This window comes from Nicotiana attenuata, unplaced genomic scaffold (assembly GCF_001879085.1).
Source record: "Nicotiana attenuata strain UT unplaced genomic scaffold, NIATTr2, whole genome shotgun sequence".
NCBI lineage: Eukaryota > Viridiplantae > Streptophyta > Magnoliopsida > Solanales > Solanaceae > Nicotiana > Nicotiana attenuata.
The window spans coordinates 151,668-208,108 of NW_017671388.1; the positions used below are offsets into that span (position 1 = coordinate 151,668).

General features: G+C 40.6%; 2 protein-coding genes across 2 annotated transcripts in view; both read right to left on the reverse strand.

The window, feature by feature from the left end:
- Positions 1 to 39,120: 39,120 nt before the first annotated feature.
- On the reverse strand, positions 39,121 to 44,309 carry LOC109207983 (reticulon-like protein B8). Its single transcript, XM_019370983.1, has 6 exons — positions 44,176 to 44,309; positions 42,024 to 42,212; positions 41,762 to 41,942; positions 41,505 to 41,646; positions 40,266 to 40,335; positions 39,121 to 39,529 (listed from the first exon to the last, which is right to left on the reverse strand). The coding sequence occupies exons 2-6, from the start codon at positions 42,205 to 42,207 to the stop codon at positions 39,360 to 39,362; spliced, it is 747 nt and encodes a 248-aa protein (XP_019226528.1). The 5' UTR covers positions 42,208 to 42,212; positions 44,176 to 44,309; the 3' UTR covers positions 39,121 to 39,359.
- Positions 44,310 to 55,535: 11,226 nt separating this feature from the next.
- The window catches only part of LOC109207984 (polygalacturonase-like), a 3,731-nt gene continuing 2,825 nt past the window's right edge, over positions 55,536 to 56,441 (reverse strand). Inside the window, exon 4 of the mRNA XM_019370984.1 lies at positions 55,536 to 56,301. Coding sequence (XP_019226529.1) covers positions 56,056 to 56,301 — 246 coding nt within the window. The 3' untranslated portion in view covers positions 55,536 to 56,055. The remainder of the gene's footprint in view (positions 56,302 to 56,441) is intronic.

The following is a 56,441-nucleotide window of genomic DNA, read 5'->3' on the forward strand; positions in this document are numbered from 1 at the left end:
CTTCCATTTACATGGGACTAAGCCCTGTCCCGAATCTTGCATGAGACTAAGCTCTGTCTCCATCTGCATGAGGCTATGCCATGCCTCCACATCTGCATGAGGCTAAGCCCGGCCTCCATATCTACACAAGGTTAAGCTCTGCCTTCCATTTGCATGAGACTAAGCCCAGTCCCGAATCCTGCATGAGGCTAAGGCCTGCCTCCATATCTGCATAAGGCTAAGTTCTACCTTCCATTTACATGGGACTAAGCCCTGTCCCGAATCTTGCATGAGACTAAGCTCTGTCTCCATCTGCATGAGGCTAAACCCTGCCTCCATATCTGCTTAAGGCTAAGACCTGCCTCCATTGTGCATACCGCTAAGCATTGCCTTCCATTTGTATGGGACTAAGCCCAATCCCGAATCTTGCATAAGACTGAGCTCCGTCTCCATCTGCATGAGGCTAAGCCCTGCCTCCATATCTGCATGATGCTAAGCCCTGCCTCCATTTTGCATAAGGCTAAGCACTGCCTTCCATTTGCATGGGACTAAGCCCTGTCCTGAATCTTGCATGAGACTAAGCTCTTTCTCAATCTGCATGAGGCTAGGCCCTACCTCCATATCTGCATAAGGCTAAGCTCTGCCTTCCATTTGCATGGGACTAAGCCCTGCCCCGAATCCTACATGAGGCTAAGCCCTGCCTCCATATCTGCATAAGGCTAAGCTCTGCCTTCCATTTGCATGGGACTAAGCCCTATCCTAAATCTTGCATGAGACTAAGCTCTGTCTCCATCGGCATGAGGCTAAGCCCTACCTCCATATCTGCATGAGGCTAAGCCCTGCCTCCATTTCGCATAAGGCTCAGCATTGCCTTCCATTTGTATGGGACTAAGCCATATCCCGAATCTTGTATGAGACTAAGCTCTGTCTCCATCTGCATAAGGGACCTGCCTCCATATCTGCATAAGGCTAAGCTCTGCCTTCCATTTGGATGGGACTAAGCCTTGTCCCGAATCCTGCATGAGGCTAAGCCCTCGCTCCATGTCTGCATAAGGCTAAGCTCTGCCTTCCATTTGCATAGGATTAAACCCTGTCCCGAATCTTGCATGAGGCTAAGCTCTGCCTCCTATTTGCATAAGGTCAATCATCACCTTTATTTGCCGAGACTAAGCGTTGTCTCTCCGGCACTATCTATTTTCTCCTCTTTCGGGGTAAGCTCTGCCCTCAACCTCACAAGACTAAGCCTTGTCTTGTTGTTTTTAGCATCATATTATCGCATCTCATCGGCTGAAATATCGCCAACTTCTCCAAAGGCGTCATTGTCTAAAGGCATCATCCTCATAGCCGGAAAACACCATGCCATGGCCTGAGGATCTCTCAAATTTGCATATCATTATTCAAAGGCGTCATGGTTCGGAGGCACCATTTTCATGGCCCGAGAACATCATTTCATGGCCTACGAATCTCCTATCTCACAATTCATGGCCCAGGATATCATGGTCTAAGGACGTCATCCTCAACCATCCAAAGACAATCTTTCATGGTCTAAAGGGAATTTGCATCATCTATATACTCGCATGCATTGTGTTTTAAGTTCTGAAGGTAATCTAGGAGGTAACCGTTCTTCGAACAGGAGTAGCCCTTCACTCCGGTTTCCGCTCATACCATTTTTACTTAGCCAATATAACTGATTCCCATCAATTACCCACCTTACTCTTTGATAACTAGCTATCTGCCCCTATAATACGTCCGTTACATTCCAGATTCGCAGCAATAACCCCATTCAACATTACCCTTCACAAAAGAACTGTCACGACCCCAGTTCGCCCTCCAAGAACATGTCGTGATGGCACCTAGTTCCTACAACTAGGTAAGCCTAACAGTGCAGAAATTCATATAACTTGCGGAAACATTTAATTAAATTAAGCAAAACTAGAAGAAAACGGTATATAAGTGCCACCTGGCATATACAACTCAAAAATAAATCGCGGAAGTCTAAAATCTCAACCCAAAGCCCGGAAACTCACGGGAACCACAGGCTAACAGAAATATAGTACGCTGCTCTAACTCCAGAATATCTAAACAACTAAGAGAAAAGGAATAAACTAAGTACTAGAGCTGGAACAGAATAGAGACTCCTGGTCTGGGGACGCGGCAGATATACCTCGAAGTCTCCGTGTATCTCCTCGCCTCAAGGATAGTGCGCCTGAGTGGAGGTACCTGGATCTGCACATGAAAAACATGCGCAGGAAGGGCATGAGTACACCACAGCGGTACTCAGTAAGTGCCAAGCCTAACCTCGGTTGGGTAGTGACGAGGAAAGGTCAGGGCCCTACTGAGGTAAAACACAATATATAATAGGTTAAGGTAAATAGTATAGATAAAGTCTACAGCAAGAATCTAAACAGGATAAATAAGGGAAACAGTAATAGGAAGCAGAAACAAAATAATATAAGAAATACTGCTCACAACAGGAACTAATAGCCGGGGATCTCTTTGTATCCCGAGGATCTCTTGGTATCCTCATCATATACACTAGGGATCTCTTGGAATCCCGAGGATCTCTTGGTATCCTCATCATTCACACGAGCGATGTCTTAGTATCCCGAGGATCTCTTGGTATCCTCATTATTCACACGAGGGATCTCTTAGTATCCCGAGGATCTCTTGGTATCCTCAAATCTTACATTTACATGTGACGGGGATCTCTTGGTATCCCGCACCTCAATCCAGAACATAATAAGTACAGGGGGATCTCCCGGGATGCCGTCCCGTAGTCCCAATTTAAAACACACAATAACAGCCCAAAACATTAGGATAAATGCAAAACTCAGAACAAGTAATAGAAATCCTAGCCTAACATGCTCCACGGAATACAACAAGACAGTTTAAGTACTTAAGCAAGTAAGTCAACTAAACATGCTTCTCTAAACTAGCATAGGACAAACTTACAATTCAAAATAAACAGGTAAGCAAGAAAAACTCAATTTAAATACTTCAAGTAAAAACGGATTTCCAACAATTAGCTCAAGTACGCGCTCGTCACCTCACGTACGAGGCTTTCAAATATCAAATATCAAATATCATGTCCTAAGGGGAAGAGGTCCCCCATACAAGGTTAGACAAGCCACTTACCTCGAACCGGCTCAAAATCAACTAGAAATCACGCCCTTGCCACGAGTATCCGACTCCAAATAGCCCAAATCTATTCAATTCAATTACATATTGTGAATAACATCGCAACCAACTGGTTTTGCTATTAAATTCAAAGCTACAGCGTGAAATTAGGTAAAATGACCAAAATGCCCTTCAGGCCAACGCCTCACAATTGAATAATTTTCACATTTTCAGAACCCCCGTACTCTCACGAGTCTAACCATATAAAAATCTCCCAAATCGGAGGTCAAACACTTACTCAAAAACCCAATAGTTTAGCCTATGAAGTTTCACCCAATTTTTAAATTTTTGATCCCAATTTCGAATTTTAATGATGGATTTAACTACAAAAAGATGAAATATAACTAGAAGGGATTAAAGAAACGTTATCCAATAGTCTTCTCTTCAAAACCCTCTAAAAATCGCCCTTCCCCGAGCTCAATTTGATTTTTCTAACTTATGAAAACTAACCCTCGAAATTTCTATATCTGCTCAGGGATTTCCGCTTCTGCGGACAAGGGACCACTTCTGCGGTCTCGCTTATGCGAAAAATGAGTCGCTTCTGCGACTTTCACTAAAGATCCAATATCCGCTTCTGCGGACCAATAACCGCTTATGCGGTTCCGCTTCTGCGGAATTTAAGCCGCTTCTGCGGTTCTGATGAAAATTCAAGATTCCGCTTCTTCGGTTCCTTTCTCGCAGATGCGAGTCCGCTTGTGCGGGATTTCCTCTGCATCTGCGGAGCCTGAAAACTATGCCCAAACCCGCTTCTTCGATGCTAAGGCCGCTTCTACGGCTCCGCTTCTGCGGTTCTCAAGCCGCAGAAGCGAAAATACCAGAAGGGAAAAACTTCAGCTGCTGCAACACTTCTCAAATTTTGCCGTTAACCACCCGAAGTCATCCCGAGGCCCCCGGGGCCTCAACCAAAAGCACTAATAACACCTAATACCTCATTCAAACTTGTACCAATCCTTAAACCACCTAAAACAACGCCGGAAACTCGAATTAAACAAGGATTTGAGCCTAAGAACTTCCCATTTTATCAAAATACACTTTCGATCAAAAACCTAACCAAAACACGTCCGAATGACCTGAAATTTTGCACACACATCCCAAATGACATGACGGAGCTACTGCAACTTTCGGAATTCCATTCCGGCCCTCGGATCAAAAGCTCACTATCGGACCGGAAACTTCAAAAATTCAACCTTCGGCATTTCAAGCCTAAATGAGCTACGGACTTCCAAAATACATTGCGAACACGCTCCCAACCCCGAAATCACCTAACGGAGCTAACGAAACCGTCGGATTTCCATTCCGAGGCCGTCTTCACACTATTCCGACTACGGACCACTTTTCCACACTTAAGCTCTCATTTAGGGACTAAGTGTCCCAAAACTCTCCGAAACTCAACGCCGAACGTCCCGGCAAACCAAAATAGTAGAAATGAACTTAGGGGAAGTAGTTAATAGGGGATCGGGGCGTTAATTCTTAAGACGACCGGCCGGGTCGTCACATCCTCCTACACTTAAACATTCGTTCGTCCTCGAACGAGCATAGAGAATATACCTGAAGTAGTGAAAAGATGAGGGTACTGGCTGCGCATATCCCGCTCGGTCTCCCAAGTCACCTCCTCGGCCGGCTGACCCCGCCACTGAACCTTCACTGAAGCAATGTTCTTTGACCTCAACTTTCTGATCTGTCTGTCCAATATAGCCACTGGCTCCTCAACATAGGATAGATCCTTGTCCAACTGGACTGAACTGAAATCCAACACGTGAGACGGATCACCGTGATACCTCCGGAGCATCGAAACATGAAATACCGGATGAACCTCGGCCAAACTGGGAGGTAAGGCAAGCTCATAGGCAACCTCCCCAACTCGCCTCAAGATCTCAAAAGGGCCAATAAACCTCGGACTCAACTTTCCTTTCTTCCCAAACCTCATGACGCCTTTCATAGGCAAAACCCGAAGCAAAACCCGCTCACCAACCATATATGAAACATCACGAACCTTCCTGTCCGCGTAACTCTTCTGTCTGGACTGGGCTGTACGGAGTCTATCCCCAATCATCTTAACCTTCTCCAACGCATCGTGAACCAACTCTGTGCCCAATAGCCTGGCCTCACCCGACTCAAACCAACCCACCGGAGATCTACACCTCCTACCATATAAAGCCTCATACAGCGCCATCTGAATGCTAGAGTGATAGCTGTTGTTGTAAGCAAACTCCGCCAATGGCAAGAAATGATCCCAAGACCCTCCAAACTCAATCACACACGCACGGAGCATATCCTCAAGAATCTGAATAGTGCGCTCGGACTGTCCGTCCGTCTGGGGGTGAAATGTTGTGCTCAACTCCACCCGAGTGCCTAACTCCTGCTGCACGGCTCTCCAGAACCGCGATGTAAACTGAGTACCTCTGTCTGAAATGATAGAAACTGGAATACCATGCAGACGGACGATCTCCCGGATATAAATCTCCGCCAACCGCTCCGATGAATAAGTGGTACACACTGGAATAAAATGAGCGGACTTGGTCAGCCGATCCACAATGACCCAAATGGCATCAAACTTCTTCAAGGTCCGTGGGAGTCCCGATACAAAGTCCATGGTGATGCGCTCCCATTTCCACTCTGGAATCTCTATCTGCTGAAGTAACCCACCCGGGCGCTGGTGCTCATACTTCACCTGCTGGCAGTTGAGGCATCTAGACACATAACCAACCTATATCTTTCTTCATCCGCCTCCACCAGTAGTGGTGCCTCAAATCCTGATACATCTTCGCGGCACCCGGATGGATGGAATACCGCAAACTATGGGCCTCTGCTAGAATCAGCTCCCGAAGCCCATCAACCTTGGGCACACAAATCCGGCCCTGCATCCTCAATACCCCGTCATCTCCGATGGTCACATCTCTGGCATCTCCACGCTGAACCTTGTCCTTAAGGACAAGCAAATGAGGGTCTTCATACTGCTGCTCCCTGATACGATCAAATAAGGAAGACCGGGAAACCACACAAGCTAGAACCCGACTGGGCTCTGAAAGATCCAATCTCACAAACTGGCTGGCTAAGGCCTGAACATCCATCGCCATAGGCCTCTCTGAAGCTGGTAGATATGCCAAACTCCCCAAACTCTCCGCCCGGCGACTCAAGGCATCCGCCACCACATTGGCCTTGCCTGGGTGATACAGGATAGTGATATCATAATCCTTCAGCAACTCTAACCACCTCCTCTGACGCATATTTAGATCCTTTTGCTTGAGTAAGTGCTGCAAGCTCCGATGGTCAGTATAGATCTCACAAGCACACCGTACAAATAATGACGCCAGATCTTCAAGGCATGAACAATGGCAGCTAACTCAAGGTCGTGGACATGGTAATTCTTTTCATGTATCTTCAACTGTCTGGACGCGTAGGCAATCACCCTACCGTCCTGCATCAACACCGCTCCAAGCCAACTCTCGAGGCGTCATAATAGACAGTATAAGACCCCGAACCGGTAGGCAACATCAAAATTGGGGCTGTAGTCAAAGCTGTCTTGAGCTTCTGAAAGCTCGCCTCACACTCCTCTGTCCACTGAAATGGGGCACCCTTCTGAGTCAATCTAGTCATAGGGGCCGCAATCGATGAAAATCCCTCCACGAAGCGACGGTAGTAGCCCGCCAAACCAAGGAAACTGCGAATCTCTNCTCATAGCGACTTTTTACCCATTCCGCATCTTCAAGTTCTGCTTCCTGTATAATCCTCAGGGAGGGAATCTCTACTTCGGCTGGGATGACTGCCTCGGTACCGTAAACCAGCATATAAGGAGTTGCCCCAGTTGATGTGTGGACTGTGGTACGGTATCCCAACAGTGCCACTGCTTGTGTTTTTCTATCATCTTCCTTCTCTGATGGTGACAAATGAACGCTGATTCGCGTTTCCTTGACATTCTCTGTATTCCCCAGGTTGACAACCTCCGTTTCGTCCAGGTTAGACTTAGGTCTATTCTCAAAGTCCTCGACCTCTTTAACGATCTCTTCTGGTATCTCATCCTCTTCTGAGTCTATATCCGTTTGTTGCGTTAGCTCGTCGCATGTCACACTCGTCGGTTCACAAACTTCTTCAAGGTCCGTGGGAGTCCAGATACAAAGTCCATGGTGATGCGCTCCCATTTCCACTCCGGAATCTCTATCTGCTGAAGCAACCCACCCGGGCGCTGGTGCTCATACTTCACCTGCTGGCAGTTGAGGCATCTAGACACATAACCAACTATATCTTTCTTCATCCGCCTCCACCACGTAGTGGTGCCTCAAATCCTGATACATCTTCGCGGCACCCGGATGGATGGAATACCGCAAACTATGGGCCTCTGCTAGAATCAGCTCCCGAAGCCCATCAACCTTGGGCACACAAATCCGGCCCTGCATCCTCAATACCCCGTCATCTCCCATGGTCACATCTCTGGCATCTCCACGCTGAACCTTGTCCTTAAGGACAAGCAAATGAGGGTCCTCATACTGCTGCTCCCTGATACGATCGAACAAGGAAGACCGGGAAACCACACAAGCTAGAACCCGACTGCGCTCTGAAAGATCCAATCTCACAAACTGGTTGGCTAAGGCCTGAACATCCATCGCCATAGGCCTCTCGGAAGCTGGTAAATATGCCAAACTCCCCAAACTCTCCGCCCGGTGACTCAAGGCATTCGCCACCACATTGGCCTTGCCCGGGTGATACAGGATAGTGATGTCATAATCCTTCAGCAACTCTAACCACCTCCTCTGACGCATATTAAGATCCTTTTGCTTGAGTAAGTGCTGCAAACTTCGATGGTCAGTATAGATCTCACAAGGCACACCGTACAAATAATGACGTCAGATCTTTAAGGCATAAACAATGGAGCCTAACTCAAGGTCGTGGACAGGGTAATTCTTCTCATGTATCTTCAATTGTCTAGACGCGTAGGCAACCACCCTACCGTCCTGCATCAACACCGCTCCAAGGCCAACTCTCGAGGCATCACAATAGACAGTATAAGACCCCGAACCGGTAGGCAACATCAAGATTGGGGCTGTAGTCAAAGCTGTCTTGAGCTTTTGAAAGCTCGCCTCACACTCCTCTGTCCACTGAAATGGGGCACCCTTCTGAGTCAATCTAGTCATAGGGGCCGCAATCGATAAAAATCCCTCCACGAAGNTGTGGCTGAGAAGTCTGTGGGGCGCACTCCTCCCAAGTCTAGGGCAATCCCTCACCACGTGGCGGGTATCCCCACACTCAAAACAAGCTCTGGGAGGGCGCGGTGGCTGTGACTGGCTCAGGCCAGACCTGCTGGACTGTGTATGTCATAAGTGCGCCACCAATCATAGGCGGCTCCCCGAAGCTGAAAAGCAGTGAAAGAAACCCCGCTGGACTCCACTATGCCCATAGTGCGAAGAATACGGTGACAATCCTCTAGAAATCCCAAGGCATCATCTGATGCTAGTCCACTGAACATTGGAGGATCATACTTCTTGAACCTCTCAAGTCTCCATTGCTCGTCCTCCGAAGCAGCTGACCCATCCTCGGGCTAAACTGGCGCTGCAGGCGGTGCGGGAATAATCTCGGGAGCCTGCTCAACCTGCACTCGTTGCTCAGGAGTGCGGACGACGGGAGTCTGTGCTCCTCCCCCGGCCTGGGATGTGGCTACAGCAAGGGGAAGCAACCTTGCCTGTGCCAAGGTGGTGTACATGCTCATGAACTGAGCCAAAGTCTCCTAGAGCGCTGGAGTACTAGTGGCAGTAGTAGGTGTGCCAGGTGCCTGGGCTCCGGCTGGATCTGCTGGTGGTATCTCGGCGGCAGCTCGCGCAGGTGCTCTGTCGGCACCACGTGCGCGTCCTCGACCTCTCCCCCGGCCCCGGCCCCGGCCCCGGCCTCTGACGGCTGCAGTAGGGGGCGCGGGTGCCTGATCATCTCGAGTAGCACATGTCCTCACCATCTGTGAGAGAATAGAAGTCAGAAGTTTAGAATTGATGTCCAAAAATATCGCACGACAAGGAATTCCATGAAATGAAGATTTTTCCTAAACAGTTACATAGCCTCCCGTAGATAAGTACAGACGTCTCCGTACCGATCAACGAGACTCTAATAAACCGGCCTGTGTTCCGTGACTCCTATGAACCTAGCGCTCTGATACCAACTTGTCACGATCCCAGTTCACCCTCCATGAACATGTTGTGATGGCACCTAGTTCCTACAACTAGGTAAGCCTAACAGTGCGGAAATTCATATAACTTGCGGAAACATTTAATTAAATTAAGCAAAACTAGAAGAAAACGGTATATAAGTGCCACCTAGCATATACAACTCAAAAATAAATCGCGGAAGTCTAAAATCTCAACCCAAAACCCGAAAACTCACGGGAACCACAGGCTAACAGAAACATAGTACGCTGCTCTAACTCCAGAATATCTAAACAACTGAGAGAAAAGGAATAAACTAAGTACTAGAGCTGGAACAGAATAGAGACTCCTGGTCTGCAGACGCGGCAGATATACGTCGAAGTCTCCGTGTATCTCCTCGCCTCAAGGATAGTGCGCCTGAGTGGAGGTACCTGGATCTGCACACGAAAAACATGCGCAGGAAGGGCATGAGTTCACCACAGCGGTACTCAGTAAGTGCCAAGCCTAACCTCGGTTGGGTAGTGACGAGGAAAGGTCAGGGCCCTACTGAGGTAAAACACAATATATAATAGGTTAAGGGAAACAATATAGATAAAGTCTACAGCAAGAATCTAAACAGGATAAATAAGGGAAACAGTAATAGGAAGTAGAAACAAAACAATATAAGGAATACTGCTCACAACAGGAAGTAGTAGCCGGGGATCTCTTGGTATCCCGAGGATCTCTTGGTATCCTCATCATATACACTAGGGATCTCTTGGTATCCCGAGGATCTCTTAGTATCCTCATCATTCACACGAGAGATCTCTTAGTATCCCGAGGTTCCCTTGGTATCCTCATTATTCACACGAGGGATCTCTTAGTATCCCGAGGATCTCTTGGTATCCTCAAATATTACATTTACATGTGCCGGGGATCTCTTGGTATCCCGCACCTCAAACCAGAACATAACAAGTACAGGGGAATCTCCCGGGATGCCGTCCCGTAGTCCCAATTTAAAACACACAATAACAGCCCAACACATTAGGATAAATGCTAAACTCAGAACAGGTAATAGAAATCCTAGCCTAACATGCTCCACGGAATACAACAAGACAGATTAAGCACTTAAGCAAGTAAGTCAACTAAACATGCTTCTCTAAACTAGCATAGGACAAACATACAATTCAAAATAAACAGGTAAGCAAGAAAAACTCAATTTAAATACTTCAAGTAAAAACGGATTTCCAACAATTAGCTCAAGTACGTGCTTGTCACCTCACGTACGAGGCTTTCAAATATCAAATACCATGTCCTAAGGGGAAGAGGTCCCCCACACAAGGTTAGACAAGCCACTTACCTCGAACCGGCTCAAAATCAACTAGAAATCACGCCCTTGCCACGAGTATCCGACTCCAAATGGCCCAAATCTATTCAATTCAATTACATATTGTGAATAACATCGCAACCAACTGGTTTTGCTATTAAATTCAAAGCTACGGCGTGAAATTAGGTAAAAGGACCAAAATGCCCTTTAGGCCAACGCCTCGAAATCGAATAATTTTCACATTTTTAGAACCGCCGTACTCTCACGAGTCTAACCATATAAAAATCTCCCAAATCGGAGGTGAAACACCCACTCAAAAACCCAATAGTTTAGCCTATGAAGTTTCACCCAATTTTCAAATTTTTGATCCCAATTTCGAATTTTAATGATGGATTTAACTACAAAAAGATGAAATATAACTAGAAGGGATTAAAGAAACGTTACCCAATAGTCTTCTCTTCAAAACCCTCTAAAAATCGCCCTTCACCGAGCTCAATTTGATTTTTCTAACTTATGAAAACTAGCCCTCGAAATTTCTATATCTACTCAGGGATTTCCGCTTCTGCGGACAAGGGACCGCTTCTGCTGTCCCGCTTATGCGGAAAATGAGTCGTTTTTGCGACTTTCACTAAAGATCCGATATCCGCTTCTGCGGACCAATAACCGAATGCGGTTCCGCTTCTGCGGAATTTAAGCCGCTTCTGCGGTTCTGATGAAAATCCAAGATTCCGCTTCTGCGGTTCCTTTCTCGCAGATGCGAGTCCGCTTCTGCGGGATTTCCTCCGCATCTGCGGAGCCTGAAAACTATGCCCAAACCCGCTTCTGCGATGCTAAGGCCGCTTCTGCGGTTCCCAAGCCGCAGAAGCGAAAATACCAGAAGGGAAAAACTTCAGCTGCTGCAACACTTCTCAAATTTTGCCGTTAACCACCCGAAATCATCCCGAGGCCCCCGGGGCCTCAACCAAAAGCGCCAATAACACCTAATGCCTCATTCAAACTTGTACCAATCCTTAAACCACCTAAAACAACGCCGGAAACTCGAATTAAACAAGGATTTGAGCCTAAGAACTTCCAATTTAATCAAAATACACTTTCGATCAAAAACCTAACCAAAACACGTCCGAATGACCTGAAATTTTTCTCACACATCCCAAATGACATGACGGAGCTACTGCAACTTCCGAAATTCCATTCCGGCCCTCGGATCAAAAACTCACTATCGGACCGAAAACTTCAAAAATTCAACCTTCGGCATTTCAAGCCTAAATGAGCTACGAACTTCCAAAATACATTCCGAACACGCTCCCAACCCCGAAATCACCTAACGGAGCTAACGGAACCATCGGATTTCCATTCCGAGGTCGTCTTCACACTGTTCCGACTACGGACCACTTTTCCACACTTAAGCTCTCATTTAGGGACTAAGTGTCCCAAAACTCTCCGAAACTCAACGCCGAACGTCCCGCCAAACCAGAATAGCAGAAATGAACTTAGGGGAAGCAGTTAATAGGGTATCGGGGCGTTAATTCTTAAGACGACCGGCCGGGTCGTCACAAGAACCTTTGTTGAAACTGGCTACCATTCTTATAACAACTCCAATGGCTTCATTCACCGGTGGGTCTAGAACTACACATGGCCTGATTCCTATAAAACCAGGGATATATAGGCAGCTCAAAGACCAGGTTTCGGCCTCTATTTTTTCAAAATACCCCATTCGTTCAAAATTGGTCATCATTTCTTTACCCGAAAACTCTTTTATCCTTCCCGGGTAAAGAGGGGCAGCTGTTCATACCCAATTTTTCCCTATAATATTTTTCAAAATGCATATGTATCTCCAAAACTATGCATTAGCATCAATTAATATTTTTTCATAATTTCTGCATTTTTACGGGTTTTAATTAATTTATCCCAGTATTTTTATTTATACAAACAATTACTAATTGCATCACAAATAGTTTTATAATAATCTTGTGGCTTAATTTTATCACTTACCTTTGCACTAAGTTTTAATCATTGCACAAATAGCCACATTTGTATTTTTGGGTTACAATTGCAATTACTTTGCAATTATAGCCCATGCATGCATTATTGCATTATTTTACTAGAAATAGCTTTTTATATTTTTTAAATATTAAGTAATTATTTTAGAATATTTCTAGGCGTGAAAATCATTTTTTATAATATGCTAATTATTTTTTAAATTTTTTTTATCAATTAAATGGGTATTTAAAATGGCCCCTTTTATTTTTCGGACCTAGCCTAATTAAACAGCCCAAATTCGGTCCCAATTCAATTAAAACCGGCCCAAACCAATCAGACCTAGCCCAATTAAATCCTACCCGGCCCCCAAACCTTTTAATCCTTGCCGTTGATCATAGAGATCAATGGCCACCATCACCCCTTACCATTTTTAACCCAAACGACCCCCCTAACCTAATTCATTTGATACACTCAGCCGCCCTAAAACTCCTCGCCTCTCTGTCTCTCTGAGACCCCGATCCTAACCCTAGCCGCCGCCACCCAAAACAGCCCTAATCCCTTCGATTCCTTCTTGATCCATGGATTTCCATGGCCGTTTGAGACTTCTACTAGTCTTCTACTTCTTGTGATTTCATGGAAGATCTCGAAGAGATCTAGCCCGGATCTTGTTCAAGACTCTCTGAGAGTCCGTCTATGGTCTGTGAGTGCTTTTCTATCGATGTTTTACGGTTCAAATCTCTGGTTCAGGACTAGATTCTCTTTTCCCTTTCCTTTTTATTCAAAACCCTAATGTTTAGACTTGAATCTGTCCAGACCTTTGTATATTTGGAGCGATTCTGAGTTCATCACTGATTTTTCTCTAAGGTTCTCTTATTTCTCTACTGTTAACCAATTTTTTTAGCACTGTGTTACGTAGGTTTTTGGTTTCTTTGTTATTTGTTGTCCGAATCTCTGCATATTTGAAGTGTTTCAAGTTTCCATGGCTGTTTTCTTTAAAGGTTATCTGATTTTACTACTGTTAATCAACTTTAGGTATTTTTCAAATTAGGGTTTCTGCTTTGCAAAAAGATTTTCTGAAATTCTTATGTTTTGTTTAAACTTTCTCATGGCTATGATCCTGGCTCAATTGCTTGATTGTTCATTGTTTGACTTCAACATTTTTGTCCGTTATTGTTTGAATAATTGACTGATTAGCTAAATTATCTAGGGTTTCATTGTTTGTTGAAATAATTTACTGACTTCTGATCACTTTCCTTAATCCAGAGGTTCCTAATTAGCATCTCTTGCCTATTTATGGGTTTATTGACCCTTATTTGGTCTCTAATTACCTATGATTGCCTTATTTGTGTGAGTGATTACTTGATTTACGGGTTCTAACCCTAATTGACTGATAAACCTACTTCTTGCCTTATTTAAAATTCAATCAAAGTTATTTATGGGTCTAATCCCCTAATTTTCTGTCCCTATCAAGTTTGATTGATCATTTGATTGCTTCCCTTACCTTATTTACATTATTTACCTGCCTTGCCTTATTTACTTACACTATTCAACTCCTATATATACACTCTCATTCTACCTCTCAGACACGGACAACAGTTTACAAAAAAAACACACTCGCACACAAACTTTGCTCTCATCTCTCTGCTACTTGTGCTTATTCTTTGTCTAGTCGGCTGAAAGCCAAGACTAGACTATTGAATCCTGCCTACTTTATCTTCTGCTTTTGCTTCTTTAACTGGTATGCTCTCACTTTACTATCATGCAAACCTCTATATGAATTGATCTGTGTAATTCCTATTCCCAGCATGTCCATTTTATGTTACCAAATCAGTAGGATCTTTTACATCAACTTGTTTATCTTTAACTAAAACTATGTGCTTCATGCTTCTTATTCTTAATCAGCATGTGTATTGCCATTCAATTAGACTATTTGCTTTCTGCTATCCAATGTGCTTCCTTATAACAACATGCCTACTTCTATCATCGAACCTATATGCAATAACATGTTTACTTCTATGTTGACTGTAATAACATGTCTACTTTTGTCTGATTGAACCCATGTGTGTCCTGCTCTCAATCTGTTTAGCATTATGTGTTTCCATATGAACCAGACTCATGCTTATTTCTTCTTCACTAGCATCTTAAGTTCACCTCTGAATAATATGACTCCCCAGCCCTACTATCCCTCTATATGTGACTGAGTGCTCACCTAGTGGCAGTTAATTAACTAAGTTGAAACTCTAAGTTACCCTGTTTCTGTATACCTTTGTTTGAGTTACAGTGATTGATGACCTTGTTAGCTCCTTACTTCCTGAGAATCAAAAACTACTTTCTTAAAAAATATCTCCTGTTTTAAAACCCCTATTCTTAGAACACCTGAGGTCTTGCCCCTCTAGTGTAAGCATTGCTTAGGAGTCCATGAGGCTCCTCCGAACTTTGATACACTGGAGTTGGCTTTCCAAACTTGCTCAAAAAGGTTGCTTTGAAAGTTTTCTGGTATGAGCATTGCCCGGGGTCCCCTGAGGCCCTTGGGAACATTGACACGCCAGGATACTATTGGGTGCACTATGAGGTTACGGCATTTTTGGATTGATTGAAGGCCTGGTCTGCCAGGTTTATCCTTTGGGCCTATATTCAGGCTCCCTATAGTTGTAGTAATTTCACTTCTTTAATTCATTATTAATGTTGGTCTGTAATAATAATTTCTTGTAAACAGATATTGGGGAAACTAGTAAAAGGGAGAGATTCTTATACATATCCTGTTGGGAAAGCGTAGATACCATGCCTATAGCTTGTTATAATATTTGTTTATTTAGATATCATGACTATAGGGTTCAAATCTACTTCTGCAATCAGAAATCATGTCATTGTGCTGTTTGCCTGTTTGCATGCATTCTAGATACCATGCCTATAGGTTTAAAAATCAATCTTGCACTTTTAGATATCTTGCCTGTTAAATAGTCCAGCATATTCAACGTTTAGAAACCATGCTTATATGATTAAATCAATCTTGCGTTTTGGCCATTTTGCTTGTAAGTCTAAAATCGGTCTTTAATGCCAATGAGGTTTTAAGATTAACCACTACGTTCGGCTACCCTTGTCTAAAATCAGTTATTATACCTAGCCAGCATGCCTATAGGACTTAATAAATTCAATCCGCTTTAAACCGATTCCCAGAATTCTGATTGCATTTAGACAACAGGTTTATAAGGTATTATAGATCTACGCCTAGGCAAGCCTATAGGTAATCAAGGTCTAATAAAAAATTGTGGAACTATGCTTTGCTTATTTGTGACTGCTCAGATTTAACAGGTTCTAAAATCAGTAGGCAAACTGATTAGGTCTTTAACGCTTTGCCTTAACTCGATGCTGCATATTCTCTGCTTGTCATGCTCACCTAGATATCCTGTTCTAGGACCTCTCTGAAATATCTGAAATTTGCTGTTTGAGACGTGCACTTGCTTGCTCTATTTGTGGAGGTAAAATGTGAGCCTTTTAACTGTTCTATCCTTGGTCCAGTCCTACGTGTTTTGTTTGTCGCCTAGAGTTTTCTCCTTTTAATTATTGTAGGAGAGTCTAGATCTACCTTAACTAGAAGTCCTAAATACCTCCGGGACTATATAAGTAAAGGGACGGGTAGAGCACGCATAGGAGACATCATAAGGTTGCTAGAACGCATTAGGCTATGACCAAGGGGAGAATAATTGGGTAGTAAAGGATACGATGACCTGTGCGCTAATGCCACGTGTAACCCCTCTATTTGAGAAAGGCTTACCGGGTATTGTACAGATGTGATCTTATAGGCTAACAAACCTACGACTTCCCTCATCTTAATTACATATGTGTGCTTAGACTGCTTATCTGTCTAATTTCCTTTATCTTATATGTGTGCTTAGACTGCCTATCTGTTAAATGGCTAATTCACATAATTTGAGTTCGGCAGGGACCCACCGTTGTGGACCGCGAGGGGTACCTAACACCTTCCCCTCAAGGTTATTTCGAGCCCTTGCCCAAGTTTCTGGTAATGCAAACCCGTTTTATAAGTTACTTGCTTTAGGTGCCCTAACGCACCTTAAATCCGTTATGTGGATACTCTTCAAATTCTAATACCCAATTCCCAAAAGGAAAAGGAGTTGTCCCAATGAATGTCGAAACCCGGACTCCGCGAGGAAAAAGGGGGCGCGACACCTTCAACCAAGTATGAACATGCCAATGCTCTCATAATGCACCCAATAGTATATTTGTATGTCAAAGTTCCCAAGGGCCTCAGGGGACCCCGGGCAATGCTCACACCAGAAAACTTTCAAAGCAACCTTTTTGTGAGCAAGTGTGGAAAGCCAGCCCCAATGTGTCAAAGTTCAGAGGAGCCTCATGGACTCCTAGGCAATGCTCACACTGGAGGGGCAAGACCCTAGGTGTTCTAAGAGTAGGAGTTGAAATCATAAGATAGTTTTAAGAAAATAATTTTGAATTCTCAAGAAGTAAGGAGCAAACAGGGTCATTCAGTTCTAGTGACTCAAACAAAGGTCCCAGCAATCAAACAATATATAGAAACAGGATCACTTAAAGTTTCAACTTAGTTTATTAGCCGTTACTAAGTGAGAAGACACTAAACGAAGGCATGGCATGCTGGGATCAATCAGACAGTCACATTCAAAGGGGGAGCAGGGATTGGGAGCCATATTGGTCAGGAGTTTGTGAGAGGGGAACATGATAGAAAGAACATGCTAAAACAGACATAGGTCTAATTTAGATATGAGCGGGCATGCAGACTTGCTGAAAGCAGAAGCACATAGATCTAGCAGAAACAGAAGTAAATAGGTTGAAAGCTGAAAACTCATAGGTTTAACCAAACAGAAGTAGACATGCTATTGCAGTAAACACATAGGTTAAACAGAAGTAGACATGCTATTACAGTAAACACATCGGCTAAACAGAAGTAGACATACTATTACAGTAAACACATAGATTAAACAGGAGTAGACATGCTATTGCAGTAAACACATAGGTCAAATTGAATAGCAGGAAACATATAGTCTAATTGAATAGCAGTAAACATGCTGGGTAGGAAAAAAACATATAGGTTCAGAAGAAAGACATGTTGATTATAAGGAAACACACATTGGTTTAATTGAATGGCAGTAGTGAAAGCATACCAATTAAGAGATAGCAATAGGAGAGTAAAGCAAACAGGGAATGAAGGTCTAGCCTTGGCTCCCAGCCGGCTAGACAATGTAACAGCAGAGAGTAGAAGATTGTAATAGAGGAAGAGAGCAAGAACTTCGTATATTTTCTATGTCTGTGTGTGTGTGTGTTGAAATATGTTCGTGTGTGTTAAAGATAACAATGAAACTTATATATCATTGAGCAGAGTAAACGAATAAGGCAAGGAAAATGAACAGCATATAAATAAAGTATGCGAATCAATTAACCAGTCAATTAGGGCTAAAACTAATCAGTTAATATCACTTAAATTAGGGAGAATCTCATGTGAATCAGTCAGCAGTCATGATTGAAGTTAAATAAGGTAAGCAATAAGTCTAGAGACCATAGATTAGACTAATTCATCTAAAGAAGGCAAGTAGTACCAATTAAAAATTATTAAATGAGAAAAATAGGTAAAATCACGGGGAAGTACTAATTTTAACAGGAAAATATGATTTCGAACCCTAAGTAAATCAGTCAATCCATTTTTATTGACAGAGATAAACAATAACGAAAAAATTGAAGCGGACAGTGAGACAAATGAACAAACAAGGACTAAAACATAAGAGTAAAGATAACCAGCTTCAAATACTTAGAAACTCTTAGAAAAATTTTTGCAGAAACAAGAAGAAGTGGAGCCCTAGTTTTAGAGAAACATTTAGGATCGATTAACGGTAGGAAAAGAAGAAAACCTTTAAAGAAAAATGCTATAGAAACTCGAAACCACTTCAAATCTACAGCGAATAATAAAGAATCCAAAACCCTAATTTGGAGGAACATTAAAATCAGTCGATGATAAAGAGAACAGAAAAATTTTAAGGAAAGATAGTGTATATACTCGAAAACTTTTTAGATCTTCAAGGATCTGAACAGATTCAAAGTATAAGAGGTGAGGGTTTTAATAAAGTGACAGAGATAAAAGAAAATCTGATATGGAACCAGAGATTCGAGCCATAAACACGAGATAATAGTACTCAGAAACGGAGATGGTTATAAGATAGGCCTGTGAGTCAGATTTCGATGAAACTTGGTTGAATCTCTTTGAGATTCTCTCATAAATCAACGAAGTCAAACAACCAGAAGATGTAACAGGCCGGTAGGGGCCTCAAATCACCGGGGAACCTCATGGAAAAGTAGGGATCGAAGGGATTTGGGGTAGATTTAGGTGACGGCGCTAGGGTTAGGGTTAGTCGTAGAGAGAAGAGAGGAGATGAGGGATTCAAGGGTGGTGGGGTGTAATAAATGGCTAGGGTTAGGGGGTCATTTGGATTAAAAATGGTAAGGGGGAATGAGACCGTTGATCTCAGAGATCAACGGCCAGGATTAGAAGGGGTCTGGGTCGGGTTGGATTTAATTGGGTTACGTTTGATTTGAATTGGGCTTGGGTTTGATTAAATTGGATTGGGGGAGATCCGATTTTGGGTAAAAATTAGGGCTATTTGTTAAATACCCATTTTTACTAAATAAATAATTTAAAAATAGCTAATTAAATGATAAAAAATAATTTTCATGCATAAAGGTGATTTAAAATAATTGCTTAATATAATAAAAATATAAAAGCCATTTTTATGTAGATAACGTAGTTATACATATGTAGCGGCTATTTTGGCAAAATATGCAATTATAGTCTTAAAAATGAAATGTAATTATAAAAAATGCTATTAAAATGTTTGAACACTCGTATGAACATAAATGATGAATTTAGATGATTAAATCATCATAAAATATATGAGGGATAGTTTTGAACATTTATGTGATTAAAAAATGCAGAAATATATGGATTTAGGGCCTTTAAAAATTGTAGAAAAAAATTGTAAAAACACTTGTGCATGTTTGTAAATGCATGTACAATATTTTGAATGTGTGCATGCATATTTTAAAACTTATGAGGGAAAAATTGGGTATTAACAGCTGCCCCTCTTTACCCGGGAAGGATGAAGAGTTTTCGGGTAAAGGAATGATGATTGATTTTGACCGAATGGGTTTTTTGAAAAAAAAAATAGAGGTCGAACCCTGATCTCTGAATTGCCTATATATCCCTGGTTTTACATGAATCAGGCCACGTGTAGTTCTGGACCAAACGGTGAATGAAGCCGATGGAAAAGGTTCTTTTATGAAGTGTAATGTCGGATGGAGTTATGATTGTGGGTTTGGAGTGTAGCAGATGTATTATAGGGCAGATATCTGAATGGTCACAGAGTAAGGTGGGTAATTGATGGGAATCGGTTATAATGGCGAAGTAAAAATGGTATGAAGGGAAATCGGAGCGAAAGTTGCTCTTGCTTGAAGAACGATTACCTCCTGGATTACCTGCAAAACTCAAAACACGACGCATGCAAATATATAGAGTATTGCGAGAATTTAAACATGATGCAAATTCCCCTTGGACCATGTAGACTGTCTTTGGACGGTGAGGATGACGTCTTTAGACTATGATGTCCTGGGCCATGAATTATGAGATAGGAGATTCGCAGGCCATGGAATGATGTTCTCGGGCTATGAGGATGGTGCCTCTGAACCATGACGCCTTTGAATAATGATGTGCGAGTTTGAGGGATCCTCAGGCCATGGCATGGTGTCTTCAGGCTATGAGGATGATGCCTTCGGACTATGACGCCTTTGGACAGGTTGGCTATATGTGAGCCCATGAAGTGCAGAGATATGATACCAAAAATGATAGCAAGACAAAGCTTAGTCTTGTGCGGAGTTTGGGGCAGAGCTTAGCCCGAGGGAAGAAGATAGTGCCCAGTTTAGAATAGAGCAACATTTATGCAGGGAGGGACAACGCTTAGTCGCATGAGAAGGCAATGCTTAGCCTTATGCGAAAAATGGAGGCAGGCTTAGCCTCATGCAAGATTTGAGATAGAGCTTAGTCTCATGCAAAGAGAAGGCAATGCTTAGCCTTATGCAAATATGGAGGCAGGGCTTAGCCTCATGCAAGATTTGAGACAGAGCCTAGTCTCAAGCAAAGAGAAGGCAGTGCTTAGCCTTATGCAAATATGGAGGCAGGGCTTAGCCTCATGCAAGATTTGAGACAAAGCCTTATGCAAATATGGAGGCAGGGCTTAGCCACATGCAAGATTTGAGACAAAGCTTAGTCTCATGCAAAGAGAAGGCAATGCTTAGCCTTATGCAAATATGGAGGCAGGCTTAGCCTCATGCAAGATTTGAGACAGAGCTTAGTCTCATGCAAGAGAAGCGATGATTAGCCTCATGCAGTGACAGTAGCAAATGGAGTAGAATNCATTCGGCCGTTTTGCGGGTGACAAAACTTGCTGAAACTTCTCCGAAATTTTGAGAATCCTTCTCAAAATTCTGCCTCAGTTACTTAACCAATTTCCGACTGTCTGGTATATGATGGCGTTGGCTGGACTTACTCCGGCATTTTGAGGGTCCTCCTCAAAATTCTGCCCCAGTTTCTGGTGCTAGGGGACATGAAAATTTTATTAAGATATGACCGAAGCCACAGGGCTGCCTACGTATCCCCTCTTAAACGTGAATCAGGTCAAGCGCAGTTCAATTACATCATATGAAGGAATGTAAACAGTCTAAACATAGTATCTCTTGACTGCGTCTGAATTGATAGGTTTTGGCCAGACTTCTCCGTCCACTTCTGCAAGTATGAGTGCTCCTCCTGTTAGTACCCGGTGAACCATGTAAGGACCTTGCCAGTTGGGAGAGAATTTCCCTTTGGCTTCATCTTGATGTGGGAAGATCTTTTTCAGCACCAACTGTCCTGGTGCGAATTGATTTGGTTTGACCCTTTTGTTGAAAGCTCTGGACATTCTGTTCTGATAAAGCTGACCGTGACATACTACGTTCATTCTCTTTCCGTCTGTAAGGGCCAGTTGCTCATAGCGGCTCCTTATCCATTCTGCATCGCTAAGTTCGGCTTCCTATATGATTCTTAAAGAAGGAATCTCTACCTCGGCTGGAATGACAGCTTCGGTACCATAAACCCGTAAATAGGGAGTTGCCCCAGTTGATGTGCGGACTGTAGTACGGTACCCCAACAGGGCAAAGGTTAACTTCTCGTGCCACTGTTTGTGGTTTTCTACCATCTTCCTTAGTATCTTCTTGATGTTCTTGTTTGCAACTTCCACGGCTCCATTCATTTGAGGTCTGTATGCTGTAGAGTTTTTGTGCTTGATTTTGAAGGTTTCGCATATGGCTTTCATCAGATCACTGTTGAGATTGGCGGCATTATCAGTGATAATAGACTCGGGAACCCCGAATCGGCAAACAATACGATCTTTGACAAAATCTGCGATGACTTTCTTAGTTACAGCCTTGTAAGATGCGGCCTCTACCCATTTTGTGAGATAGTCGATGGCCACCAAAATGAACTGGTGCCCGTTTGAAGCAGTGGGCTCGATCGGACCGATGACATCCATTCCCCAGGCAACAAAAGGCCAAGGTGCACTTGTTGCATTGAGTTCATTAGGTGGTACCCTTATCATGTCTGCATGTACCTGGCACTGGTGGCATTTCTGTACGTACCGGATGCAATCCATTTCCATGGTCATCCATAAGTATCCAGCCCTGAGTATTTTCTTGGCTAGAACAAAACCATTCATATGTGGGCCGCAAGTTCCGGCATGTATCTCCTCAAGCAATCTGGAAGCCTCCTTTGCGTCAACACACCTTAACAACCCCAGATCAGGAGTTCTGCTATACAGGGTCCCTCCGCTTTAGAAGAAGTGACTGGACAACCTCCGTAGTGTGCATTTCTGAGTATGGTTTGCCTGTTCTGGATATTCTCCTTCCGCCAAATATTCTTTGATGTCGTGGAACCAAGGTTTTCCATCCGTTTCTTCTTCAACATGAGCATAGTAAGCTGGTTGGTCATGGATCTTTACCGTGATGGGATCGATGAAATTCTTGTCTGGATGCTGTAACATTGATGATAAGGTGGTCAGCGCGTCTGCGAACTCATTTTGAACTCCGGGCACATGTTTGAATTCTATATTTGTGAATCTCTTTATTAACTCCTGCACATGATATAAATATGGCAGTATCTTGGTATTCTTCGTAGCCCATTCTTCTTGAACCTGATGTACCAGAAGATCCGAATCACCGATTACCAGTAGTTCTTATATGTTCATATTGATGGCCAGATTGAGCACCATGATGCAAGCCTCATATTCTGCCATGTTTTTGGTGCGTGGAAACCTAAGCTTCACGGATACAGGGTAGTGTTGACCTGTTTCTGATACCAAAACCGCTCCAATGCCCACTCCTTTGAAGTTTGCAGCTCCATCGAAGAACATCCTCCAACCATCGTAACCTTCAGCAATATCCTCTCCTACGAATGATACTTCTTCATCAGGAAAATACATTTTCAAGGGTTCGTATTCTCCTCCCACAGGATTTTCAGCAAGATGGTCTGCCAATGCTTATCCTTTGACCACCTTCTGAGTTACATAGACAATATCGAACTCACTTAACAGTATTTGCCACTTGGCTAACTTCCCGGTTGGCATGGGCTTCTGAAAGATGTACTTCATAGGGTCCATCCTGGATATGAGGTACGTGGTATAGGCACAGAAGTAATGCCTCAATTTTTGAGTCGTCCAGGTCAAAGCACAGCAAGTGCGTTCCAGCAGAGAGTATCGTGCTTCGTAAGGTGTGAACTTCTTACTCAAGTAGTATATGGCTTGCTCCTTTCTCCCTGTCTCATCATGTTGTCCCAAAACACATCCGAAAGCTCCATCTAATATAGATAGATAGAGTAGCAAAGGTCTCCCAGGTTCTGGCGGGACTAGGACTGGTGGTGTGGACAGGTATTCCTTAATTTTGTTAAAAGCCTTCTGACAATCTTCGGTCCAACTCGTTTCAGCATCTTTCCTCAACATTTTGAAGATAGGTTCACATATAACTGTGGATTGTGCTATGAAGCGACTGATATAGTTGAGACGTCCTAGGAAGCTCATCATGTTCTTCTTGCTCTTTGGTGGCGGTAACTCTTGAATAGCCTTAACTTTGGACGGGTCCAACTCGATTCCCCGGCAGCTGACAATGAATCCCAACAACTTTCCTGCAGGAACCCGAATGCACATTTTGCGGGGTTCAATTTGGGATTGTACCTCCTTAGCCTGTCAAAGAACTTTCTCAAATCCGTTATGTGATTTGCGGCCCTCTTGGATTTGATGATGACATCATCAACATACACCTCTATTTCCTTATGTATCATGTCATGGAAGATGGTTGTCATGGCTCTCATGTAAGTAGCCCCACCATTCTTTAGACCAAATGGCATCATCTTGTAGCAGTATACCCCCCATGGCGTGATGAAAGCTGTTTTCTCTGCGTCTTCTTCATCCATCCAGATCTGGTGATAACCCGCGAAGCAATCTACAAAGGATTGGAGTTCATGCTTGGCTCAATTGTCGATCAGGATATGTATGTTTGGTAGTGGAAAGTCGTCCTTGGGACTTGCTCTGTTTAAATCTCGATAGTCAACACATACTCTAACTTTCCCATCTTTCTTAGGAACTGGTACAATGTTGGCTAACCAGGTTGGGCACATAACTACCCTAAGGACTTTAGCTTTGATCTGCTTAGTGACTTCCTCCTTGATTTTCAAGCTCATATCTGGTTTGAACTTCTGAGTTTCTGCTTTATTGGCGGACACATTGGGTTGGTAGGCAACTTGTGAGCCACTATGGATATGCTTAAACCGGTCATGTCATCATATGGCCATGCAAAGATATCCTCATATTCCTTCAAGAAACGAATGTACTCCACCTTCTCTGTCGGTGATAAGTGAACGCTTACACGAGTTTCCTTGATGGTCTTAGCATCTCCCAAATTTACTGCTTCGGTTTTGTCCAGGTTGGACTTAGGCTTATTCTCAAAGTTCTCAACCTCTTTGACGATTTCCTCAGGTATTTCATCTTCTTCCTCCGAGTCACTATCCTTATATTGCGTTGTCTCATTACATGTCAAAGTCATCGGTTCATCAGGAAAAGTAATAATAACAATGTAGAAAGAAAAATGTGAAAGATAATAATGAATAATAAATAGTAATGCATTGATTAAAAATTAAAGATATCCAAAACAAGTACGACTCGATGAATCGAGCAATTATTTTGAAACAAAACGCGTCTTTAAAATTAAATTACTGAAAACATCTGAAATGCCTAGAATGGCTATAGAAATAAATTTAGGCTAAATGCCAAGCTACCCAGGGACTCGGCGGGCCCGGGATGGTGTGGCAGTCCAATTCCTGAGGACAGCTCCCTTCTCCACAGCCTAGATGGTGAGGCCTTCTTCCTCTTCCTCCTCCTCAATTATCGCACTGCAATCCATATCCTCGTCTTCCAGGAACAAGTTCCTCAGCCCAGCTAAAGCTTCTTCTTCTGCAGTTCCCCATATCGTATCGGCCTGATGAAAAGTCTGACCCAGATGTGGCACCGGTTGCTCAAGAGGGTAATAAGGACCACGCCATGGTGGCGACCAGTCATTATACTCCTGTCAGGTATACGGGTACCCCAGCCCAAAAGTTGTGCCGTGACGTTTCAGTTGTATTTGTTTAGTAATGCCCTGGAGATCCTTTCCCAGTCCTTTGCCAGGTTCGTACCCAGACCATGCCAGTATGCTTTCTATTTTGTTGCTCCACCACTTGTCATTTTCAATCGCGTTGACATGTTCAATGTGATGATAAGTTTCTCCACCCAGCCTTCTTCTATTCTCGGTGGCCGAGATAGTTTGACTGGTGTAAATGGGGTTACTCCCATCTCCGTGAATGACTACCTCCTGGTGGTTCCACTCGAACTTCATGGCCTGGTGTAGTGTGGAAGCCACGGCCCCAGCGGCATGTATCCAAGGTCGACCAAACAGAAGATTGTATGTAGCTGATATGTCAAGCACTTGGAATTCAACATCGAACCAAGTTTCCCCCATCTGCAGGCAAAGGTTAATCTCCCCATTCGTGGCCCTTTGAGACCCATCAAAGGCTTTCACATTCATACTTCCTGCCCGTATCTCGTGGAAATCTTTGCCCAGTCTATTCAGAGTAGTTAAACGACAAATGTTGAGACTCGAGCCCCCATCTATTAGGACCCTGGCAATGAATTTGTCTTCAAACTGTACCGTGATATGCAGTACCCTATTGTGGCTTAACCCTTCAGGCGGCAGTTCGTCCTCATGGAAGGTGATCTTATGACTTTCCAGCACTTTCCCTACCATGTTGGCCATTTCTTCACTGGTGATGTTGTTGGGCACGTAAGCTTCATTTAGCACCTTCATCAGGGCACTCCTATGTGTTTCCGAATTTTGCAGTAGTGATAAGATGGATATCTGGCGGGAGTTTTGTTTAAATAATCGATGATTGAGTATTCCCTCACTTCCTTGCTCGATCCTCCCAAATGTTCAGGTGTATAGATCCATCTCGTTCTGGTCATTCCTTGTACGGTATCAAATTCTTCCATCTTTGCTTTCCCTTTTCGCTTTGCTTCAGCAACATAGTCCCATGGTATGGCGTTAGAGTTGAAAGGAGGTGTGGTTGCTACTGTCACTGTGAAGGGTGCAGCCACTTCTACCTCAAATGGAATGGGTGTGGCTGCAGGTGGTGCTACCTCTACCTCAAAATGGAACCAATGTAGCTACCTCAACTTCGACTGACAGTTGTATCTGTACCACAATAGGAGTGAGTGTCACTGCGGGTTTAAAATCATCGCCTTCCCGAATGAGCCCGATCTATCCCTCAGGATCCCATTCTTCGTCCGTCTCTACCATATGTACTCCATCACCTTTATGATCTGGAAGAGGATTGTTGCGGACATTGGGTGCAGCTTCCTTCGCTTGTATGACCTTGTTATCAATCAATGTCTGGATCTTATCTTTCAATGTCCGGCACTCGTTAATGGTGTGCCCCTTCATACCAGAATGATATGCACAGGTTTTATTTGGGTTGACCCATTGAGATGAATTCTCCATTGCCACAGCAGGAATAGGGGTGATGTAACCAGTGGCCTTCAATCTCTCATACAGCTGGTCGATGGGTTCAGGAATAGCGGTGTATTGTCTGGGTGGTTTGCGATCAAAGTTAGGTCGGGGTTTCTGGTGATTTGGATGAGTGGGAGGTGAATAATAGTAGGTTGGCTGGTGTTATAAGTATGATAGGCGGTGGCGGGTTGAGAATATCTGGGAGATGAAGGTTGGTATGTGGGTGGAGGCGTTTGGTATGTGGGTGGAGGTGTTTGGTATGTGAGCGGAGATTTCGGGCCCTGAGCCACCATTACTGCCCCCACTTATCTTTTCTTTGATATGCCGCCTGATTGTAATGCTTTGTTCGTGGCCTGTAGTGCTTCGAAATTTATCACCATCCCGCTTTTGATACCTTCTTCAATCCTTTCTTCGAGTTTGATGATATCAGAGAACTTGTGATTCTCAATGACCATTAGTCTTTCATAATACTGTGGGTCCTGTGCCCTGACAAAGAACTTGTTCATTTGTGCTTCTTCTAGTGCTGGTCTGAACTTGGCTACTTCTGACCTCCACCGAGTAGCATACTCGCAGAAAGTCTCTGTTGGCTTCTTCTTTAAATTCTGGATGTAGAAGACATCCGGTGCATTCTCCGTGTTGAACCTGAACTGGTCCATAAATTCTAATGCCATGCTTAGCCAATTCGACCCGCTTCTTAGGGTTCTAGCTTATGTACCAGGACAAGGCATCTCCGGTAAGACTTCTCATGAAGAGCTTCATTCGGATCCTTTCATCCTTTCTGACTCCCACGAGCTTGTCACGGTAAGTTTACAAATGAACCTTGGGATCACCTGTTCCATCAAACATTTCGAACTTGGGAGGTTTGTAATCCTCCGGCAATTCCACGTCTGGTTGTATGCACAGATCCTCATAATTCAGACCTTCTATCCCTTTACCTCATTCGACACCCTGAACTTGACTTGTCTATTTCTTGAGTTCCTTGGCCATGTTTTTATGATCAGGTCCTTCTCAGCGGATTCTGGTGTATAGGAGATCGATTGAGTATAGTGAGGTACTGTTTCCACATATATGGGGTTGTTTTGGTGAGTGCCAGGGATTTGGGTGTAGTGGTAATCATTGGTTGAGTTTTGAGGATCGGGAACAAGGTGAGGTGTGTTATGAGGGGTGTGATAGGTAGTGGTTTGTGGGTACTGGTTGGTTGATGGTGGTGTTGTGGAGGAGTTGGTGCTGGTAGAGGATTGGGATTTTGGGGTGGAGTTACATATTGACGTGATAGGTAGCGTTTTCCTTTCAAATACCACTTAAGTCATACATCTTAGCATTTCCTCTGCTTTTCGTATTATTTGGAGGAGGAGGAGGTGGAGGGCCTCTAGATCTGGTGGGATATGCTGATGATGCCAGTATGTGCGAACCAACCTTGGGGGATGGGAATAATAAAGAGTAAAGAAAAATAAAAGGTAAACAAGTCAGTAAAGGTTCTGAAAAAGTCCGCAGTATTTAAACACATATTGCGAAAATGTAAATTCGTGTCTAGATTGGGAGCCTCGTTGTGCCCGAGGTAGGCCTAGCGACAAATAGATTTGGAGAAATTCAGTGCCAATAATTGCCTCATTTCATTAATGTAAAGATAAACGACCCAAAACGACACTAAATAAGATAAGTCATTAATGGCACTTGGCCTTATTACATTTGAAAAGCAAGTAAACCTAATCTACTTGGTCCCAAAAGGACCTTATCCAGGCTGGATGCTCTTGTCGATCAGATCCCCCAGTTCGTGCAGGTTCACCAGTAGGAATGCCCTTGCAAAATGCCCTCCTTCATTCCCTTCAGCGTTCTGGCAGCCGGTGACTCTCTTTCTCATTTTCCCTTCCAGTTCCATCAGACTGTATTCCAGATATTCCAACCTTTAACTGGACTTAACAGCCCTTTCTTTCCACTCATTGATCATTTCCATATCATCCCTGTGTTGCTCCATATGCTCGGCTTCAGACTCATGGATTCTTTTGCGCAATTTGTTATATTTCACCTGTGCTTCGGCAACTTCGTCTATGACCCTGTTTCCCAGACCAACTCTTGGCTCGAATATTTACCCTATGTTATCATCCAACCATGAGGGGTAGAAGTATGCATGTCCAGCATGATATCGATCTGGCTCAATAGTATCCTTTCTACGATAATCTTCAAGTGCCATATGTGTTGTGCTTCATTTTTGTATGGAATGGCATCACCCTGAATATCATCTATGAAGTGACTCATTTTAGCAACCCGTGGTATGACCTGCTTCCTGCCTGCCTGTCTCATAACCATAAGGGGAGCATAAGGGTATATGCCCCTTAACCCGATCAGTACCAAGTGTGGAACATCCCTGGATCTGATGATGAATTCGTCGGTAGGGAACCACTCGAACATCCATTGAACCTGGTCCTCGGTCAGATTGTTGAAAAACTGCACCCATCCTATAGCATCCTTTGGTTGAGCAAACATGTCTGGAACATATGCCATTTTCTTGGGATGGTGGAAGGCTATATGATTATTCTACGGCCTTCGTGGAAACTCTTGACGATATTGACCCCTTTGGAGATGTTCTAACAACCAAACCTGCAACAGCAAATTGCAACCCTCAAAGTATATGTACCCTTTCTGACAGCGCTCCAGGGCCCGGTACATATCTGCAATGATCATAGGGACAATGGTATATGTCTGCCCCTCGATCCCTTCCATCAAAGTTTTGGCCACCATGGCCAGTCTGGTATGGATTCTGTCCCCTTGGATCGGGAACACTAACATGCCCAAGAAACACACGATGAACACAAAGACTCTGCGGTGAATCCATCCCAAGGAGGTGATGGAGAATTCATCATCGAAAATACGGTAAGACCTGCTATGACCGTATCATTCATAGAGGAAGTCGAAGGGTACGTAGGAGTTTTTCAGGCACTCCAAGTCATCATTTTCTTCAACCCCGTCATCTTAAGAAATCCCCTAGTGGTGCGATTTTCAGGTGCCAGTAAACCCGGGCTGTCTCAAGGTACCCCAGTAAATCCCCCTATTTCTTCCAAGAGAGGGGTCATCTCTATGCTTCCAAAGCGGAACACGGCTCTTTCCTTGTCCTAGAACATTGTGGCAGCCTCGATCAACATTTTGTTTGGCTGGAGGTCCAACAAAGAAGGCAAATTTTCTGAGACCCTTTTCACATGATTTTGGTCACTTGATGGAAGATCCCTCCACCAATCTAGCAATGGTGATGGTATGTTACTAACCACGCCGAACCGGGGGACTTTGTGACCCATTTTCTGCAAAACAAAATATGGTTAGGCACTTTCCCCCTCCAGGTTCGTCTATTTATACAACAATGATTAGCACATTGGCACTTATTTCTCCAAAATTTATGCACACAGTCGTGGTTGCGTCCGTTGGGATTAGGGAAAACCCGATGGACTTTTGGACGAGGCTTATCTTAAAAGGGTTATTATGTGGACAACATATTAACCCGTCTAGGTTTGACCATGATGCATGTACAATTAATCAGAGTAAGGTTTCTATAGAGGTCTAGACTGGGACCCTCAAGCGGACAACTTGAGGGGGAAAGGCACGGAACAGTCGATTGCACCGCTGATCGACTAATTTTACCGCAAATACGCCTTTTCACGTTTAGTGGATGATATATATAGGAAGAGCATAAACACTCATCAAGCATTGCTATGGGATTGATTACGCACGAGTGGAATATGATGTCGAGCATGATTTATGCAGCAATAAATAGCATGTTGTCAAGTATTTGCACGTTTAAAAAAATGATAAATGCGGTATTTAAAAAATTGAAAGACAGTAAAAAAAACAAGGAGACAAGTCAGTTTCAGGAAACAAAGGAAAACGTAAATGCTTGAGAGAAATAAGCAATTAAATCCAAGTAAAGTGAAAAGAGAAAGGGTGCACATGTATTAACAGAATAGAGCATGCTTAAGACTAATTCATAAAACAAGTTCGTTATGGTAAGAGCCTAAAATATATACCCAGCAGAGTCACCATGCTGTCGCGCCCCCTTTTTCCTCGCGGAGTCCGTGTTTCGACATTCATAGGGAACAACTCCTTTCCTTTTGGGAATTGGGTATGGAATTTGAAGAGTTGCCACCTAACGGATTTAAGGTGCGTTAGGCCACCTAAATCAAGTAACTCATAAAACCGGTTTACATTACCAGAGATTGGGTAAGGGCTCGAAATAACCTTGAGGGGAAGGTATTAGGCACCCCTTGCGGTCTACCACGGTGGGTCCTGGCCGAACTCAAATTATGTGAATTAGTAGTATAAACAGATAAATCAAATTAGATAATTGATATTATATTTAAAATAAGGAGTAAAGGGGGTTCTAGGTTTTTTAGCCTACAGTATCACTTCTGTACAATGCTTGGTAATCGTCCCCAAGTTGGGGTGCTACACATAGCATTAGCGCACATGTCATCATATCCTTTACTACTCGATTACCCTCCCCTTAGTGGTTATATAAACGATTCCAATTAAACGTGCTCTATGTGTGCATTACCCGCCCCTTCCTTATGGCCCTGGAGGTGTTTAGAACATCTAGTTAAGGCAGTTCTAGACTCTCCTAAAGTGCTTAAAAGAGAAAATCTAAGCAACAAGCAAAAAAAAAATAGGACATTCACATAAAGGGGCAATTAAAGGCTCACTTTTACATCCTCACACAAGCAGAACAATAGCACGTCTCAAACAGCAAGATTTTAGATATTTCAAAGGATCCTAGAACAGGATATCTAGATGGGCATGACAAATAGAATATATGCAGTATTTTGTTAAAGCGAGGCAATAGAGACCTAATCAGTTTGCCTACTGATTTTAGGGCTTGCTGAATCCAGACAGTTCCAAATAACAAAAGCACAGTTTTACAGTTTGCAGGATTTTAGTCGCCCTACAAGCTTGCCTAGGCGTGTATCAGTGATATCCTATGAACATGGTATCTAGTCATTAATCAGAAGTGCAATAAACCAGCAAACAATTTTAAGCAGGCGGTTTGGTTTGTTAGGCCCTATAGGCATGCTATCTAGGTGTAGAAACTGATTTTAAACTTATAGACGTGGTAGCTAAATGCAGAAATTAGTTTTTAGAATCCTATAGACATGGTATCTAAATGCAGAAATTGGTTTTAAAATGCTATAGACATGGTATCTAAATGCAGCAATCAGTTTTAAAATCCTACAGACATGGTATCTAAATGCAGCAATTAGTTTTAAAACCTTATTTGCATGCAGAAAACTGATTTACACCTTGTTGGCATGCAAAGACTGATTTTAAGCTTACAGGTATGGTGTCTAAAATGCAAGATTGATTTTAAACCCTATAGGCATGGTATCTAGAATGCACATAAGCAAACATCGCAGCAAACTTACAGGTATGGTATCTAAATAAACAAACATTGCAACAACCTATAGGCATGGTGTCTAGAGTGCGGGACTGATTTTAAATCCTATAGGCATGGTATCTAGAATGCACATAAGCAAACATTGCAGCAAACTTACAGGCATGGTATCTAGAATGCACATAAGCAAACATTGCAATAACTTATAGGCATGGTATCTAGAATGCGGGACTGATTTTAAATCCGATAGGCATAGTATCTACCCTTTCCCAACAAAATATATATAAGAATCCCTCCCGGTTTTACTAATATCCCCAATATCTATTTAAAAAGAAATTATTATTACAAACCAACATAAATAATGAATTACAGAAATGAAACTGCTAGAACTATAGGGAGCCTGAACAGGCCCAAATAGTAAACCTCAAGAATCAGGCCTTCAACCAAGTATGAACATGCCAATGCTCTCATAATGCACCCAATAGTATCCTGGTATGTCAAAGTTCTCAAGGGCCTCAGGGGAACCCGGGCAATGCTGACACCAGAAAACTTTCAAAGCAATCTTTTTGTGAGCAAGTGTGGAAAGCCAGCCCCAATGTGTCAAAGTTCAGAGGAGCCTCATGGGCTCCTAGGCAATGCTCATACTGGAGGGGCAAGACCCTAGGTGTTCTAAGAGTAGGAGTTGAAATCATAAGATAGTTTTAAGAAAATAATTTTGAATTCTTAAGAAGTAAGGAGCAAACAGGGTCATTCAGTTCTAGTGACTCAAACAAAGGTCCCAGGAATCAAACAATATATAGAAACAGGATCACTTAAAGTTTTAACTTAGTTTATTAGCCGTTACTAGGTGAGCACATACTAAACAAAGGCATGGCATGCTGGGATCAATCAGACAGTCACATTCAAAGGGGGAGCAAGGATTGGGAGCCATATTGGTCAGGAGTCTGTGAGAGGTGAACATGATAAAAAGAACATACTAAAACAGACATATGTCTAATTTAGATATGAGCAGGCATGCAGACTTGCTGAAAGCAGAAGCACATAGCTCTAGCAGAAACAGAAGTAACGGGTTGAAAGCAGAACACTCATAGGTTTAACCAAATAGAAGTAGACATGCTATTGCAGTAAACACATAGGTTAAACAGAAGTAGACATGCTATTACAGTAAACACATAGGTTAAACAGAAGTAGACATACTATCGCAGTAAACACATAGGTCAAATTGAATAGCAGGAAACATATAGTCTAATATAATAGCACTAAACATGCTGGGTAGGAAAAACATATAGGTTCAGAAGAAAGACATGCTGATTATAAGGAAACACACATTGGTTTAATTGAATGGCAGTAGTGGAAGCATACCAGTTAAGAGATAGCAATAGGAGAATAAAGCAAATAGGGTCTGAAGGTCTAGGCTTGGCTCTCAGCCGGCTAGACAATGTAACAGCAGAGAGTAAAAGATTGTGATAGAGGAAGAGAGCAAGAACTTCATATATTTTCAATGTCTGTGTGTGTGTGTTGAACTATGTTCGTGTGTGTTAAAGAAAAGAATGAAACTTATATAGCATTGAGCAGAGTAAACGAATAAGGCAAGGAAAATTAACAGCATATAAATTAAGTATGAGAATCAATTAACCAGTCAATTAGGCTAAAACTGATCAATTAATATCACTTAAATTAGGGAGAATCTCATACGAAATCAGTCAGCATGCATGATTGAAGTTAAATAAGGTAAGCAATAAGTCGACCATAGATTAGACTAATTAATCTAAAGAAGGCAAGTAGTACTAATTAAAGATTATAAATGAGAAAAATAGGTAAAATCACGGGGAAGTACAGGAAAATATGATTCGATCCCTAAGTAAATCAGTCAATCCATTTTGATTGACAGAGATAAACAATAACAAAAAAATTGAAGTGGACAGTGAGACAAATGAACAAACAAGGACTAAAACATAAGAGTAAAGATAACCAGCTTCAAATACTTAGGAACTCTTAGAAAAGTTTTTGCAGAAATAGAAAGAAGTGGAGCCCTAGTTTTAGAGAAACATTTAGGATCGATTAACCGTAGGGAAAGTAGAAAACCTTTAAGAATAATGCTATAGAAACTCGAAACCACTTCAAATCTACAGCAAATAATAAAGAATCCAAAACCCTAATTTGGAGGAACATTAAAATCAGTCGATGATAAAGAGAACAGAAAAATTTTAAGGAAAGATAGCGTCTAAACTCGAAAACGTTTTAGATCTTCAAGGATCTGAACAGATTCAAAGTATAAGAGTTGAGGGTTTTAAGAAAGTGACAGAGATAAAAGAAAATCCGATTTGGAACCAGAGATTTGAGCCATAAACACGAGATAATAGTACTCACAAACGAAGACGGCCATAAGACAGGCCTGTGAGTCAGATTTCGACGAAACTTGGTTGAATATCTTTGAGATTCTCTCATAAATCGACGAATTCGAAACACCTAAAGATGTAACCGGCCGGTAGGGGCCTCAAATCACCGGGGAATCTCATGGAATAGGTAAGAATCGAAGGGATTTGGGGTAGATTTAGGTGACGGCGCTAGGGTTAGTCTCAGAGAGAATAGAGGAGATAAGGGATTCAAGGGTGGCGGGGTTTAACAAATGGCTAGGGGTAGGGGGTCATTTGGATTAAAAATGGTAAGAGGGAATGGGGCCTTTGATCTCAGAGATCAACGGCCAGGATTAGAAGGGGTCTGGGTCGGGTTGGATTTAATTGAGTTAGGTTTGATTTGAATTGGGCTTGGGTTTGATTAAATTGGACTGGGGGAGATCCGATTTTGGGTATAAATTAGGGTTATTTGTTAAGTACCCATTTTTACTAAATAAAATATTTTAAAAATAGCTAATTAAATGATAAAAAATTATTTTCATGCATGAAGGTGATTTATAATAATTTCTAAATATTATAAAAATATAAAAAGTCATTTTTTGTGTAGATAACGTAGTTATGCATATGTAGGGGCTATTTTTGCAAAATATGCAATTATAGTCTTAAAAATGCAAATGTAATTATAAAAAATACAATTAAAATATTTGAACACTCATATGGACATAAATGATGAATTTAGATGATTAAATCATCAGAAAATAATATGAGGGATAGTTTTGAACATTTATGTGATTAAAAAATACAGAAATAAATAGATTTAGGGCCTTTAAAAATTGTAGAAAAAATTATAAAAATACTTGTGCATGTTTGTAAATGCATGTACAATATTTTAAAAGTGTACATGCATATTTTAAAACTTATGAGGGAAAAATTGGGTATCAACATTCTTTTTCGTGTCCGACACAAAGCAAGAAGTCACTAAATACTGGATTTGTTCTTCTTTTATATTTCTTGTTAGCTAAATTATTTTTATTTTTTATGCTATAAATATAATCGTATCAATGTAGCATTAATATCTTATGCTATCATCAATTTAGGAAAAGCTAATATTACTTGTCGGAAATTACTTGAAAACCTCATTAATTTTTCACCAAATGGTTCACTGATATCTATTATACCTCTAAAGCTCTTGTTAATTATTTTGATCGTCTGACGCTCTAGCATAAGCTCTTCATCTCATATTATCAATCTTGCTTTCCTTATAAGTTTGGCATCACCGTGTCGTTTTGATATATTTGCGGTGGTGTTCAGTTGTTTGATGAGGTATATCGAATCTAAAGTGAGTTGCTATTCTACTTGTTATTATTGCTAGCGTTATTATATCGATCTTACATTTGCAAGTAATACACGATATAAAAATATTTTTTCAATTCTTCTATGGCCATCTACAAAGAATAATTTCGCTCTACCAGAGTCAACTCTTTGCAATATATTACTTAAAGCTTGATGTTTTTCAAAACTAACTTTGATTGTACAAAATCTTCCACATCACTTGTATGGCCTTTTCTTCAATACTAATTTCCTTGCATTTTGGAGGCAGTGATCAACCGGATCTTGCTTGATAAGAATTAAATTTACTTACCGATACCTTAGGAAACCACCAAGTTAGGTTTTTGGTATGGATTAACGTATTTTTAGGTTTTTTGTAAAGAAGTATGTCCAAAAATATAGGCTTCACCATGTTGTGTATTATTCCAATTGTGTCCTTTTATTATGAGTTATTATACTTAATATTATAAGGCTATTTTTATAAACCGATATTGTATTCATGCTTTTATAATAATATAGATAGATAGATAGATATAGATATTTTGATAAGAATAATAGAACTATATATGCATATTTAGGCACCAATTAACTAGTTCTTGTCCAAGTGAACAAAAAGATTCTAGTGGATATAACTTAGATTCTCGTTATTTTTTAGTTTCTCATCTGGTGTGTGATATTTCGCATTGGGCTCCTGACTAATCTGAATTCGTACTGCGTAAGGTCTATTAAGAAGTAAAGCGTTCTCTACCAAGAAATTTTTTATTCTCATAGCTCTAACATGACACCTCTGATTAAAGGTGGAGAGATCATGTCCATCTATCACAACTCTTGATATAATTTGATTTTCATTACTTGTGATGGAATGTCTCTCTTTGCTCCTATTACACCTACATACTAATAGTATTTTAATATTTTATAACAAATTACTTATAATCACCAATTAAATCTTATATATTATGAAGAGTTGCCTATAATTTCATATTGAGTGATCTAATTGTATAAATATACTATGGGTATGTTCGAAAGAACTTACGAATTGGACATTTTGGTAGCACTTAACATTCTAATGTCTTCTGCCTAGCTAATTAATTATCGCCAGACACTGCTAACACGCATGATAGTTTAAACTGCATAAAAGTTGTGCAGAGAATTTGAAAGTACAAAAAGGGGGGTGAATTATTTCTTTTTAAACTTAATAGCTATCAGTTGACTAGTTTTACGATTAGTCGACTAGATATAAGAACTTGATACTAGTAAAGACAGAATTTAAAATGCAGAAATTAAATACAGGAATTAAAGACACCTGAGTTTTTATACTGGTTCGGATTCAATGTGAATCCTAGTCCAGTCCCCTTGGGTTGCAAGGGAGTTCTTTTTCAGTGAGTGAGTTTCTTCGAGAATACAGAGAATAGTGTGATCTACACCAATAGTTTAGTTCCTATATCACTCGTGTCTTTTGATATAATGCCTCACCAGTGTTGTTCTCTCTTTCTTCTCTAACTTGTTACACAGCAGATCTAGTAGAGCTACAATGTTTGTTTGCAGTAGAATAAAGAGAATGGATTTGGTTCGATCAAAGTATATGGCTCTAGGGTACAGATACAAGTTTAAATACTTTGAGAGAGGCTTGGTTTCTGGATAGATTTGCCAACCCAAGAGATTTGATCCTTGGAAAGGAATTGACTGTTTCCAAGAATAAGGTCATACAGTAACGGTTATGTTGACGAGAGGCTTGAATGATTCTTCTTCCCAAAATCTCGCTCCTTCCAGATTTGGATACGCTTGATTTATTTGATTCCTTAAGTCTAGGCTTGATTTATTCCGTCTTGGCTTTGATTGATTTCTCTAATTCTCTGATTGCTTCCTTTGATTCCTTCCATCTCGTAGTTGTCCATTGGTTCCTTGATCTTTTCTAATCTCAGATTGCTTTCCTTAATTTCCCTGATTGATTGCTTCCATCTTGTAGCTAACCGTTGATTCCCTAATCTTCTCTCCTTGATCTTCTCTGATTGATTCCTTTAATCTTTGAATACTAGCCGTGAGTTCCTGGACATAGAACAGATACATTATTTGCATCATTAAAATCAGATCTAACAGAATTAATAAGAATTGTCTGCCATCCAATTCTATCTACAAATTTTGTATTGGAATTTGAACCAGGGGTATATGTAGCATTAAGGTGACGAGTTCAACTGAACCCACAACTTTTGATGTGGAGCATAAATTAATGTATAAATTTTACTAAAGTTACAATAAATAGTATATACGAACCCTTATCTTTGAAAATATAATGGGTTTAATAAAAAAAAATCTTAAAGGTTGAACCTATAAAATTTAAATTCTGGATCCGCCTCTGATTTAACATATAGATTATAGAGTGCGCACGACTTGGCAGGAAAATGTGCAACTTCACCTAGGTTAATTGGCATACTCTACCGATTATGAAACGTAACAAGTATTGTAAAGTGACATAATTCTTTGCCAAATTTTTTAAGTTGGATATGTCTATATTTGGTTTTCCTTCACAAGCACCCGCCCTGCCCCGCACCCGCACCGCCTCATTGCCATCCCTATTTGCTGTCAATCCTTCTTTAGTGTGTTGGACAGTATGATAGTGTTTACTCTTATATGTAGCATAGAAATAAATGGCATTTAAACAAAAGATTTAAACCCATTTGACAGAGATGTATCTAGGCCTAAATTCTTGGGAGTTGACTGCATTCAAAATTGTGTACTCTGTGTCGGAGATAGGATTTTCATCAAAAGGGTTTGTCATATACTATATATACATATATAAAAAATAAAATAAAAAGAATTAACCCTGTAAGTACGATGTAACTTTCTGGCGAAGGAGTTCGGATGAACCCCTTTCTCTTCTCTAGCTCTCCTGTGTGTATTAATGAAAAAGGATGAAGCTTTTTTCTTTCTGGCTTTCTGGATGTAGATGATGATATCTATACACGTGGTTTCGGATGAATCCCTTATGGCGAAGGAGTTCGGATGAACCCCTTCCGCTCCTCTAGCTCTCCTATAAACTTTTTCCAAAGCATATGACTTTCTGGATGTTGATAATGATATTTATACACGTGGTTTCAGATCAATCCCTTATGGCAAAGGAGTTCAGATGAACCCCTTCCGCTCCTCTAAATCTCTTGTGTGTATTAATAAAAAAAAAAAGATGAAGCTTCTTCCAAAGCATATGACTTTTTGGATGTAGACGACGATATCTATACACGTGGTTTCCATTTCATACAATCTTGCCTCATCTTGTGCAGTCATGTTTTCCAGAAGAAGAGAAGGCAATACACACATGCAGGTTCTTCAAAAGAGTACCATTTAAACTTTCTGCAGAAACTCAATTTATTTTCAAATGCCAATAATATCAATCAAGTGCATGCAGCATTTACACAAGGTAAGCAAATATTCAACACACTTTTCTTTCTTTTAATTTACTAAATTTGTCACCTCCATTAATCCTAAGCATAAATACAGCAATTTGTTGCATTAAATGAGTTTCATATTCTCAGCATACAAGCTGGCATTCAACTAGATCGATCGATTACATTTACTAACATTATGATCTAGTCGAGCTTCTTTCCCCTGAAGTTGCCTCTTGGTATTTTGCTGAGGACACCAGAATCCAGCTTCTTGTAATGGCCTCGAAGCTGTTCGAGGGCATTATAGACAAAACCATCAACTTCATCTTCATATCTTTCATATAGCACTGGAAGCGTGTGGGCAGCAATGAAACCTTATACACAAGTCAAAATTCAAAGTATAGTCAAGACAAAATAAGCATATCAAACGCGAGTAATATACAATCACCGGAATAGACCAAAACCAGTTCCTTTTCTTTTGATTGAAAGTAGGTTAAACACATCCAATATTTTGGATTTCAACTGAACAGGGTGATACAAATTAGCTGGGATTAGGTTATAATCATGTTAGTACGTTCACTTTAGGTCCTAAGCTTTCTAAGAGTCTTTTAATTCGATCATAGATTTATATGGAAGTAGAAAAAATTTAAAACTTTTAGTACTATTTCTTTTTTTATTTTGTTGGACTGATATGAGCTTAGAATGGAGTAACATGGTCAGCTTGGATTCATATCGCCAACCCCAATTTGCTAGAGATTGAGCTAGCAATAGTTGTCGTAATTTCAACCGTACGAGTAAAACTTTACAACTAATCACTACAAATAGAGTTACTTTAAAACATATGACTGTTTGTGTTAGACTAACAACACAGACATTCAAAAGTCAGCCAATAAAGCTAGTCAAAGGACTCATTTCTACTTTTTGGAATCGTATAAGTGCCTGATAATAAGTATAAGCCATAAGGTGATATCATAGGACACAACTAAATGCTGAGAAAATAAACTGCATATTTGCATCTAGAGGTGATTCCGTTGATACTCATACGTTAGACAGCATAAATAATAGGACGTGACTATTAAATTGCTATCGTGGAAATGAGAGGTCTCTTACCAATATATAGAACAGTCAAGAAGTTGCACCAGCTTCCTATGATACCAGCAGCCCACAAGCTCACTACAACCTAGGAAAAACTCCGATGACATTAGTTTCGAACTCAGCAACAGTATTTTACAGTAACAGAAATTTTAAGTCACAAGATTCAGTGGTCATTTAAATTGTTATCATTAATTTTGTCTAGTTTTGCATGCTTGACATCCTAGGGAAGGAGAAGATGTCATTATAGAAGAATCTTGTAACCGAACACAAGGGAAAAAAGATATGGCATGACAAGAAAGAAAATGAAGAACGAAAAGATAGGCGCAGGTTAGGTAACGGCGTTTTGGGGGGGGGGGGGGGGGGGGGGGAAGGTGTCGGGTTGAATGTCAAGAAGCTGCAACAAAATTGAGCTACCAGAGCAACTTCAACAATTTACATGCAGCAAGTTTAATAGACATTCCATATTAGTTAATCTGCTTTTCCTTTTCGGCTAATTCTCTTTCCCCGATTTACAATCAGACGTTACGATTTTCTCATCACATATGGATATTATTCAACAATGTCAGAAGAGGTCGTGAAAATAAGCTAGCAAGCACAGATGTTGAACAAACAAAGACAGAAGCCTTGGCATCTCATAATTGAGCTGAAAAGGGAAAAATTATTCAAATAAAACAATAACAGATAGAGCAGCACCTTGCACTGCATTAAACAAACATATGTACAGTACAATTATTTTTAGAAGGCGGTAGATCAAATGGACATGGAGACCTGAAAAATGTTTGAGTAGAAGCAAAGCAGATGGGAGACTTTGCGAGCAAGTTTTATCATTCTTGTTGAAAATAGAAACATGTGCAAAGAAACTATGAAACAGAGTTTTGCTAACTGGTTTTGCTTTGAGGTCGTTGAGAGGGGAAAAAATGGATGTTATAAATATTATGCAGCATTTGGGAGTTGAGAAAAGTAAAAGGCCTTTTTGCCTGCAGGACTTTGGTCTAGCGGTACGAGCGCAGCACGTGATATGTGGCTAGGCACATGTCACCCTTCTAATGCCTTGCGGTCCATGACTTGATACAGTTAAAGTAAACAAAATATTAAAAAATCGACTTGAAAGAGGCCTCATAATTCAAATCAAGCACTTGATACTTTGTTATGGAAATTCTTCAAATTGAAATAAGGAAGTATCGTCTTATTCTAAGCTTATCTGTTTCGAAATAATTGAGCATAGAGATTAATGATTAGTGATATCTAACATACCAGTAAGAATTGTTTCAGATCACCACCACATGCAACATCTTGAAGGAAGCCCAACCCATGGTTTATTTCAGCGCCTATTGCCGTGGCAATATTGATGAAGAGGTCATTAGGTAAGACAAGACGAGGAACCTTAGATTGCGACCTGTTGCCATAGAATTTAACTTCCATTAACTTGATTCAAGAATATCAAACTAAAAGACAAATGAGAACAAGAAAAGAATGATGTTGCTTCAGAACGCTAAACTAGGTTATACTACCTGTTTATTACCCCAGAAGCATTTTTCCAAAGAAACTGAGCGATCATACCAATGCTCAGAGCAAAGCATAAAAGTGAAAGAAAATTGTAGTTGAGCCACTCAAATAGTACCCAGATGGCTGTGGCACTGGCTAAAATACCGGCTGAGATTTTCTTGTTTCTCCACAACAGCACATCAGCAGCTACAAATCCACCAAAGAGATTACGGATTAGTATACAGTAATTATGAGATAAAAAGGTAAGAATGTATAAAAGTACCGTACATTTGCCTCCACCCAAACAATGGTGTATTGGTTTCTGACGTCCAAATAGCCTATTGAATTGAGTACTAACAGAGCTTGCACCTTCCTCTTGAAAGAATGATGTAGATTTATGTTTCGGCCCACCATCAGAAAGAGATTCCACGATGTTGTTCAAAAGATTCTCAGCTGTTATTCCCTCCGGCATTTTTCCTTTTTTTGGGACACATAAGAAGCCAAGTCAGTTATCAAAAGAATAACATTAGGCACAAAGTCATTATGGACAGCTGAAAGATTTATGTCGACCAAATACTGGTAAAACATTAAAAACCAAAGAAAACAAGAGCTTTTCATAAGTAATATCTCAAAGTAAAAGAATATTAGACGAGGACACAAATCATAAATTAGCCTACCAATAAAAAGGGATCTCAGACGAAATAATGAAGCAAGGGGAACTCTAATTAGATTAAAACATATAATCGATAACCTTAACTCTTGTCAACATGGCTTCCAATATTAAAGAACGGAGCCACCCGGGAAGGTGACCAAGAAGTTTGCACAAAACACAAGCAAACACACACACAAACACACACAGAGAGCAAGAAGAGAGGCCTAAAAAGCACCAGAAAAACACAAGTCTTCCAATGATGCAACGAGACACGCAAGATTAATCCCAAAGCATGACACAAGTAAATCTATTGATTGTACAAAATCACCCAACTAATCACATTCCAAAAGCATTCAACAATCAGTATATATTTCTGAGCTTAGATAGCATGAATTCTTATTTTCTATGGTAAATTTTATACCTCCACCTCAAATAAGAATGGGGAAATTCTGAAATGGTACTAATATAGATAACAACAGAACCAAAGACCCCATATGTACACATATAAGTTATCAACAGATACCAAGATAAGAATGCAACAAAAGCCGGGAATTAGTCACAAACATTTGATAAGGAGTTAATAACAAACCATAAGGAACAAGAGATACTTATTACAGAAACTAAAAAGACACAAACTTTCATCAAAGACCAAAATCCATAAGACCCAAAGAAATGTAAAAATAGTGTAAAGAGGAAAATCTTTCTGACCATGTTTATGCATTACCAACAACAACAACAACCCAGGATTCGACGGTCGTGGGGGCAACATGACATTCATATAAATTTATTACTGCTCATATAGATTGGTACGGGGGCCTATGCTAATATCTAACTATTTTTAAGACATTTGCAAGTACATATAGAGTTTTTGCCGAAGTTTCCGGGTGCCGGTGACCCCTCAACCTGTATAGGTCCGCCTCTGACAACAACAATCCCAGTGTAATCCCACAAGTGGGGGCTGGAGAGGGTATAGTGTGTACCCAGACCTTACCACTATCTTGTGAAGGTAGAGAGGCTGTTTCCGAGAGACTCTCGACTAAGAAAGTTTATGCATGACCAATAAAGCTCAAATCTTTGTAGGAGAGAAACCAATAATCATATCAAAACATGAACTTGAACTAGAAGATTTTTAGCAAAAGGGTTCATCATTCAAGTTCAAATAATACTTCTGAAGAGTATACAAATACAAACTAATCAAAGAATCATTAAATTATCCCTTAATCCAAATTTAGTTATAGTCAACAGGGGTGGAGCTAGAGTGCCCGAGCGGGTTCAGCTGAACCCGTAGCTTTGGTTCGAACCATGTATCTGTCTTAAAAAATTCACTGTATATATATAAATTAATAATTTAGAACCGAGTAGCTTAAAACGATTAGAATCCCGAACCCATAAACTTGAAATACTCGCTCTCCGCCTCTGATAGTCAAGTATATGGATCTATAAATAATAAATTAGTTGTATCCAGCTCTTCATAGTTCAACTACTATTAAATATGGAATAATAATATTCTTTAAAACTTAACTTCTCTTACATAATTCTCTAACAAGTCCTTGTTTTCTATATAAAGTTTCTTCCTTTCGAGTTTTAAACATCAATAACAGTAATTATCTACAGGAAAATTTAAGATTTTTTTCAAATAAATTTGATGATATCGTGATACCCTTTTCTTTTCTTGGTACCTCTATGCACAAAAGTGTTACAGTACTAACTAATCATAGCAATGAAACTCCAAAATAAAAACAAAGGGAAATGAAGAGTAAGAGAATTGAGGTGATAGAAGGGACTAACCAGATTGAAGAATGAACCCAACAACTCAAAACTAGAGAAACTCAACAGAAAAAGCCTTATTTGCTTTTGATCAAGAAGATAATTCTGTTTCTTTGGTTTTTTGGTTTGCCCCACCCCACCATGTGTTTTATTTTATCCCGTCAGTCCCAATTTAAATGAAAATTTTCATTTTTTGTCTGACGAAAAGAAAAATATCTTCATATATTTTGGAAAAAATTAATTTTAAAAGTTTTCATTGTCTTCTTAAAATTAATTTTTAAAATTGAAAAGGAGCTTTAGAGTAATGGTAAAATTATTTTTGTGTGACCTACAAGTTACCAATTTGAGCCGTAGAAGCAGCTATTAATGCTTGCATTAAGTTAGACTATCCATATTACCACTTCTTCAAATTCGTGAACGCATAATATCTTGTGCACCGCGCTGCTACTTCTTTTCTTAATAAAATAATTTTGTGGTAGTAGTAATATTTAAATATTAATTTAGGGTATAAATTTTAAAAAAATTATGTATTTTATATTAAATATTAAATATTATCACATTAATTAGGACGAAAAAAATATGAGGCAGTTGGAAGTGGGGAGGGGGTTTCTGAGGGGGGGGGGGGAGTTGTTTGATTGTTTGTTGGGGATTGGAGAATATGAACTAATTGTGTGTTAGCGTTTGCATTGGAAACAGAACCAAATAAGAGAAACGTGAGAAAGGTAAACAAATATTAAAAGCTTGCATACGTGGACTGAATCAGTGAATATACCGACAGAGTAGCAGTCAGAATTAAATTGCCATTTGTTTGTATTTAATACACTAACAACCCCTCCTTAATTCTCGTTTTTGGCACATTTAATTCTCACTAATATTTTAAACCATTTTTATTTTTATTTTTTGGAACTTTTAGATTTGAAAATTTTGAGAATCTGACATTAAATTTTTTTAAAGAAAATTTTAGTTTTAGTTTACAAAATATAGCTCAACGATAATTATTGCAATAACTCAAAATATTGAATTCGCAAACTCAAAAATTCCAATTGTTCAATCAATAACACCAAACTTTGCATTGTCCACTACTAGTATTGTTAGTTTATATGACTCCACCAAACTATAGAGTACCTGGTCCTATATGAGATGATGCTGAGAATGCTATGAATACTGGAAGTAAAGAGGACAAGGGATTTTTACGTGGAAAAATCTCACACAAGGGGATCAAAAAACCACGACCTACTCTTGTAGGCTTTTAACTTCACTAACTTGCAATCTCCCTATTACAAGCCACTTTACAATAACCTTATTGCAAAGACTTCAACTAACTTGTGATGCTCTCATCACAAGCCACTCTATAACTATCCTAGTTACAAGGGCTTTGACTAACTTGTGATGTTTCCACTCTCCGGTTACAAAGGATTTTGCTTATGACTAAACCTAGCCACAACATAAACTCAGGGAGTTTACGAATTTTGGTTTGTTCCTAAGACAAAGCTTCTAAGAAAACAAACTAGGAAATACAATGATGAGCAAATAACAAGATTACAACTCAACTACGGATGTACATAAACTCATTAAGAAACTGATCCTTAGTGGAGTTGTCTTCTTGTTCTTGACACACCAGTGACTTCAATGCAAGATGAACGCTGTTATGCTTGAGAGAATATCATTGAATGCACACCGGTGTTGTGTCTTGCACCAGGTTTTATATTACAAAAGATATCACAATGGGTAGTGATGTCAATTCTTGATGTACGCTTCTTCCCAGTGAGAAGTGACTGTTGCACTGTCTGCACAGTCACTTTTGTGCAGTTGCGTTCCAGCTGGATAGTGGACTTGTACTTCTGTCAGAGAACACAAATGGACCAGGTCCCAGTTGTGTTCCTCTTCTGTAAAATTTGCGATATAGTCACTGTCCACTGTTACGTTCCAGCTGTTCAGTTAACTTGTACTTCTACCAGGGAACCTTAGAGACTAGGTCCCTGTTGTGTTCCTCTTTGTAATGATTGCGAGCAGTTACAGACTTGTAAATCTGTCAGAGAACTCTAAGGGACCGAGTCACCAGGTCCCTGTTGTGTTCCTCCCTGAGGTCGTTCATGGATCAGGACAGTTGAAATGTAGGTCTGGTTCTCTATCTGGTTCTTCACGACAGTTTGTTAGATCATCAAAACATCAGAAGCATAAGGCAAAGACATTGAGAACCCATCAATTTTCCCCTTTTTGATGATGACAAACTTAGGCGTGGATGATATTATTTGATTAGAGCAAACAACCAGATAAACCAGGACTACGTAAGTCTACGCAAGTTCCCCCTTAATCTCTATGCAAGTTCCCCCTTAATCTCAGGTCCCTTAATCAATCTTCCCCCTTTTGGCATCATTAAAAAGCAACGCTATCAGATAATCAGCATAAAGAAGTCTAACGCAGCTAACTCATGCCACATATGTGCACACATCATGACAGAAATGAGAAGCCAGAGGAAAACAACAATGTACATACAAAAAGAGGAGCTGTTTCATTACTATTAACAATGGACTAAGCAAGACATGAGAAATAATGGTGAATTCCAGCATGCCATCACAAAAATAAGGCAAACAGAAAGAAAGCAACAGCCACAAAGTGTTAGAGCAAAAATAGCTGGACATGAATAGGATCCTAGGGGGCACTAGAAGAAGAAGGCTTGGAAGAAGAGGCAGCAATGGTTTGGAGAACCAGGTCCAGTCGAGCATTTGCAGTCAGTTGTTCTTCAAGTAATTGTGCCTGAAGTTTATCATTCTCCTTTGTCAGTCGGGCAACTGCTTCATTAACAAAATCAGGTCCTTTACTTGCTTGACTGAGCTGAGTCTCCAGTATGGCATTTTGAGCCCTCAACCTTTTGATCTCTTCAGAAGCTACATTTTGAGCGTTGATCAGCTGAGAAATGGTCGAGATGCTTCCACCAACTCTTTCTACACATTCACATTCTTCTAAGGTTGTCTTAGAAAAGGTTTGCTTGCGTGTGCCCATTCTGGGATTCCCCAAGGGGACCTTGTAGAATCTGAACACTTGAGTGAGGAAAAATCCATATGGTAACCCATGATTTCCACCTTTAACGTTTGCCACCTTTTGCATGTGGTCTATCATGATTGCAGGCAGATTGATTGGGACAAACTCATCAAGCGATTCCATTAAGACCATATCCGAGTTTTCAGCAGTAGACCTCCTCTCAGAACAAGGTAAGAGTACCTTATTGACCAATTCAAAGAGAAGCTGATATTCAGGAAGTAATACCTTCTTATGCACCTGTTCCCCCTGCTGAATAGCTTGCTCTTTCATGATTGCTTTCCTAAAGTTGACACCATAAACACCTTTGACTGAGGACATCCCTTCACATGGGATTCTGAGAATCTTTCCCAACGCTGAAGCATCGAGTACAATGTCTACTCCATTTACTAGCTCACAAATGTGATCCCTCTCAACGGTGAAGAGAGATGCGTAGAAGCTCTGCACTACATCTTCGTACACCAGAGGCATGCTTTCCTGAATCAAGTGCTCCCATTGCTGAAACTCAACAATTTCCAGAATTTGTCTCATACCTGCCATCTCTGAAATTGCTGGGTCAAATGTACGACCCCACAAGACCTTTTGAGTTCTTAGTCTCTGCTGCCAAAGACCTCTATCACTGGACATTGTACTCAGAGTAACAGGTTCTCTAACTGTCTCCCGTTTTCGTTTTCTAGATCTTTCAACAGATTTTCCTTTCCTGTTTGCTAACCCCTCAGTATCATCTTCAGATATGGCTTTCTCTACTTGACTCCTTTTAGATTTGTTGCTGCCCTTTACTAATGCACCATTTTGTTTCTCGATAGTTTTATCAAAAGCTTTATCCACACATTTTTAAGCTTTCATAGGTTGATCCACTAAGGAACCAGGTGCCTTTGGAGCATTTTTGTCAGTCCCACTATCCGAAACACTCTTGTCAGTAATAAATTCCCCATGATTCATCGACCTCTTTTTCCTTGTCTTGACACTCCTACTATTTTTCTGTACTATAAACTCACAACTCTCTTTCTGCTGTGACCTGATAGTGGGTGCCCTCGGAAAGGATTCTAAGGTCTTAGGGTGATCAAGAGAAGCAGAAGTATGTTTACCTGGAGAAGAATCAGGTGCTTCAACTGGTATTGCTGGAAGTGTCTGATGAGTCAGAGACTCGAAGAATGCTATGGTTCTTGCATTGCCAAGGAAAGGAGTTTCTTCCCCCTGATACTCAGATGAGAGATATGCTCCTTCATTTATCAGACTCTCAGCAGCGATAGCCATGATGTTATACGTTGCTTCCTTTTCTGGTGACTCTGTGAGTGTCACCAAGTCCATCATTAGGGAGTTCAGATACTGATCAGGATCATCCTGAGAGACTTTTGATGCTTGAGAAGGAAAAGCTACTGAGTGCTCCTTGATGAGGTCAGAGGAGTGATGAAACATAGGGTTTTCAGTGTGTGGAAGGAAAACAGGGTTTGTCAGAAAAGGAAATACTATAGGAATAGAGGAGGAACCAGTTGTAGATACACTAGTGTTGGAAGGAGTGAAATAGTGAATCTTTGGGGATGATTTTAAGGGTGATAGGGAAGTAGGTGTGGTACATGGACCCTGATGCCCGAACAAATTTTGAAAAAAAAGGTTTTGACAGCTCTTCTTTCGCAGTTCATAACTGCACTTTTAGCTTCTATGATCATCCTGAGTGTTTACCTGCAATGGTATCGATGTGAGTTAAGCTTGGTCAGAAAACACTTTAGCTAATTTATTCTGAGAGTGTCCTGTATAGCCAACAGATGGAGAGTCAGGTTCTCCATTAGATTCTCATAACCCTGTCTTCTCCTTGTTTCTTCCAGAATATTCTCCACACAAGGATTTGACGAAGATGTCTGGGGTTTGGTCTTTCGTTCTGCAAGACTCTCGAAGTTAATGCCACCCCTCCATGTGCTTGGTTCTCTTGTTCTGCAGTCTTCAGTTGTTGATGAGGCAATCAGGTTTTGCTTCCTTGTTCCCAAAGGGGTGAGACATGATCATGACAAGTGAACTACTCCATAGGTGCTCTTTTTCTGTATTCAGGCTAACCTGCATAGTTAACCAATAGCTTACTGAACAAGATTAAGCTGTTACCAGGTTCTGTGTTGCCTCAAGATAACTCAAGGCTTCTATTGACAGCATTTAAGTATGATTCCTTGGGACTTGAGCTTGGATTCTATTCCTCAAATGGAAACACAGAAGGGACCTGAAAGACACAGATTTCCGATTTCTCATTTACGTTCAGAATGGAGGGAAGTGATTGTTTTATCAGGTGGATGGGAATTTTGAGTTTCCAGTTTGAGACTGAAGTTTGTTTTGTAGGGAACTTGGGAGGTTAACTTGATTCTCCTCTGTTCTTTGTTCTGCTGCTTGTGGACCGCCATGAGCTGCATCTCCTCTCTCTCTTCATCCTCAATAGCAGTGAGTGAAGTACCTGGTTCCATGTGAGTGGTGGAGAATGGTGTTGCATTGTCTTCCACGTGTTTCCTTCATCATTGGAGGAAGGTGTTTCGTTGAATAGCATATGAATACTCCCTTAACTCAGTATGCCCCTTTTGTTGTAGACTTTGTGGCCTTTGATTCAGGATGGACCTGATCATACACCTGTTCACTAAGTAGGGAATTAGCATTTCCTGCTTTTGCCTAGAAGCTCTTGGCGATGTTCAATTTTGTCCCGTGGTCGGATCTAATTTGGTCTCCTTCCATTTTGTCTTCACTTGAATCCTCTTGATAAGGTCCATTCATACTTCAAGAGCCCCCTCCTTTGTTTTGCGAACTAGTGTCCAGGTGAATCTTGAGTTTGGCAGACTACGAACCAGGTTCTTCTGCATCAATTTATTCAAAAGTGAGAGCTTTGTATACACCAATCCTTCATGCCAATGATTCCGACTTCGCCCATCTCATACCACCAGCTTATGGAAATTCATAGTCAACAAAGTAGATGTTCTTATTTCCTTTGTTCGCTGAGACCACTTGGCCAGTTATCAGATTGGTAACTGTGCACACTTCTTGATAAGAGCTCTACTTCGTTCCTTCTATCACAGATTTGAGAGACACTCAGGAGACTGTACTTTGGATCATTCACATAGTACACGTTCCCAACTGAGTTCCAGAGTGCCAAAGACCCTTTCCAACTTTTCATTTACCGAGAATGTACCCTCTACTTCCTTTTTCTTTGAGGATACATTCCCTTCCTGCAGGGCTTTCAGTGAGAAGAATTTCAAGATGCCTTCAGTCACATGATTTAGGCATCCAAGTCCATAGTTCATTTCAGTCTGCTTCCTCTCACTGTTCCCTGCACATGCAAATCATGGGTTAGATTTAGGAACCCAAACTAGTTTGGGTCCCTTGTTATGAGAGAAAGGATGAATAAGGGTTTTCCTAGTCCATGCAGGCAACATCCGTTTCTTGCGAGTGGTACCTGGTCCCTTATTAGTAGTCACTTTATCAGTAAACACTTTGTTTTTCTGAACAGACTGAACCCTGGCCTGGCAATTTTCTTTAAAGTGCCCATTGTTCCCACAGTGGGTACATAGCCAGTTATCAGGGACAATGACATACTTGCTGTGTGGGTTGTAAGGATTTTTCTCCCTTTGAAACCCGATGCCCTGCCTGTTTCCACTGTTGTTGAGATACATGGCAGTGACACCATCTGAGGGCCAGGTCTACTTCAGAGACTTCTCAAGATCCATTCTTACTTTCTCCAATTCTGCTTGAAGTTGTTGATTTTTCTCGAGTTCACTACATAGACTGGTTTTTACAGCATTCAATTCCTTTTCAAGATTGATGTGTGTCTCACTAGCTACTCCCTTCCCTTTCCCAAGCATCACATTCCTATTTTCTCTATTGAGCCTTTCAATGGTTTCCTCTAGATCGGTGCATATCACTAAAAGTTCGTCCCTCTCTTGCTCACTGTTTGTATTTTTTTATTCTAAGGTGTGTTTCTCGTTGTTAAGACCTTCTATTGTTTCTTTTAGATCAACAACTACTACAATCAGGTCGTCTCTCTCATTTTCCACACTATTTATTCTTTCATTCAAAGCCTTCTTTTCTTTTTCAAGATTAGCTATGGTCTCATCTCGGTCCACTACACAAACAACCAGATCATCTCTAGATTGTTCGGCTTCTCCTAGTTCTATGGTCAGGATCTCCTTATCATTAACAAGGCTATAATAGACATCAATTAAGACATTTGCTGACGACCTTAGCTTCTTGGAAGAGTAGGATTTCAGATTTCTCTGAACATCCCTAAAGTTTACCTCACTGTCTTCATCATCTTCATCATCATCAAACTGAGCCATCAGCGCGAACAATGAATCATACTTCATTGCTCCAGTTTCCACTGCCATCATGGAACTGTTTTCCGCATCTGGTTCCCCTTCGAATTCACTCGAAGAGTCTCCCCAAGCAGCAAGAGCCTGATTAACAATATTGTCAGCAGCACTTTTTCGGTTGAATCACTTGTCTGGAACCAGGTTCCTTTTTGCTGTTTTGTCTGGATTTTGTTTGTATTGCTCCAGTTTCGCGAGTGGGCAGTCTTTGATGAAATGCCCTGGCTTCCCACATCTGTGACAGAGATCATTGTTCCTTGCTTTACTTGAACTGCCCCACTTTGGTATACCACCATTTTTTCGAACCATCTTTTGAAATCTCTTAGTAAGATATGCCATATCACTATCTTCATCACTTGAGTCACTGCTTTCCGCTTTGAGTACCAGGTTCTTCTCCTTCTTAGGCTCTCTTCTTTCGCTGTCTTTCTTTCTTTTCATCTCGTATGTCTTTAGATTACCAATCAACTCATCCATGGTCAGAGTTTGTAGATTTTTAGCTTCAGTGATAGCATTTACCTTACTTTCCCAAGACCCAGGTAGGATACTGAGGATTTTCCTTACAAGCTTGTTTCTGGGAATGACATCTCCAAGTGAATGAAGCTCATTTATGATGGAGGTGAATCTAGTGTGCATATCTTGTATAGATTCATCATCCTTTATCCTAAAGAGCTCATATTCTATGATGAGCATGTCAATCTTGGATTGTTTGAACTGAGTGGTTCCTTCGTGAGCGGTTTGCAACGTCTCCCATATTTCTTTGGCAGTGTCACAAGCTTAGACTCAGTTGTACTCATCAGGTCCTATGCCACACATCAAGATTTTCTTTGCACGATAGTTCTTTTCTACAGCTTTTCTGTCAATGTCGTTGTACTCTTTTCTGCATTTCGGCACCATTTGTCCTGTTTCTTCAATCTTCTTCATGGGGACATGTGGACCATCACAGATGATGTCCCACAGTTCTGAATCTTCTGCCATCATAAAATCATGCATGCGGGTCTTCCACCAGCCATAGTACTACCATTGAACGTGGGAGGTCTGTATGTTGACTGTCCTTCCTCAAAGTTGGGTGGAGCAGCATGAGGATCCTTCCTAGGTGTTAGCCTGATAGGAGGAACCTGCTCTGATACCAATTGTTAGTTTATATGAGTCCACCAAACTATAGAGTACCTGGTCCTATATGAGATGATGCTGAGAATGCTATGAATACTGGAAGTAAAGAGGACAAGGGATTTTTACGTGGAAAAATCTCACACAAGGGGATCAAAAAACCACGACCTACTCTTGCAGGCTTTTAACTTCACTAACTTGCAATCTCCCTATTACAAGCCACTTTACAATAACCCTATTGCAAAGACTTCAACTAACTTGTGATGCTCTCATCACAAGCCACTCTATAACTATCCTAGTTACAAAGGCTTTGACTTATGACTATTCCTAGTCACAACATAAACTTGGAAGTTTACGAATTTTGGTTTGTTCCTAAGACAAAGCTTCTAAGAAAGCAAACTAGGAAATACAATGAAGAGCAAATAACAAGATTACAACTCAACTACGGATGTACATAAACTCATTAAGAAACTGATCCTTAGTGGAGTTGTCTTCTTGTTCTTGACACACCAGTGACTTCAATGCAGGATGAACACTGTTATGCTTGAGAGAATATCACTGAATGCACACCGGTGTTGTGTCTTGCACCAGGTATTTATATTACAAAAGATATCACAATGGGTAGTGATGTCAATTCTTGATGTACGCTTCTTCCCAGTGAAAAGTGACTGCTGCACTGTCTGCAGAGTCACTTTTGTGCAGTTGCGTTCCAGCTGGATAGTGGACTTGTACTTCTGTCAGAGAACACAAATGGGCCAGGTCCCAGTTGTGTTCTTCTTCTGTAACATTTGCGATATATTCACTTTCCACTGTTACGTTCCAGCTGTTCAGTTAACTTGTACTTCTGCCCGGGAACCTTAGAGATTAGCTCCATGTTGTGTTCCTCTTTGTAATGATTGCGAGCAGTCACAGACTTGTAAATCTGTCAGAGAACTCTAAGGGACCGAGTCACCAGGTCCCTGTTGTGTTCCTCCCTGAGGTCGTTCATGGATCAGGACAGTTGACATGTAGGTCAGGTTCTCTATCTGGTTCTTCACGACAAGTTTGTTAGATCATCAAAACATCAGAAGCATAAGGCAAAGCATTGAGAACCCATCAAGTATACTCTTTTGTTCTCATTTAATTGTCATGTCTTGGTTCTCGAGAGTCATACTATATGAATTTTAATCAATATTATAATAAAAACAAATTAAAGTGTTTTTCGTATAGTTTCCAAATATTTATATTATAATTTTCAAATATTAAGATATTTTAATTCAATTTAATTTTAAAAATTAGTCAAATTAACTATTAAGTAGCAAAACGTGACAAATGGGAATGGAGGAATTATTCTTTTATAGTAGTAGAGTATTATTCTTGTGAAGTTGAAAAAAAAAAAGATATTCTTTTATCGGGTGTCCTAGCCATGATTTCACTTTTTTCAGTTTCTAAAAACTAAAGAACTTTTTTTTCTGTAACATATATTGTGAAGAAAAAAAGGTTTCCGAAATTTTTTCAGTCTGAAAAAATTAAAAAAATTTCAAAAAAAACATATTTCACTTACTTATGAATCAAACGAATATAAAACACACGTTTGATAACTTGTAAAATATAAAGATCTTAATCAACGAATTTAATAAATTTTCTTCACAATATATGTTGACTATTGTTTATCTCGAAAAATACGAGTAACAATTAAATTTGATTTGTGGTTTTAAAGATATGTGATTTAGTTCAATACCAATTAAGAATCAAGAAATATGAAGTAGAAATGGAAGATAGAAGTGAATCAAACCAATGTTGCTTAGCAGTAGTGACCTCGAGATGATGACCTCGAGGTGGCTTAGGGCAGTAAGAACAATTAAATAGAGAAATCAAAGTAAGAATAATTGAGCTAAGGGACTTTTCTGATGAATAGTAGACAAAAAGTAGAGAGTATATTCTTTGCTCAGTCAAAAGGTGATCTTACAAATGATTGGGGTTCCCCTTTTTATAACAGGGGAATCCCAAATAGGAATATTTCTATTTACAATAGGGAATATTCTTTTTACAACTATCTTAACCGCCTAGTACGGAGATGTATGATCCTATTCTGGAATTTGCGCCATGATTTCAGGGACGTGGCAGAAATCTAGCTTGCTCCGGTACAAATCCATAACGGTATTATTTCAAGGTCGAGCACACTTGGCCTCGGTATTCCTCGAACTTCTGTTTCCGGGCATTACGTTCTTTCTTCGAGCTCAAGCCTGGTCCACCGGCTTCGAACTCAATCCCTCCTGAACTTAGACCTAGGGCGGGACCTTGAGCTTCTGCACCGGGAGCATATGATTTTGGCCGTATACAACTATATATTGTCATAGTTTCGCTAATAAACGTAAATTCACCAAAATCAATCTTCCTTTTATTTTGACTAATAATTTATCACATTCTGAAAATCAGAACGAATATTTCATAAAAGGACAGAAAGTTCTTATCATACTGTTCAGGTGAGAATCATGTGGATATTATAGATAGACTTTGAAAGAAATATCAAGTCTAATGTTGCCACGATTTTATCTTTTTCTTTTTTCTTTAAAAGATGTGGATGTGAGAGATTGTTAAATCTTTTACCCTTAATTAAAGTTCTCGACTTTAAATTATAAGAATGAAAAACTTTTAATTAGGAAATAAATTTCTCTTAGAAGCTTATCTCAAGTCATATTAGCCGGGCACCTTTGGATACCATAAGATTAACTCCTGTTTAGCCATAACTTTTTTTTTTTTATAAATATTTTTAATATTATTTGTTAAGTAAAATGCATGTCCAAATACAATTTTTAACTTCAAAAAATTATTTTTCATTTCATTTTTAAAAACACTATTTTCAAGTATCAGCCAAATCTATGTCCAAACGCTAATAAAAGAATATATAACCATCAAACATAATCCAATCAATGCATATCTGATAAATTTTCACACTATAAAGGTGATTTATTTTCTAATTCAAGTGTACAGCTTGGTAATTTCACAACACTGTACAATTTCCTCTGTCTACATCTTACCTAATAGACAAGTCCAATGCTAGCTAAGGAAAAAAACACAAAAAGGAAAATCCCAAATGATATGGGGACAAAGTTTTGGGAGCTTTATATTAAAGCTCAAGAAGACTAAATTATTCTTTACCCTTAATCAAAGGTTTCGGGTTCGAGCTCTGCAAAAAAAACTACTAGTCGCGAGGGTTTTCCTCTTTAATAGGTCTTACGCTAGACGAATCCAGTTAAGCCGGTCTCCAATACAAATATCGTACACCGGATGGAAAAAAAAAAGTAAAATCAGTCACTGATGCTTAAGCCAGGTAGGTTGCCTATATTAACACTCCTTTAGGGGTACGGCTTTTCCCCGTATCTCGTGTGGACGTAAAATACTTTGTGCACCGGACTGTCCTTTTTACGCATAAACAACTTCAAGAAGACTCTGCTGGACCAGCGCAAACTGGTGGAATCTGTTTGCCTATAAAACTTGGGTCAACATTCTGGCAAGTAGACTTGGCTGGCCCTTCATTTCCATTATAGGTTATGTCAATATCTCCAACTTCTACACCTTCACATGGCACACCTTTACTACAATTAATTTGTATAGCATCTTGAGTTCTTGATGTTCCTCTTATGTTCTTGAAACTCACTTTGCTAATCTTCACTTGTGATGGCAACTGCAAATTAAATCAATCAAAATAGAAGGTGCATTTAGCCAACCGTAACGTGCACAAGATTTCATGCAAATGACATCAATCTATGGTCAGCATCTCCCACCTACAACTCCAGAGTTGTAGGTTCGAGTCACCAAAAAAAC

Coding starts and splice junctions, on each gene's coding strand:
- LOC109207983 (XM_019370983.1), bottom strand. CDS start 42,207: ATGCCGGAGGGAATAACAGCTGAGAATCTTTTGAACAACATCGTGGAA. Junction 41,943..42,023: donor TTGTTTGGGTGGAGGCAAAT/GTACGGTACTTT, acceptor GTGGATTTGTAG/CTGCTGATGTGCTGTTGTGG. Junction 41,647..41,761: donor GCTTCTGGGGTAATAAACAG/GTAGTATAACCT, acceptor CTATGGCAACAG/GTCGCAATCTAAGGTTCCTC.